The sequence below is a fragment of the Ranitomeya imitator genome, chromosome 1, assembly GCF_032444005.1.
Source record: "Ranitomeya imitator isolate aRanImi1 chromosome 1, aRanImi1.pri, whole genome shotgun sequence".
Taxonomy (NCBI): domain Eukaryota; kingdom Metazoa; phylum Chordata; class Amphibia; order Anura; family Dendrobatidae; genus Ranitomeya; species Ranitomeya imitator.
This window is the reverse complement of record NC_091282.1, coordinates 490,228,421-490,300,509: the sequence shown is the minus strand read 5'-3', so window position 1 is coordinate 490,300,509 and position 72,089 is coordinate 490,228,421. Positions and strand designations below refer to the sequence as shown.

Here is a 72,089-nt window from a genome sequence, read left to right as displayed (position 1 = left end):
GACGCTCAGTGAAGGGCAGATGAGTATCAATGGTTTCCATGCTTTATAATTTTAGCTATGAGGTATCATGAACCTGGTATGCTGGGTATACATATAGATGAACCATCTGTTGTGTCTGGTGAATCAAGAGGGGCTCTTGGACTAAAAGAGTGCAAGGCACAAACGAGACTGTTATCGGTATCTGATTGATGTATCAAACCTCTGATGTGCGCTTATGGCTTCCATTCTGGTCCCTGTGGCTTTGATGCATCGTGTACCCGGGTGTTCTGGGATGTAAACCTGTTGCTAAGCCACTAGATAAAGAGCCCCTGATCCTAATGGTCCAAGGCACAAATGGAATGAGTATGGAAACTCTATTGGGTTCACATAACCCTTGATATGGTGGAGGTATATGTTTAATACCAACCACCAAAGTGGTCACTATTGTCTGCAGATATCAACTATCTATAACATCAGTCATTGCCCTGTTTGTGTTCATTTTGTTTTTATGTCTTTTTGGGTTCTAGTTTTTCCTTAGGACAGCACTTCCTTGTCTAGCGTTAGGGGTCCTGCAGTCTGTGGGTAGAGGGTCTCACTAGCGACTGCAGGGTTTGGTAGGGCCCCTAGGGTCAGCCATCGTGGAGCGGGGGCGCCATAACGCTCCCCCCTAGGGTGTCAACCTCCGCTGACAGGTAGGGCGTATCCAGGTTCCCATCTAGGGATTTCTAGCGTTACCCTTTAGATTTTATTAGGTTGAACACTTTTTGTTTTTTTGTCTGGTCACTACTGGTGGTATGGTTTGCCTTTGGTTTTAATAATAAAGATATTTCTAGTTTCTGGGTATTTACATGATTTTTGCTTTTGGAAACCCTATATGGTTTATCCTAGTCTTTACATTTTGTTACACATATTCACCAAATAACCTGAAGAATATGAAATAATGTAATGCACAGATTCTGTGCAGAAGTCCAATTCAGAGGCCTGAAAAGGAACCAAAGTGAGGGCGGTACCAAAAGGAAAAAATGCAGAAAAAATGTAATGGTCTTAAGAAATTATTGATACGGATTGTTCATGGTGAATGTGACTAGAGGCAAATATTCACTCATTCAGACCGATGGTCAGAGACACAATGCCAAAGAAATTGAGTTGCTTGTTTCGGTGACCATTGGTCTCCGGATGGTAAACAGATGAGAAAACAAAGAACAAAAAGACAGCGCCACAATGGATGGTGAAAACAGGAGGCAGGACTGACTACAGGAGGCAGAATAAATATAAGCTCTTATTTTTTCACCATCCATTGTGGCGCTGTCTTTTTGTTCTTTGTGGTCTTGGTACTGTCCAGGATGGGCTCCCTGGTTTTGGACGTGCGCCCTTGTGTCCGCTGAGACCTTCAATCTATAAAGAAAAGGGTGCGGTTTTGACTTTCTTTTGGTAAACAGATGAGGACAATTCTACATTGATCTCGTTACAAAATGCCCTCCAGAATTTTGAAAGAAACTGAGTCCCCAGGTCAGAAACTATACTCTCTGGAATACGATGTAAACACACAAAATGTCCAATGAATAATTTATTTAAGGTTTAAAGGTACCGTCACATTAAGCGACGCTGCAGCGATCTAGACAACTATGCCGATCGCTGCAGCGTCGCCGTTTGGTCGCTGGAGAGCTGTCACACAGACAGCTCTCCAGCGACCAACGATCCTGAAGTCCCCAGGTAACCAGGGTAAACATCGGGTTACTAAGCGCAGGGCCGCGCTTAGTAACCCGATGTTTACCCTGGTTACCATTGTAAAAGTAAAAAAAAAAAACCACACTACATACTTACATTCCTGCCGCGTCCCCGGCGTCAGCTTCCCTGCTCTGTGTAAGCGCGCTTGCCGGAAAGCAGAGCGGTGACGTCACCGCTGTGCTTTGCTTTACGGCCAGCCGGTGCTGACACTGGGGGACGCAGGGAAGCTGACGCTGAGGAACGTGACAGGAATGTAAGTATGTACTGTTTTTTTTTTAACTTTTACATTGGTAACCAGGGTAAACATCGGGTCACTAAGCGCGGCCCTGCGCTTAGTAATCCGATGTTTACCCTGGTTACCAGTGAAGACATCGCTGGATCCTGGACTTTCCCCAGCGACCAACGATCTCCGAGCAGGGGCCTGATCGTTGGTCGCTGTCACACATAATGATTTCGTTAACTATATCGTTGCTACGTCACAAAAAGCAACGATAAAATGACACTGTTTACTGAACCTGTCAACCACTACCCAGATAACAGTCTTTCCCTTGGAAGATAGCAGGTCAATAATGAAATCCAAGATGACAGATGAGTCCAAGGGCCTCTAGTAGGTAATGGCTGGATAAGTCCAGCAGGACAAGGTTGGGGTGCTTTAGTGTGGGCACAGATTTAACAAGCAATGACATACATTTATTCCTTAATATCTCGTACAAGGTAGGCCACCCAAAATTCCTTATTACCAGTCAAACTGTATTGTTATTCACAGGGTGACCTGCGGGCACTGAATCATGGGACTCCTAAAGAATTTGAACACAAAACTGCAGGTGGTGGTGGGACAATTAATTTTTGGCTAAATGTATTGTATGAAGCTACAGTAGTGCTTGAAATTTATGGATCTCTTCCATAAGATCTAGGGAAACCTATTCAGAGTCCTTGGATTGAGATGTACACAAGCTTGGGGAAAGAGAATCAGCTTTAACATATTTAGTAGCAAGTCTAAGACAACCACAAAATCACAAACCTAGAACAAAACAGAGCCCACCTAACCTGTCTAAAATTCAGTCTTTTGGCAGATTCAAGATAAGTAAGATTGTTGTGGTCAGTAATAACCATGACAATTATTTTTGGCACCTTCCCACTTGATTGACAATTCACATTTACTGATGTCATAATTCTTCTCAGCAGATGAAAGTTTTCGTGAAGGCGCATGGACGAAAGCGAGTGAGAAATAGAGTACTTTGCGACAGCACCACTCTAACATCAATCTCAGAGGCATTGACCTGCACTATAAAAGGACGTTCTAAACCAGGGTGAACCAATACACGGTCGGATAAGAAACGCTGTTTTAACTCCATGAAGGCAAAAAGGTGCCAGGCTTCCACGTAGCTATATCTGCCCCTTTCTTGGTCAAGTTAGTCAGTGATTTGGCAACATTTTTTTTAATAAAATTTAAGATAGTAGTTGGCAAACCCAAGAAAATGCTGCAATGCCTTCAGAGATTTGGGTTGCACCCACTTCTTAACAGCTGTTTCTTAAAAGGGTCCATTTGAAAACCTTTACCGGATAAGATATATGCCAGGAAAATTACTTCTTGAACCACGGAAACACATTTTTCAAGTTTATAAAAAAAATATCTGAGTCTTTGGGGGTACACTACAAACATGTCAGATACTTGTATGTTACTTAATATCAGGTGAATAAACCAAGATATCATCCAGATAGATAACTGCTTATTGACCACATATAGCTCAGAATATGTCATTAGCAAAATTTTAAAAACCAGCTTGCATATTACTTAGCCAAAAAGATATCACAAGATATTCATAGTGAGCCTCAGGTGTATTAAACTTTGTGTTAGCCTAAGTCTGGACACATAGAAATTATGATTAACTATCTTTTTTTTTTCTTCCAGTTTAAATATTGCTTTGTTGAAAGAAGAAAGAATTGAACTGGTACTGCTCAGTGGACGTGGAGGATGGTCATATCGAAAGATAGCAGATGAATTTAATGCACATCATCCAAGGAGAATTCCATCTGGCTTTTCCACTGCGGTGGATGTTAAAAAGTTGAAACGGACACTGTCATGGACAAACCCAGTTCTGGAAGACCAAATGTATCAGCCAAAATAAACGAATTTGTCATGGCTAAAATTTATACCAGCCCCCAACAATATGCTGATCACCTCCATGCCATGTACATTGATGCAGTAATTGATGAAAAGGAGCCACAACCAAGTATTGAGTGCATTTACTGAACATACATTTCAGTAGGCCAACAATTCGGGTTTTAAAATGATTTTTTAAGCTGGTGTTATAAAGTATTCTAATTTACTGAGATAATGACTTTTCAGTTTTCATTGGCTGTAAGCCATAATCATCAACATTAACAGAAATAAACACAAACTCTAACCGACCTGGAGAATCATTTTGTAAGGTCAAAATGAATGCTGTAAAAACAAAATCCAAAAACTATAGTAGAATTGCATTTTTCACCTTTTTACAGCACTTCAAATATTTCTCTTATTTCTCTAGCATGTAAAAAACTACAACTCGTCTTGTAAAAAACTAGCCCTCATTTGTCTATGCGGACGGACATACAAAAATTATGGCTCTTGGATGAAGGGGAGGAAAAAACTAAAGTGTAATATTGGTAAAATTGGTTGCAGGGCGAAGAAGTTAAGGCATAAAAACCACGGAACCTCACACAATATACAGACAGAACCTCACCTAACACACACAGCGTTGCATAACACACAGCGTCACATAACACACACAGCCTCACCTAACACTCACAGCCTCACCTAACACACACAGCATCACATAACACACACAGCGTCGCATAACACACATAGCGTCGCATAACACACAGCGACACAGCGTCACATAACACACAAGCCTTACCTAACACAAACAGCCTCACCTAACACAGCGTCACATAACACACACAGCCTCACCTAACACACACAGCGTCACATAACACACACAGCATCGCATAAAACACATAGCGTCACATAACACACAGCGTCGCATAACACACAGCGTCACAACGCACACAGCGTCATATAACACACACAGCCTCACCTAACACACACAGCGTCGCATAACACACACAGCGTCGCATAACACACAGCGTTACAACGCTCACAGCCTCACCTAACACACACAGCCTCACCTAACACTCACAGCCTCACCTAACACACACAGCCTCACCTAACACACACAGCGTCGCATAACACAGAGCATCACAACGCACACAGCGTCACCTAACACACAAAGCCTCACCTAACATAGCGTCACATAACACACACAGCCTCACTTAAGGCCGGTGTCACACTCAGCGTAGGGAAATACTGTCGGTATTTTTCATGAGTAATACGCAGAAATGATCCCAAAACAGTAATCCGTATGTCAGCCATAGGCAGGGTGTGTCTGCGTATTTTACATTTGGTAACCTCCGTATGTAATCCGTATGGCATCCGTAATGCTTTTTTTTCACGCAACCATACAAAATGGACATTCAACGGTTTTGAGGCCTGAAATTAATTTAAATCATCAGCATAATCCTATTTAAGGCCTCTACAACAGGTGGTACCCTCCCATATCGCCATTTTGTTGCTGTGCTTGTGTAGGTGTTTTGGTGGTAGTTGGGCAACATGTGTGACCTCCTGCAGTTTACACCAACTCAGCAGCGGGTGTTATTTAATTGGGTCTTGTCACGCCGCTTTGGCCACCCATACCCCGTGATAGTTGATCCGCAAAGGAGGAGAAGAATGTGGGTGCATCCACTTTTGCAACAACGCCTCAGTAAAGGGCATTTTCACAGGCTATATTCAGCTCTGCGGACACATCCGGACAAATTCTTCCAGTACTGTCGCATGTCAATACCCACATTTGATATCTTGTTGGAGACAGTACGTCCTGGAATCACATATCAGGATACAAGGATGCGGAAATGCATATCTGCAGAGGAGCGTCTTCTCCTTACCTTACAGTATGTATTCACCATACTCACACACTGTGTGAGTATTTTCATACCATCTGATTTAAATTATATCATAAAATTTTTAAGAAAGCATATCTAAATATGTAGTAAATACTACATTTTAGTATCCATTGTAAATTTATGAAGGTACACTGTTCTCCTGCCTTTTGTTTTCCTCATAATACTTTTGTCTACTAGGGTTTTACAAAAGCATTGTTACTTAGCTAATATTTTTTTTTGTCTGCTTTCAGATTCCTGTCAACTGGATTATCTTATGCGGGACTACATCTTGAATTTCTCATAGGACGTTCCACTATTTCAGGCATTGTGCGGAATACATGTGTGCAAATATGGGACAAACTACATGAACTTGTGATGCCTGAGCCGCCCAAAATGGAGGATTGGCAGAAAATAGCCCGTGGTTTTTCTGACTGTTGTCAATTTCCGCACTGTATTGGAGCCCTGGATGGGAAATATATCAGGGTGCATAAGCCGCCGAACTCAGGCACCCAATTCTACAATTATAAGCAGTTTTTCTCTGTAGTTCTGTTAGCTGTAGTTGACAGTAACTGCAGGTTTATAATTGTAGACATTGGGGCCTATGGGCGAACTGGAGACTCTAGAGTCTTCAATGCGTCCATTATGGGTCGGCAGCTACGTGCAAACCTGTTGGACCTCCCACCACCACGACAACTCCCAGGCTCCAATGCTAAAGCAGTCCCATATGTTCTTGTGGTCGATGAGGCCTTCCAATTGAGCAGGAATGTCATGAGGCCTTTTCCCTGGTGCAACCTGGACCACCGGCGGCATGTATTTAATGTCAGACTTTCACGGGCATGGCGAATGGTGGAGTGTGCCTTTGGCATTATGGCATCCAAATGGCGTGTTCTCCAGTCTGCCATTCAGCTGAGTGAGCAAAATGTCAATGAAGTAATTAAAGCTTGTGTTGTTCTGCACAACTTCACAAGAATTCATGAGTGTTCCTCAGCTGACTTTGTTGAAGGCATTTTGGATAATGTGGGTAGGCCTACAACACAAGTCCTTCCTGCGCGGCGTCCCCTTTCTGGCTTAAAAGTTAGGGATATTTTTACAAATTATTTAGTTTCTCCTCATGGAGCTACTTCCTGGCAAGATAATGCTGTTTCTTTGTTGTAATGTTATATATACAGTGGGGCAAAAAAGTATTTAGTCAGTCAGCAATAGTGCAAGTTCCACCACTTAAAAAGATGAGAGGCGTCTGTAATTTACATCATAGGTAGACCTCAACTATGGGAGACAAACTGAGGAAAAAAAATCCAGAAAATCACATTGTCTGTTTTTTTAACATTTTATTTGCATATTATGGTGGAAAATAAGTATTTGGTCAGAAACAAACAATCAAGATTTCTGGCTCTCACAGACCTGTAACTTCTTAAGAGTCTCCTCTTTCCTCCACTCATTACCTGTAGTAATGGCACCTGTTTAAACTTGTTATCAGTATAAAAAGACACCCGTGCACACCCTCAAACAGTCTGACTCCAAACTCCACTATGGTGAAGACCAAAGAGCTGTCAAAGGACACCAGAAACAAAATTGTAGCCCTGCACCAGGCTGGGAAGACTGAATCTGCAATAGCCAACAAGCTTGGAGTGAAGAAATCAACAGTGGGAGCAATAATTAGAAAATGGAAGACATACAAGACCACTGATAATCTCCCTCGATCTGGGGCTCCACGCAAAATCCCACCCCGTGGGGTCAGAATGATCACAAGAACGGTGAGCAAAAATCCCAGAACCACGCGGGGGGACCTAGTGAATGAACTGCAGAGAGCTGGGACCAATGTAACAAGGCCAACCATAAGTAGCACACTACGCCACCATGGACTCAGATCCTGCAGTGCCAGACGTGTCCCACTGCTTAAGCCAGTACATGTCCGGGCCCGTCTGAAGTTTGCTAGAGAGCATTTGGATGATCCAGAGGAGTTTTGGGAGAATGTCCTATGGTCCGATGAAACCAAACTGGAACTGTTTGGTAGAAACACAACTTGTCGTGTTTGGAGGAAAAAGAATACTGAGTTGCATCCATCAAACACCATACCTACTGTAAAGCATGGTGGTGGAAACATCATGCTTTGGGTCTGTTTCTCTGCAAAGGGGCCAGGACAACTGATCCGGGTACATGAAAGAATGAATGGGGCCATGTATCGTGAGATTTTGAGTGCAAACCTCCTTCCATCAGCAAGGGCATTGAAGATGAAACGTGGCTGGGTCTTTCAACATGACAATGATCCAAAGCACACCGCCAGGGCAACGAAGGAGTGGCTTCGTAAGAAGCATTTCAAGGTCCTGGAGTGGCCTAGCCAGTCTCCAGATCTCAACCCTATAGAAAACCTTTGGAGGGAGTTGAAAGTCCGTGTTGCCAAGCGAAAAGCCAAAAACATCACTGCTCTAGAGGAGATCTGCATGGAGGAATGGGCCAACATACCAACAACAGTGTGTGGCAACCTTGTGAAGACTTACAGAAAACGTTTGACCTCTGTCATTGCCAACAAAGGATATATTACAAAGTATTGAGATGAAATTTTGTTTCTGACCAAATACTTATTTTCCACCATAATATGCAAATAAAATGTTAAAAAAACAGACAATGTGATTTTCTGGATTTTTTTTCTCAGTTTGTCTCCCATAGTTGAGGTCTACCTATGATGTAAATTACAGACGCCTCTCATCTTTTTAAGTGGTGGAACTTGCACTATTGCTGACTGACTAAATACTTTTTTGCCCCACTGTATATATATATATATATATATATATGTATATATATATATATGTATATATATATATACAGTATATATATTATTTATATCCTGTATAGATCTTCTTTTTTTTGGGTCATAATGCATAAATTACTTAAATTACTTAACTATGTGTGTTTCTTTGATTTATTTGCCTGATTTTTATCAACCGAGTAGTTGAGTATGATGTTGTAATGATTGGTCCAACAACAATATTGAATATATTTTGAATATATATTTTTATTTATCTCATTTTTTTTTGTCAAACACCATATTTATATCATATGGTTTTATATCAAAATTTAAGCATCAAAAAACCATTTTGAAACAAAAACATACCAAAGTGCTATCACAGCAGAATAAAATAAAAATGTTTTTTACACAAAAATATAAAACCAAGCCTCAGAAACCAATTTGCATTACAGATTTCTGTAAGTTGGTGGAGGTGATGGCGGAAGTTCAGGGTCCTGGTCAGGTGGCCTTTGTTGGGCCAATTGGACATCATCCTGGGAGTATGATGTATGACCCTGCTCTAAATGATGCCCTTGCTCATATTGGGCAGTTGTGTGTTGGCTCGAATAATAAGGGTTTTGACTATGGCCCTCATGATGTTGGAAATAAGGCGTTGCCTTATAACCCCCACCAATATGGCCATGTCGTCCAAACCCAGGTTGGGACCAGCCTACAGCACTGGGTCTGGACAAGTGGCCATATTGGGAATATTGATGGTATGATGGCATATGGTAATGTGCTGGCCTTGGTGGGTTTTGGGTGGGAAGGGGTAGAGGTGTAGGCACACGTGGAGGGGGTGCTTCAAATACTTGTTGACTATGCACCTGTTGAGATGATGGAAGGCGCAGGATGTTACGTGCTGACAGCTGCCATCTCTCAATGAACTCAAACAATTCATAAGGTTCATTTGGTGTGGTACATACATCAATAAGTATTTGAAAACACCCTCTCACACGTAGCCTCACCTCACGGGGTATGGGACGGAGGTACCGGGCCAGGCTCCTCGCATAGGCCTCCTCACCATCATCCTGTGCAGCCCTGGCCAAATAATTAAGGACCCCAATGTCCACACCCCTGCGATAGTCTTGCAGCTCTCTCCTTCTGCGGCCACGGCGGGAAATGACAGCAGGCTGTGGGGATGTCTCCAGTGGAACAATAGGGCTGCTACTGTTTCCTTGTTCTTGGCTTACAGGATGTGGTGCTGCTGTGGGTGGTGGAGCAGCTTCTTTGCCAGTTGTTGCCGGGTGTTGTGGTGCAATTGAAGTTGATGCAGGAGTGATGTGACTAGAAGGATGAGAAGATGGGCCAGCCACCTCTTCTCCTTCCCCAACCGGATCTATCGGGGCCTCCGAGTCTGAGCCGGTCTCCCTTTCAGTGAGGTTGGACTGTGTTCTGTTTGTAAAGTTTAAGAATATTTTTTTTTTAATTTAAAATGTTACCTTTATTAAAGATATGTGTTATGTTTTATGATTTTTGTACTTACGGTCTCAGATCCATACTGGGGTCCAAAAAGGAAAGTTGGTCATAATACCGTATTTTCCGGCGTATAAGACGACTGGGCGTATAAGACGACCCCCAACTTTTCCAATTAAAGTATAAAATATTCTCAAAAGTCAGGGGTTGTCTTATATGCTGGATGTCGTCTTATAGGGTGGGTAAGGAGCAATCTGCGGTCGACGTATATAGTGGGGGGGAGTGGTCCCGATGGTGAGGTGAGGGATCGCCTCACCAGGAAGGTGTAAGTGAAGCAAACTGTCAGCGTCTGGGATGCCAGGGTTATGCAAAAAAAAAGAGAGAGAGCAGTGCTGTGCCTAGAAAAACACTCTTCTTTCACTCATCTGGCTCACCCTTGTATCCTATTATCTCCTTCTCTGCCTCTGCTTCACTTACACCTTCCCGGTGAGGCCCCCCTCACCTTGTCATTGGGGTCGCTCCCCCCACAATATGCGGCGACCGCAGATTACTCCGCATCTGCCCTATAAGACGACACCTGGCGTATAAGACGATACCCGACTTTTGAGAAGATTTTCAGGGGTTAAAAAGTAGTCTTATACGCCAGAAAATACAGTATATATTTTTTCTTTATGGAAGGCACTGCTGACCCACTCCTGGCCCGCTGCTGTCTTTCGCGCCTATATTGGTCGCGTATGCTGCGCCATTGTCTCATAACATCTTCCACTGCAATGAAAGGGCAAAAAATAATGTATAAGGCCATTGTGCATAGTGGTACCACAATGTGTCAGTGATATTACAGATTTTAATGTGGCCTAGTAACCTGCATTTTTCAAAAAAGATCATCAACATAAATATTGTAACCTCCAACAGCACAATATGATATAATGGAAAATACATAGATTTTACCCTTCGTCACGACAGCACCCACTATGAGAGAGTGACCCCCCCATAGGAACAGGAAACCTACAGAGATAAAAAGGGCCGTCCCCCCTCTCCTCCTCAGTTGGTTTCCTGTTCCTATCGGAAATCCTTGGAATACCTACATGGAGGGAGGTGGTTGGAGCACCTCCATATTACCTGACCCATGCACCCGCCTGTGTGGTATCTGAGTGAACAGCAGGGGCTGCCGTGTCAGTAGCAGCGTCGGGGGAGGCACTGCACGCATTCTTCCACCTCGTCTGGGCACCATCTGGCAGGTTCCGGGCGACAAAGTTCGGCCTATGGAGGAGGCAGGTGTGGAGGATCGTCTGCTCACCAGCGGCCCTGCTAGGAGCGGCGGGGGCTGCATCGCGCGGGTAAGTCCGCGCTGATTCATTGAACCGGAAGTGGTCGGGTACACTTCCGGTTCGTGGCGGGTGGTGCTCCAGATGACCGCGCTTTTCAAATATAGGCCGGGGCACAGAGCTAATCGCTCACTATGCTGTCCCCGGCGCATAACGAGCTTCCACCAGCGGTGGATGACAGCGCTGACAAAAGCAGCGCTAAATCATCAGCAAAAAGGAGTAATCGCTCCATGGCAGGAGCTGACACTCACAGGAGTAAAGGTACCTTCACACATAACGATATTGTTAACGATATCGTTGCTTTTTGTGACGTAGCAACGATATCGTTAATGAAATCGTTATGTGTGACAGCGACCAACGATCAGGCCCCTGCTGGGAGATCGTTGGTCGCTGAATAAAGTCCAGAACTTTATTTCGTCGCTGGACTCCTGCTGACATCGCTGGATCGGCGTGTGTGACACCGATCCAGCGATGTCTTCACTGGTAACCAGGGTAAACATCGGGTAACTAAGCGCAGGGCCACGCTTAGTAACCCGATGTTTACCCTGGTTACCATCCTAAAAGTAAAAAAAACAAACACTACATACTTACCTACAGCCGTCTGTCCTCCAGCGCTGTGCTCTGCACTCCTCCTGCACTGGCTGTGAGCGTCGGTCAGCCGGAAAGCAGAGCGGTGACGTCACCGCTCTGCTTTCCGGCCGCTGTGCTCACAGACAGTACAGGAGGAGAGCAGAGCACAGTGCTGGAGGACAGACGGCTGTAGGTAAGTATGTAGTGTTTGTTTTTTTTACTTTTAGGATGGTAACCAGGATAAACATCGGGTTACTAAGCGCGGCCCTGCGCTTAGTTACCCGATGTTTACCCTGGTTACCGGCATCGTTGGTCGCTGGAGAGCGGTCTGTGTGACAGCTCTCCAGCGACCAAACAGCGACGCTGCAGCGATCCGGATCGTTGTCGGTATCGCTGCAGCGTCGCTTAATGTGAAGGGGCCTTTAGACGAGAAGTAGAGATGCAGATCTACTCATTTCCCACACAGCGTCTCCACCTCCAAGACCGGTAAGACATTAGCTTCACAGGGTGAGTGTTTTATGATCCTCTACCTATAAGCTGATCCCTTCCTTCTCTACCTCTCCCCTTAGGCTAAAAAGACCAGTAAAACTAAGCACAAGCAATGTGCCCTATGTATGCAACCCCTGGCCGACACGTATCCCAAAAGGTTGCGTCAGAGCTGTATAAAACAGACTTTACAAGATGAGGCGGCTGTTACAACCACAAATATTAGAGCCATAATAAGGCAGCAAATCCAGTCTCTCGGATCAAAACCCCTGGAGAAACATGGAAGTAAGCGCCTTTCTCCTGCCTCCAGTACGGAGTCTGAAGAGGGCCTCATCCGATCTTCTAATACCTCAGGATCATCTCCCAGCTCTTCTGAAGCTGAAGGCGGAGCATGTTTTCCCATCGACAGTATAGACAACCTTGTCAGATCCATTTAGGAACACTATGGGGTGTCCAGACACGAGAGGCGTAAAATCTGCACAAGACATCATGTTTGCAGGTCTGGGTCATAAAAAAAGGCAAGCTTTCCCAGTCGTTTCTGCCATGAAAGACCTTGTTAAAAAAGAGTGGGACAAACAAGGAAAAGGGTTTCTCCCATCCTCTTCTAAGAGGCGTTACCCCTTCAGTGACCAGGAGCTAGCAGTATGGTCCAAGGTTCCCAAGGTTCCGAAAGTAGATGCGGCAGTGGCATCCACCTCGAAACAATCATCTCTTCCTGTGGAAGATGCAGGGATCTTACTAGATCCTTTGGATCGCAAAACTGAAGCACTTCTGAAAAGGTCTTGGGAGACAAACACAGGAGCCTTTAAGCCTGCCATATCTAGCACGTGCACAGCGAGGTCATTGCTGGTATGGGTAGACCAGCTGGAGCAGCAGATAAAAGGAAAAGTCACAAGAGACAAAATCTTACAGGCAGTTCCTTTAATTAAAAGTGCTGCGGCATTATTGGCCGACGCTTCAGCGGATTCCCTAAGGTTGGCGGCAAGATCTGCAGGCCTGGTCAATGCGCCTCGTCGAGCTCTCTGGCTGAAGGGATGGAAGGGGGATGCACAATCTAAAGGTACCGTCACACTAAGCGACGCTGCAGCGATACCGACAACGATGTCGATCGCTGCAGCGTCGCTGTGTGGTCGCTGGAGAGCTGTCACACAGACAGCTCTCCAGCGACCAACGATCCTGAAGTCCCCGGGTAACCAGGGTAAACATCGGGTTACTAAGCGCAGGGCCGCGCTTAGTAACCCGATGTTTACCCTGGTTACCGTTGTAAATGTAAAAAAACAAACACTACATACTTACATTCCCGGTGTCTGGTCATGTCCTTCACCTTCAGCTTCCAGCACTGACTGAGCAGTGCGGGAAGCTGAAGGCGAGGGACATGACCAGACACCGGGAATGTAAGTATGTAGTGTTTGTTTTTTTACATTTACAACGGTAACCAGGGTAAACATCGGGTTACTAAGCGCGGCCCTGCGCTTAGTAACCCGATGTTTACCCTGGTTACCAGTGACGACATCGCTGAATCGGCGTCACACACGCCGATTCAGCGATGTCTGCGGGAGATCCAGCGACAAAATAAAGTGCTGGACTTTCCCCAGCGACCAACGATCTCCCAGCAGGGGCCTGATCGTTGGTCGCTGTCACACAGAACGATTTAGTTAACGATATCGTTGCTACGTCACAAAAAGCAACGATATCGTTAACGATATCGTTCAGTGTGACAGTACCTTAAGTCTAGATTATGTACAATCCCGTGCCAGGGAGAGCGTTTAGAAGACGGCCGTTCAACAGAAGGAGGCCGTATGAACCGCAGAGAGACCGTTGGGATTCGAAGGAGACAAAACCGAAAGGTGCCTTATTCAGTAACCCCGAGACATCTAGACGTGGTAGATACCATCAGTAGTATCCCAGTAGGGGGAAGACTGAAATTTTTCTATCAACAGCGGGAGCAGATATCTTCGAACCAATGGATCCTTAACATAATCAAATCTGGACTAAAATTAGAGTTCTTTAAATTACCACCGGATACTTTTGTAGTTACATCATTAAAAGCGCCGGAACAGCGAAAAGCGCTTCAATTAGAAATTCTGAGCCTTTTGGCTAAGAATGTTCTCATAGAAGTACCAAAGAATCAGGAGAGGAAAGGATTCTATTCTTCCTTGTTTCTGATTCAGAAACCAGATGGTACTTTCCATACTATAATAAATCTAAAAAGATTGAACTCCTTTCTGCGTGAACACACCTTTAAAATGGAATCAATAAGATCAACTATTCAACTTTTGTTTCCTAGGTTCTTTATGGCCGGTCTAGATTTGAAAGATGCATACTACCATCTTCCCATTTATGCAGAACACCAACAATATCTCAGAGTAGCGGTACAGCTACAAGGCCGGATCCGTCACTTCCAGTTCACAGCCATGCCGTTCGGCCTCTCCATGGCTTCTCGGGTTTTCACAAAAGTTATGCTCGAGGTGATGGCTTATCTGCGTCATCAAGATACGTTAATTGTCCCCTATCTAGATGACTTCCTGATAATTGGTAACTCAGCTTCACAATGTAAAGAACGTCTGACTAATGCCATTTCATCATTACAGGATTTGGGTTGAATTGTGAACTTCAAAAAGTCCAGACTACATCCGGAAACTCTTCAGTCCTTCCTGGGACTAATCTTGGACTCTGTAAGTCAAAGATGTCTCTTACCAGAGGACAAAAAATCAATTATAATTTCAAAGGTGACTATGGCGAGGTCTAACCCTCGGATGTCCCTCAGAGACGCTATGTGTCTCTTGGGTTCACTGTCCTCTTGCATTCCTGCGGTTCAATGGGCCCAATACCATACTAGAGCCTTACAACATCAAGGTCTTTATGTTCAATCATATTGCCATGATCGTTTAAATACAAAAATTACCCTGTCAAAAGACGTACTTGATTCACTCCTTTGGTGGTTAGATAGAACACATTTGTCCAGAGGAGTTTCATGGTCACTAAAACCCTCAAAGTTAGTCACTACTGACGCAGGTCCAGAGGGTTGGGGGGCTCATCTGAATCAGGATATAGCTCAGGGCCGCTGGAATTCTGATGAAATTCAGCAGTCCTCCAATTGGAAAGAGCTAAAAATGGTTTATTATGCCTTGAATTTGTTTCTTCCCCAGCTCCGAGGATCTCATATCAGAATCCTATCGGACAACACGACGGCCGTCGCGTATTTAAATCGTCAAGGAGGAACGCGATCGGGAAGTCTAATGTGTTCAGCGGCAAACATCTTCAACTTAGCAGAAACCAATTTCTTATCACTAACAGCTCTCCACATCAGAGGAGTAGAAAATTTAAAGGCCGACTTCCTAAGTCGCCACACACTCCGTCAAGGAGAGTGGACTATCAATCCTCAAATATTCAGGAACATAGTGGACATATGGGGCCTGCCGCAAATAGATTTGTTTGCAACCAGGAACAACAGACAGGTACCGATGTTTGCCTCATTAAATACAACAGACCATCCAGACATGATAGACTCGCTCCAACATTCGTGGAAATACGATCTGGCCTATGCGTTCCCTCCAATGATGCTAATTCCATTGGTCATCAAGAAGATAAGGGAAGAGAAAGCAAGGGTGATATTGATAGCACCATTTTGGCCAAAGAGGCCCTGGTTCTCCTGTCTTCGAGCGATGTCAGTTTGCGATCCCTGGATTCTGCCAATGACCCCAGACCTACTATCTCAGGGTCCATTCTATCACCAGCAAGTCAAAAATCTTCGCCTGACGGTGTCGAACTTGAAAGGCAGATACTAACGCTAAGGGGATTTTCTCAAGAGCTTATTAACACATTGCTGCTAAGTAGAAAGAGGTCTATAACTTTGATATATAGCAGAGTATGGAAGAAATTCCTTACCTTCTATACAAAGCCCTTCTCTAGTAAGGTTCCTATTAAAGCTATCCTAGAGTTCCTACAAAAGGGACATGAGCTTGGTCTATCAGTCAATACCTTAAGAGTTCAGGTGTCTGCTTTAGGAGCCCTTTATAGTGCTAACATAGCGGGTGACAGATGGATAGCCAGATTTATTAGAGCATGTGAAAGGTGTTCACCAGTACATATTCCTCGTTTACCACCCTGGGACTTGAATTTGGTCCTAGATGCTTTAACTGAACCTCTTTTTGAACCCTTACATTCTATTTCTCTGAAAAATATCACGTATAAGGTAGCCTTATTGATAGCCTTAACTTCTGCCAGAAGAGTAGGAGACATCCAGGCTCTCTCCATAGACCCTCCGTTCTTAATGACATACCAGGACAGGGTAGTTCTCAAACCAGATCCATCATATCTCCCTAAAGTAGCAACAAATTACCATAGATCTCAGGAAATTTTTCTACCTTCCTTTTATGATAATCCACTAAATCCAGAGGAAGAGAAGCTACATATGTTGGACGTAAAAAGAGCAGTCCTAAGCTACATAGAGAGAACCCAGTCCTGCAGACAGAGTAGGGCTCTGTTTGTATCTTTTCAGGGTCACCGAAAAGGCCAGGGGGTCACGAAGGCTACCTTGTCTCGCTGGATCAGAGATGCCATCTGTCTTGCCTACCTAGCAAAAGGCAAAGACCCTCCGCAAGGAGTTAAAGCGCATTCAGCTCGAGCCGTATCATCCTCTTGGGCAGAGAATAAAGACATCTCCATTGAGCTCATATGTAAGGCCGTAACCTGGTCGTCGCCTTCAACTTTTTATAGACATTATAGACTTGAACTGTCTTCTACATCTGACTTGGCATTCGGGAGAGCCGTCCTCAGCACGGTGATCCCACCCAGGTGAAGGTTCTCTGTAAATCTCTCATAGTGGGTGCTGTTGTGGCGAAGGGTAAAAAGCCGGATTACTTACCGGTAATGCCCTTTTAATGAGCCACGACAGCACCCTGTCACTTCCCACCATAGTTATATATAATTTTTTATGTAAAATATGTTCACGGGTGAATATAGATTAAATGATTTATGCAATGAATTATGAGCGTATATGCTAATTGGACAATGGCGGTTCCTCTTGTACTCTGAAAAACAACTGAGGAGGAAAGGGGGACCGCCCTTTTTATCTCTGTAGGTTTCCTGTTCCTATGGGCGGGTCCCTCTCTCATAGTGGGTGCTGTCGTGGCTCATTAAAAGGGCATTACCGGTAAGTAATCCGGCTTTTTCCTGCCATAAGGACAGGGTCCTCTCCCCTCTGTAGCAGTATGTGATTGTAAATTTGGAAAATGTAAACGACATGTAAACAAATATGAACGGAGCCCCTTTCTCATGTCCAGCACCATGTAATTAATGGTGCTATATAAATAAATTAATCTTAATTTAAAGAACATTATGACCACATTTCTGGTGGTAATGCAGTTTGCAATATTATTCAGAGTGTGAGAAACATGAGTGTACTTACTTATCTGCCTCTGGACCTCATGTGGCCGCTGCTCATATTCTGGGAAAAGGATCCCACATATGCTCCTCCATGCCGCGTCTTTTCTGGCCTGGTTGGAGTAATGGGCATCTCTCTGATCCCAAATTTTGGCCCTCTCTTGCATCAGGACCAGCAGCATTTCCACATCTACTATATAATTGTCTAAGGGTCACTTCCGTCTTTCTGTCTGTCCTTCTGTCTGTTACGGATATTCATTGGTAAAGAAAAAGACGAGCACTCTCGCTAGTGGTGGTGCAGACTGAACATGGAGGGGTACTCCAAGATATAGTCCTATATAACAACAGTCGCACTCAAAGAAGAGATTTTTCACAGTATTGGTTTAGCTGAAAAACGTGGTTTTCTTTATTATAGACACCAGAAAAAAGTTATCATCGCAGTGTTTCAATGTAGGTAACGTTTTGACCCACAGGGTCTTTTTCAAACCTTACTGAAACATAAACAAAAAATACAGAGTATCATAAAACATGGACACAAAATATATACAAAATATATACAATAACAATAACAACAAGTTCCCTAAGAATGCGCTCAGTGGCCCAGAGCAGTAGATGACAAGGCGATAGTATCCACCAGGAGACCAGATGAATATAGCTGAGCACGACATCAGGGTTGCGATCGTACACTGTCGAAGCGGTGAAGTACTAGGGAATATTAGTCTAGCAGAAGGCAGCGAGAGCGAAATGCATCGTGGAAGCAATGTAGGGGTACAGAGACTGATTTAATATGTATCAGAACACAAAACAGTATGGAGCACCCTGCGACATATACAATCAAATACAATAATACAGTATTATAGAGAGCGGATGGAGCCTCTAGGTGGTGGACACTCTGGAAGGTAGGAAACTAACCTTGAATCAGTAGAAATAGGGCGGAGGGCACAGATCCCTGGAGGGGTGTAGTAGTCCCGTTGGGGGCTAAGAAGAAGAGGGGCACAGGGGTAAGTATGCTGGTGGTATAATGGCGGCCAGAAATGTACAGCAAAGAAGAGAGAGAGAACCGGGCATATTTACCTATAGAAGAAGGAATGCTGGTATCTGCGGCGGTAGTGTGTAAGCGACCAGAGGACAGGAGCCCCTTATCCTCTGGTCCCTTACACACCACCGAACACCAAACATAGACTCAGTGTGAACAGGTGCTGAACCTAGAGTCGCCAACTCGTATATAGTTACAGTAAATAAATAAGGCAGCACACTGTAGCGCTGAAACATGCAAATATGAAACACGAAAATTGAACTAGAAATATGAAAAATGAGAGTGTTTAGCGCATAAAAATGGCCAATTTTATGTGTACCTGGTAGCCCCTTTACGGCATCTCTCTTATACCAGGTCCTACACTTGCCTTACCTCGCTGAGAATAAACGTCTCCATCTGAATGGGTACATGTGAAACCTCCTCCTAGACTAAAATTCTCTCTCTCTGTGGAGGGGTATTGGACCTGCTGTAATTAAAACACCTGTGGCTAGGAGGCGGAGTGCACGATCAGAAGGCTAGAGAATACATTTCAAAAACCTGACCGGCACATCCAAACATAGACTCAGTGTGAACAGGTGCTGAACCTAGAGTCGCCAACTCGTATATAGTTAAGTAAATAAGGCAGCACACTGTAGCGCTGAAACATGCAAATATGAAACACGAAAATTGAACTGCATTACTGCACTAGAAATATGAAAAATGAGAGCGTTTAGCGCATAAAAATGGCCAATTTTATGTATACCCCTCCACAGAGAGAGAGAATTTTAGTCTAGGAAGAGGTTTCACATGTACCCATTCAGATGGAGACGTTTATTCTCAGCGAGGTAAGGCAAGTGTAGGACCTGGTATAAGAGAGATGCCGTAAAGGGGCTACCAGGTACACATAAAATTGGCCATTTTTATGCGCTAAACGCTCTCATTTTTCATATTTCTAGTGCAGTAATGCAGTTCAATTTTCGTGTTTCATATTTGCATGTTTCAGCGCTACAGTGTGCTGCCTTATTTACTTACTGTAACTATATACGAGTTGGCGACTCTAGGTTCAGCACCTGTTCACACTGAGTCTATGTTTGGATGTGCCGGTCAGGTTTTTGAAATGTATTCTCTAGCCTTCTGATCGTGCACTCCGCCTCCTAGCCACAGGTGTTTTAATTACAGCAGGTCCAATACCCCTCCACAGAGAGAGAGAATTTTAGTCTAGGAAGAGGTTTCACATGTACCCATTCAGATGGAGACGTTTATTCTCAGCGAGGTAAGGCAAGTGTAGGACCTGGCATAAGAGAGATGCCGTAAAGGGGCTACCAGGTACACATAAAATTGGCCATTTTTATGCGCTAAACGCTCTCATTTTATATATTTCTAGTGCAGTAATGCAGTTCAATTTTCGTGTTTCATATTTGCATGTTTCAGCGCTACAGTGTGCTGCCTTATTTACTTAACTATATACGAGTTGGCGACTCTAGGTTCAGCACCTGTTCACACTGAGTCTATGTTTGGATGTGCCGGTCAGGTTTTTGAAATGTATTCTCTAGCCTTCTGATCGTGCACTCCGCCTCCTAGCCACAGGTGTTTTAATTACAGCAGGTCCAATACCCCTCCACAGAGAGAGAGAATTTTAGTCTAGGAAGAGGTTTCACATGTACCCATTCAGATGGAGACGTTTATTCTCAGCGAGGTAAGGCAAGTGTAGGACGTGGTATAAGAGAGATGCCGTAAAGGGGCTACCAGATACACATAAAATTGGCCATTTTTGTGCGCTAAACGCTCTCATTTTTCATATTTCTAGTGCAGTAATGCAGTTCAATTTTCGTGTTTCATATTTGCATGTTTCAGCGCTACAGTGTGCTGCCTAACTCACACTGCTATATACTACGTGGGCTGTATTATATACCGCGTGGCTGCTATATACTACCTGGCCAGTGTTACATACTATGTGGGCTGTGTTATGTACTGCGTGGGCTGTGCTAGATATTACGTGGCCACTGTTATATACTGTGTGGGCAGTGTTATATACTACGTGACTGGACAATATACTACGTGACTAGGCAATATACTACATGGCTCTGTGCTGTATACTATGTCACTGGGCAATATACTACGTGGCTCTGTGCTGTATACTACGTCGCTGTGCAATATACTACGTAGCTGGGCAATATACTACGTGACTGGGCAATATACTACGTGACTGGGCAATATACTACGTGACTGGGCAATATACTATGTTGCTGTGCAATATACTATGTAGCTGGGCAATATACTACATGACTGGCCAATATACTATGTGGCTGGGCAATATACTACGTGACTGGGCAATATACTACGTCGCTGTGCAATATACTACGTAGCTGGGCAATATACTACGTGACTGGGCAATATACTACGTCGCTGTGCAATATACTACGTAGCTGGGCAATATACTACGTGACTGGCCAATATACTATGTGGCTGGGCAATATACTACGTGACTGGGCAATATACTACGTCGCTGTGCAATATACTACGTAGCTGGGCAATATACTACGTGACTGGGCAATATACTACGTGACTGGCCAATATACTACATGGCTGGGCAATATACTACGTGACTGGGCAATATACTACGTGACTGGGCAATATACTACGTGACAGGGCAATATACTAGGTCGCTGTGCAATATATTATGTGGCTGGGCAATATACTACGTGGCTGTGCAATATATTACGTGGCTGGGCAATATACTACGTGGCTGTGCAATATACTACGTGACAGGGCAATATACTACGTCGCTGTGCAATATATTACGTGGCTGGGCAATATACTACGTGGCTGGGCAATATACTACGTGACTGGCCAATATACTACATAACTGGGCAATATACTACGTGACTGGGCAATATACTACGTGGCTGGGCAATATACTACGTGGCTGGGCAATATACTACGTGACTGGCCAATATACTATGTGACTAGGCAATATACTACGTGGGCTGTGCAATATACTACGTGGACATGCATATTCTAGAATACCCGATGCGTTAGAATCGGGCCACCATCTAGTTTATAATATTGGCCATGCTGCTTGCAACTCCGTGGAGGCATGCGGCATACTTCCGGGCCTAACACTCACAGCGTCACATAACACACACCGCTTCACCTAACACACACAGCCTAATATAACACACACAGCCTCACATAACACACACAGCCTAACATAACACACACACACACACACACAGCCTAAGGCTGGTTTCACATTTGCGTTTTTTGCCGCAAAAAAACGCATGCGTTTTTTTTCCTATACTTAACATTAAAAACACATGCTTTTTTTGCATGCGTTTTGCCACGTTTTGACGACGCATGCGTTGTTTCTATGCTTGCGTTTTGTTGCAGAAATGCAACATGTAGTAATTTTTAGCGGCGTTTTTTTGCCGCAAAAAAACGCATGCGTTTTGCAGCAAAAAAATGTATTGCTGTCTATGTAAACTCATGTGTTTTTAAGCACATGCGTTTACATGCGTTTTTAAACGCATGCGTTTCAATAGAAAAACACAAGTATACACACTGATAAGCCACCCCCCAACCCTAACCCTAGGGATCCTAACCCTAAGGGTTAGGATCCCTAGGGTTAGGGTCCCTAGGGATCCTAACCCTAACCCTAGCTATTTCTGTTTATAGTGGGTTTTCTAGTTGATTTTGATGATTGGCAGCTGTCACACACTTCTCATCATGCATTTCAAAAACGCAAACGCAGGAAAAAACGCATGTAAACGCGTCAAAATGCCGCGTTTGTTTTAACACATGCAAAAACGCATGCGTCTAAAAAACGCAGCGTTTGCACGCGTTTACATGCGTTTTTTTCACCACCTGCGTTTGCGTTTAAAATGCTGCGTTTTGAAACGCAAATGTAAAACCAGCCTAACATAACACACACAGCGTCACATAACACACAAAGCGTCACATAACACACAGAGCGTCACATACGGTAACAGAGTGTAACATAACACACACAGCCTCACATAACACACACAGCCTCACATAACACACACAGCGTTCACGATCAAATATTGTGAGTGATGAAGGTCCGACTATAGGACCGAAACGTTTCTTCTGTTATTTACCGTGGGCACCATTAAATCACTTTATCTGATTAAGTTAAGTCCGAGTGCTGTTTTTTTTAATATTATAACACACACAGCGTCACATAACACAGAGTGTAACATAACACACAGAGCCTCACATAACACAGTGTCACATAACACACACAGCCTCACGTATCACATACAGCCTCACATAACACACAGGCTCAGGTATCACAGCCTCACATAACACACGCAGAGTCACATAACACACGCAGAGTTACATAACACACACAGCCTCACGTATCACACAGCCTTACATAACACAGAGCGTCACATAACACACACAGCCTCACATAACACAGTCTCACATAAAACACAGCGTCACATAACACACAGAGTCACATAACACACACAGCCTCACATAACACAGTCTCACATAAAACACAGCGTCACATAACACACAGAGCGTCACATAACACAGAGCGTAACATAACACACAGCCTCACATAAGACACACAGCCTTGTGTATCACACACAGCCTCACAACACACGCACAGCCTCGCATAATAGAGCTTCACAAAATACACACAATACATAAAGCCTCAGACAATATACACAGCCTCACACAATACACACACAGCCTGACAAAAAAACTCACGCTATTTACACACAGCTTTACATAACATATAAAACCTCACACGACACACGCACAGCCTCACACAATACATGCACAGCCTCACACTATACACAGCCTGACAGAACACACACAGCTCTGCCACAAGAACAATGTATAACACTGCATACACATACACAGTTCTGCACACATCTCCCCTGTACACGGCATTGTACATGGAGCACCACACCTCACAGGAGCAGCTTCATTCCAGCCACAACCTGAAGTTGTTTTCTCCTCACACAGACATTTCACTCCATCACAGTTCACAGCCTGACCACTCCTCCCACACACGTGACTGATCACGTGGTCATGACATCATCAAAGGTCCTTTTGCTCAGTTAAGATTTACCATCTCAAGAAAGAAAAATATTTAGAATTGAGAGTCCTCTCAAGAAAGAACATTTTCTTAAAGTGACAGTGACTGTAGAGCCTCACTGAGTGTTTATCTTTACGCTTCTCTGCTTTACGGCAGTGGCTCCAGAGATGACTGTGCACCTGACCATAGGACTGGACAATGGGGGCAGGTAATATGCCATGAAGGGTGGGCTGCTCTATGTCATAGTACTGTGTGTGTGTTCTCATCTATACATTGTTTATATATGTATACATATATAATGTGTATGTGTATATATATATATATATATATACGGTATATATACTTTTCTAGTAACATAGCCATATGAGGGCACGGCCATGGCCAAAGCTTGTCAGAGAATGGTGCCAGCTATATAAAATAGCTGGTATCTGGCGCATGTGAAGGGAGCTCGGCTGCTGAGCCCTCCACACTTGAAGAGCCCTTCCCAGAGAAGGAATACAACGTCCTTTAGCAGGAAGGGGTTAATGTGTATGGGGCCTTTAGAGCTGAACTGATGGGTCATTGTCAGAGCTTATGTCAGTCAGGGATCTGTGCAGCTACCCACATTCCTTGACCTTTCCTATATAGAACGCATCCTTTCTGCATGTATTGATGCCATGATTGCAATAACACTCTTATTGTGCCATTACAGTGTACACCCCATGTGATCTGACAACAATGCCCAGATCTGATATGCATTGCTATCACACGTCTGCGAGTTCGGGATAATGCAACGAGTCAACAAAAACGTAGTGCTGGCTGTGCTGACAGCGGCAAGTACATTGTTTCTTCTGTTCCAGCTGTACTACTACCGATACTACATATCTACCAAGGTAATATTTCTTACCATACACAACACTGTGATCCACTATCGAGATATTTGGGCTACAGAGTGTGCTATTTTCAGGGATTTTACTCTTGTTAACACTGGATTCTGATAAGTGGAGTTACCGTATGTATGGAATCTCAGTCCCCTTATGGACCTATTTTGAAAGCTAGTAAAAAACAGCCCATAAGTTGCAAGTGTTTTTGATGGCATTTTTTATTTTTTAATGTTTTAGCTGTGACCTTAGGTGCAACACAGGTCATGCAGCCAAAGATTGCTGCACTCCACGTTTACATAAGTGAAAATGGTCACGTTGCAACCCACAAGACCCAGAGATTGCGGCAAGCAAGTTGTAAAAGTCGCAATCGGCTGAATTTTATGCAACTTGCTTATTGTGGTTGTGGTAAAATTGGAGCTGAAAATGCGTCCCCTATGCACTTGTATTATGCTGGGATGTAGCACTGGCATACAGCAATCTTTGGTCCTGTAACCTGTGTCAAAGTCGTTGTGCATCCCCAGCCTTATAAGATAAGTTTTGCATGACAATTTTGAAGTGTTTGTGTGTGTGTACATGGAGTATTTTTGAGATGGTCAAAAATTTACATGTATTCTAGAGGAAACCGCTTTTTAATTACCTCTTTTAAAACAAGAAGCAATAGAATGAAGCTGAAAGGGAGAAGATACAGATTAGATATTAGAAGAAACTTTTTGACAGTGAGGGTGATCAATTAGTGGAACAGGTTGCTATGAGAGGTGGTGAGTAGTGATGAGCGAGTATACTCGTTGCTTGGGTTTTCCCGAGCATGCTCAGGTGGTCTCCGAGTATTTTTTAGTGCTCGGAGATTTAGATTTTTGTTGACGCAGCTGCATGATTTACGGCTGCTAGCCAGCCTGAGTAAATGTGGGGGTTGCCTGGTTGCTAGGGCATCCCTACATGTATTCAAGCTGTCTATCAGCTGTAAATCATGCAGCTGAGGCGATGAAAACTAAATCTCCGAGCATTTACTAATACTCGGAGACCACCCGAGCGTGCTCAGGAAAACCAGAGCAACGAGTATACTCGCTCATCACTAGTGGTGAGTTCTCCTTCCATGGAAGCCTTCAAACAGAGGCTGGACAGACATCTGTCTCAGATGGTTTAGTGCAGTGGTCCCCAACTCCAGGCCTCGAGGGCCGCCAACAGTGCAGGTTTTCAGGATTTCCTTAGTATTGCACAGGGCTTGGAATCATCACCTGTGCAGATGATCACATTACCACCGATGCAATACTAAAGAAATCCTGAAAACCTGCACTGTTGGCGGCCCTCGAGGCCTGGAGTTGGGGACCCCTGGTTTAGTGAATCCTGCATTGAGCACGGGGATGGACACAATGACTGTGGAGGTCCCTTCCAACTCTAACATTCTGTGATTCTTCTTTGGGGAGCTTTTGGCTTTCTTGAAGCCTCTTGTGTGTTTTTGCTGAGGTGTTTTTTTTTTTTTTTTTTTGAGCGGAAACTGAGTAGAAACTCCAAATTTGCAGAGTTTCTGCCATAAAATGCCACATAAAGCTCAGTGTGCACATAACTTAAAGGTATACGCACAAGACATCTTTTTCAGTCAAATTCCACCTGGAATCTGCCTAAAAAAAAGTGCTGCAAAACCGCCGCAAAAAAGTAACATAATGCACCTCAATGTCAAAACGACTGCTGTGCACCCATTCAGTTTTTTGTTGCTCCTTTTAACAACTTCAGAAGTTGGAAGCCATTAAGCGGTTCAAAAAAGTAACATTTATTCTTATGAATAGAGAACAAGACCGGCACATCCAAGCTAGTGTGAACAGGCGCCAACAAAAAAACATATAAGTTGAAAAACCATAAAGGTTGCACCATTATTTACCAAGAATGATTACTCTAGAGCATTGAAAATGCATTACTGCCATAGAAACTTGGAAAAAAGCGCTATATAATGTACACATGAAATATTTATCGCAAAAATGGTTATGAAAAAAGGAAGATACTTCGCGCATAAGTTGGCCAATGTATGTGAGCCCAATTGCCATGTGAAGGCGTCCTTCATAATTGGGTCTCTGTCCTGTTTTGTCACCTCATATTTATTCTTATGGTCGTTTCTGCTAGAAACACTCTTTCTAGTTATACAGTTGTGTGGAAAAGTGTTTGCCCCTTCCTGATTTCTTATTCTTTTGCATGTTTGTCACACTTCAATGTTTCTGATCACCACACAAATTTAAAGGGAACCTGTCACCCCCAAAATCGATGGTGAGGTAAGCTCACCGTCATCAGGGGCTTATCTATAGCATTCTGTAATGCTGTAGATAAGCCGCCGATGTTGCCTGAAAGAGGAGAAAAAGACGTTAGATTATATTCACCCAGGGGCGGTTCTGCTCCAATGGGTGTCTCAGGCCTGGTATAGCGCTTCCCATCTTCATTCCATGACGTCCTCTTCTGGTCTTCACGCCGCAGCTCCGGCGCAGGCGTACTTTGTCTGCCCTGTTGAGGGCAGAGCAAAGTACAGCAGTGCGCAGGAGCCGGGCCTCTCTGACCTTTCCGGCGCCTGCGCACTGCAGTACTTTGCTATGCCCTCAACAGGGCAGACAAAGTAGTACTGCGTCGGAGCCGCGGCGTGAAGACCAGAAGAGGACGTCATGGAATGAAGATAGGAGGCGCCACAGCGGACCTGAGACAACCATTTGACCGGACCGCAGTGGGACCGCCCCTGGGTGAGTATAATATAACCTCTTTTTCTCCTCTTTCAGGTAACATCGGGGGCTTATCTACAGCATTACAGAATGCTGTAGATAAGCCCCTGATGATGGTGAGCTTACCTCATCATCGATTTTGGGGGTGACAGGTTCCCTTTAAATATTAGACAAAGATAGCAGAAGAAAATGCAAAATTTAAATGAAGGCATTTAATAATAAGGGAAAAAGAAATCCAAACTTACAGGGCCCTGTTTGAAAACAATGATTCCCCCCTAAACGTAATAACTGGCTGGGCCACCCTTAGCAGCAACAACTGCAATCAAGCGTTTGTGACAACGGGCAATTAGACTTTTAGAACGCTCTGGAGAAATTTTGGCCTACTCATCTTTGAAGAATTGTTGTAATTGAGTTACATTGGAGGGTTTCCGAGCATGAACCGCCTTTTTAACCCCCTTACCTCTGAAGGTGATTTGCACATTAATGATCAGGCCAATTTTTACAATTCTGACCACTGTCCCTTTATGAGGTTATAGCTCTGCAACGGATCCCGGTGATTCTGACACTGTTTTCTCGTGACATATTGTACTTTATGGTAGTGGTAAAATTTCTTCGATATGACTTGCGTTTATTTTAAAAAAAATGGAAATTTGGCAAACATTTAGAAAATTTCGCTGATTTTAAACTTGGAATTTTCATGCCCTTAAATCATAGAGATATGTCACACAAAATAGTTAATAAATAACATTTCCCACATGTCTACTTTACATCAGCACAATGTTGGAACCAAATTTTTTCTTGTTAGGAAGTTATAAGGGTTAAAATTTAACCAGCGATTTTTCATTTTTCTAACAAACTTTACAAAACCATTGTTTTTGGGACCACATCACATTTAAAGGCACTTTGAGGGGTTTGTATGACAGAAAATACCCAAAAGTGACACCATTCTAAAAACTGCACCCCTCAAGGTGCTCAAAACCACATTCAAGAAGTTTATTAACCGTTCATGTGCTTCACAGGAATTTTTGGAATGTGGGAAAAAAATTAACATTTAGTTTTTTTTTTCTCAAAAAAATTACTTCGGATCCAAATTTTTTATTTTGACAGGGTCCATTTTTTCCTGTTACCCCTAACATGTGTTGTGTAATTTCTCCTGAGCATGCCAATACAACATATGAGGGAGAAAACCACTGTTTGCCTGCATGGCAGAGCTCGGAAGGGAAGGAGCGCTATTTGACTTTTTGAATGTAAAATTTCCTGCAATCATTAGTGGATGTCATGTCCTGTTTGGAGAGCCCCTGATGTGCCTAAACAGTGGAAACCCCCCCACAAGTGACATCAATTTGGAAACTAGACCACTCAAGGAATGTATTTAGATGTGTAGTGAGTACCTTGAGCCCCCAGGTGCTTCACAGAAGTTTATACCGTTAAGCCGTGAAAATAATAAAATCACATTTTCCTCACAAAAATGCTATTTTAGCCCCAAATTTGGCATTTTCATTAGGGTAACAGGAAAAATTGCATCACACAATTTGTTGTTCAATTTATCATGAGTAGGCAGATGCCCCATATGTGGGGGAACACTACTTTTGAGGCACAGTGCAAAGCTCAGAAGGGAAGAGGCGCCATATTGGAGTTCAGATTTTGCTGGATTGGTTTGAGGATGCCATGTCACATTGGCAGAGCCCCTGAGGTGCCAGAACAACAGAAACCCCTATATGTGAACTCATGTTACAAACTACACTACCCAGTGAATTCATCTAGGGGTGCAGTGATCATATTGACACCACATGTGCCTCACAGAATTTTATACCATTGAGCGGTGAAGAAAGAATAAATTACATTTCTTCCACTAAAATTTCGTTTTAGCCCCAAGTTTTGATTTTTTTCTAAGGGCTAATAGGATTTGTTTTTTTACAACAAACTGAGGCCAATTTTTTTCCGATGACGCCAATACCCTACAAGTAATCGGGAAATATTTTTCAGACACAGTGCAGAGCTCAGAAGGCAAGGAGCGTCAGATTTTACTGTTCTGGTTTGCAGGTGCCATGACCAACTGGGAGAGCCCATGAGGTGCCAGAACAGCAGAACCTCCCATAAATGCCCCCATTTTATGAACTACACCTCTCAATGAATTCATCTAGGGGTGCAGTGAAAATATTGACACCACGAGTGTGTTACAGAATGTTATACCATTGGGCACTGAAGACAAAATAACTACCGTACATTTTTACCACCAAAATTTTGTTTTAACCCCTGATCTTACATGTTCACACAAGAAGTGGGTAAAAATGGCACCCTAATTTGTACCACAATTTCTACTGAACGTACAGTACTACTTAGCCATATGGAAAGACTCAGGAGGGACGGAGCGTTATTTGCCTCCTGGTGTGCAGATTTTCCTAGAACAGTTTGTGGACTCGATACCTAGAGCCCGTAATATTTAGAAGAGCAGAAACCCCCCTTAAGTGACTGCATTTTGGAAATTATACCCATCTGGGAATTTATCTGCAGGTGTAGTGACGATTTTGGCTCCATGGGTATTTTCCAGAAGCAATGAATGTTGGCGTGTGAAAATTGCAAACTGCCGTTGTAGTGACCAGTACGCTGTAGTGACCAGTACATTGCAATCACCAGTACGTTATCCCAACCCCGTGCTTCTGGATACATGCACCCATAAATTAGGTGGGCTCTCATCACTTCAGAAATGCCAAACATGTGGACGCTATATGTGGATTAGGTACACTGTGATGCTCAGAAGAGAGGGGGCATTTGGATTTGGGAGCACAGAATTTGCTGAATTTCTTTTGGAGGGTGAGGAGCCATTTCGCTTTTCCAGAGCCTTTGTTCTACCAGTAACGTGGAAGACTCCTATATTTCCATTAACAGATGACAGACATGAGTGGGGACTTGCTTTTATTGGGAACATTTTACATAACATTTGGGATCACAGTTATCTGGCACTCTACGCTGAGCACTTACTTTGTGGTTTCCATCTAAATCTCTGAGTGATGTGATTCAGATGAAACCCCAGAGGGACCCATTCACTATAGTGAGGCAGCAGAGTTAAGGTACCGTCACATTTAGCGACGCTCCAGCGATATAGACAACGATCCGACCTAAACTAGATCGCTGGAGCGTCGCTGTTAGGTCGCTGTAGAGACGTCAAACACAGCAACTCCAGAACGATGCAGGAGCGATCCAGTGACGTACGTACTTATCGTTCATTCTGGTTGTTAGCTCCGTGAAAAAACATTGCAGGCATCGTTGCTTTTGCTGGCAAACATGACGAATCACGCCAACCTGACGACCAAATAAAGTTCTGGACTTTCAGCTCCAACCAGCGATGTCACAGCAGGATCCTAATCGCTGCTGCGTGTCAAACACAACGAGATCGCTATCCAGGACGCTGCAACGTCACGGATCGTTGTTGTTCTCGTTGTAAAGTTGCTCAGTGTCAAGGTACCTTTACTCTGGACTCCGTCTGGCCTCTGTTCAGCGGTTTCCTTCTTTTTAGAAGTGCTGAAAACTGTTGCACTTTTATATCCTAAAAAGACCGACACCGCCAGATCACAAGTCAGGTGGCGTCCAGAGTGCCTCCATCTGCCTCATTATAAGGAATCTTCCTTATAATCTTACCCTGGTGTAAGCGCTCAGCGCAGAACGCAGGATAAACGTGCACCAAGCCTCACTGCGATCTTTGGGATGCAAAATGGAAAAATCAACAGCAGGTGAAGAATTAGTTTTATTTATTTTTTTATGCAATTCCTCATGCGGTATAAGTGATTAGGCAACTTTATTCTACAGGTCGGTGCTATTACAGCGATACCAGATTTATATTGGGTTTTTATGTTTGGCTGCTGTCACACACTAAAAGACAGTTTTTATTACATATTTTGAGAGCTATAATTTTTCCATATTTTGACCTACAGAGTCATGTGATGGCTTGTTTTTTGCAGGACAAGTTGAAGTTTTTATTGGTACAATTTTCAGACACATGACATTTTTTGATCTCCTCCCATTCCGATTTTTGGGAGGCAGAAAGTTGAAAAACCAGCAATTCAGGATTTATTTTTTTTTTGGGGGGGGTTATGTCATTCCGCTTGTGGTAAAATTGGCAAGCCAGTGTTATTCTTTGGGTCAGTAGCGATACCACATTTATATCATTTTTTTTAATGTTTTGACAATTTTACTCAATAAGCTTTCATAGAAAAAAATTATTATTTTTGCATCACTTTATTTTGAGAGCTATAACTTTTTAATTTTTCCGCTGATGGAGCTGTATGGCAGCTTGTTTTTTGCTGGACAAGATGATGTTTTCAGCAGTACCATGTTCATTTATATCTGTCTTTTTATCGCGTTTTATTCCACTTTTTGTTCTGTGGTATGATGATAAAGCATTGTTTTCTACCTTGTTTTTTATTTATTTTATATGGTGTTCACTAAAGGGGTTAACTAGTGGGACAGCTTTATAGGTCAGGTCGTTCTGGACCTGCCAATACCAAATATGTGTACTTTTTTGTTCATTTTTTATTTTTTCATTCAAATATTTATTTATGGATACAATATCTTTAGATTTTTTTATTATTATTATTATTTTTATTATTATTATTATTATTATTATTATTATTTTTCTTTTTTACTTTGTCCCACAATGGTACTATCATTTTTGGCAGGCTGATCGCTTGTATAGCATGGGGATGCAGCAGCATCCCCATTCTATGCAAACTGTCAGCTGCGGTGTATGAGATCCAAGGGCAAAGGGGCTGTCATCCCTCTGCCTGCTTCTGGAATGCTGTGAGATGTAATAATCCGTCTCTGGTCAATCAGGGCCAGGGCACAGTGACAAAAAAAAGGGGGTTAAGGTCATGCCACAGCATCACAATCCGATTAAGGTCAGAACATTGACTAGGCCACTCCAAAGTCTTAATTTTACCTTTATTAAGCCATTCAGAAGTGGATTTGCTGGTGTGTTTTGGATCACTGTAACAACTGTAAAACAAAATAGTGAGATAGTATAGAAAAAGTATAATAAGATACTGCACTTACCCTTAAATGGAAGCTTATAAGAAAAAAAAATCTGAAAAAACAACAGAACATGGTGCCCTTACAGGAGGAAGCCAAATAAAGACTGTATCTGTAGACTTTTCAATAATTTACTTTAGACTTTTTAAAATACCTCTTTCCTCAGTATTTTTAAATTAAAAGAAAACCAACAGAAACTCAGGAAAAATTCTGCAGAACGCTACGTGTCTGAATCCTTAAAATGGAATTTTTGTAAGGCTTGAGCTAGATGTCTCAGAATTGCCGTGGATTTATGGGTTTTCAAAACCTCATTCTGCTTAACCAGAAAATCTGTGTGAAGCGCTGGGATGCAGGGAAGCGCTGGGATGCAGGGAAGCGCTGGGATGTAGTGAAGTACTAAGATGCAGGGAAGCGCTGGGATGCAGGGAAGCGCTGGGATGCAGGGAAGCGCTAAGATGCAGTGAAGCGCTGGGATGTAGTGAAGTACTAAGATGCAGTGCATTTTCAAATAGGATGATATCCACCTCCTTTGGTCCAAGCTGTAGATTTCTTGTAAGCGTGTCACTATTGTTTCCAAAATCTGCATGGAAATAAAATTATTCTGTGTATTCTGTAACCTCTTCCTGCAGATTTCTGAGGACCTTACCTACTCTTCTGAGATGAAATCTGCCATCAAACCCTTATGTACTTTCATATACCTGCAGATTTTCACTGCACCCTGTGAATTTTGTGTCAGCCAATTTGCTTGTATTTGTCATTGATTTCTTTTCATAGTGTTTATTTATTTGTATTTTTTTTAGAATGGCCCAGCTTTCTCTAAGTTGAAAGGAAGCTTGTCAACTCAGGACGGTACACGTTGGGTAAGCAGAATGTCCTTCTCATGTTCTCTGCAGGTCTATGGGTTTCCTTTTCAGAAAACGGGTCTGTCTTGTTATTGCATTATGTGCCATCAATTTATTTTATTTTTTTCCACCATATCAGTGTTGCTGAGCAGTAACAGTGATATTTCAGTGTTGCGTATATGGAGTAAACATGGCTTCATGAATGTGGCAGTCAATCCAATCTTTCTCTTTTTCATGTAGAAAATGTCATTATTACATATTCATTTGTATCTCTTGTAGCTCTGATAATTCTCTTCTTTACTTGTACTAATCTTAAATTGCCTTGTGTCATGTATCCCATTCTTCTCCAGCGCCATATTTCCAATTACGGAGTCTCTACCTTTTCTTGTTCAGTGTGTAAACAGAGCAGACACTGCCAATGTACAATCTCATATGTTCATCCCATTCTAGAATCTAAGCTGAGGTTTTAGAAATGTGCCTGAATATCTCAAAGAAACAGCCTTCAGGACTCTGATTGCAGCTCTGTCGGCAAACATAGATGTGCTTCATTTAGCTGCTAATTTACTGAGTCCATGTTTATCAGAAAGAAGTAAATCAAATGCTGTAAGTTAATGAACACTTTTTATTTTTTCTTTCCTTCCATGCAGAAAGTGGTTAAAACCTTTTTCAATCTGGTTTCCAATCACAATGTTCCAGTTTTTCTAGTGGATTCTCAGATTTTGGGACTCTTAAGAAATGATTTACAACAGTTGAGGACCTCGCCAAACAGTTTGCCACCGGGATGTCAATATTTCTGCAAGCAGAGGGACATCACTACTTTGGGCCTCCTAGACAAGTCATGGGAACATAAAGTAAGGGTAATTGCTTCCTTTAATTCTACCACATAGGTTGTCGGCCATCTTTTCCTGTGTATTGAATAACCGAATATATCTTTTATTAAAGGGGTTGTCCGCTACGAGGACAACCCCTTCTTAAACTGAATGTTCAGCCTCGATAAAATAATTAAACCTATACTCGCCTCCCGTACCGGCTCCGTTCCCACGTTGTCGGCACTCAAGGTCCAGGGGCTTTGATGTGGTGAAATGACACGTGATGCCCAGCGCCCAATCAGCGCTGGCGAATATGAAGAAGAAGTCTTAGATCAGCTGCATCCTGGACTTCTGCTTCATGTTCAGTTCATCCGAAGACGGAGATAGTGACGCCAATGCTGATTAGGAGATGGCGTTATGTGTCATAACATCACGTCACAGCCCGGGGAGAGCGAGTGCCGACTCTGCGGGAACAGCGCCGGCACGGGAGGTGAGTATAGGCTTAATTATGTAAATTGGGGCTGAACATTTAGTTTAAGAAGGGGTTGTCCAAGTAGTGAACAACCCCTTTAACCATTAGGCTGGGGCTATATGGCGATGTGGGTCTCCCAACAGCTATTCTCAGACTAATCGTACATCCAAAAACATCTTTGCAACGTGGCTGAGACTTGCTGTCGTATGCGATTTTTGCTTTGCAAAGATTGCCAAATTTCAGATAAGTTGCACACAAGTTGCAGTCATATGTGACTTTTATTGAAGTCTATGTGACCAGCGAGAGAAAATCCAAACATCTGGAAACACTTGCAACTGCATCGCAGTCACAGGAGGTTGCAGGTCTATAGGAAATCATTCGATGGATGTCGCAATGCAGCCCTATTTTAGTGTTACGCGGTAGATATCACCGTGTAGCCGTGGCCTTATGAGAATAAGAATGTAATCAACCAGATAAATCATTTGAAGAATGGTTATATTTGATATTTGACCATTACATTTCCAGATGTCTTTACACGATTTGTGATCTTGTCCCATTTCATGACAATAGGGCAGTATTTTTCGAGCTGCTGAAAAACTGGGATTTCAGTGGCAGAAATATGATGGACGAGATCCACGACTGGAAGGGATGGATGATCTCTCAGGCACAGAAATACCTCTTCATTATATCTTCAAGATGGCAGCACACACCATTCATTTGGTAGTGTTTTATGAAAGGAGTGGCAACTACCTCTGGCACGGCCCTTTACGACTGAGGAGAAATATGGATAGGAAGTTTGCGCCTTTCCGAAAGCTTCAGTTTGGTCAACATGCTGGGGCCTACAGCAGGTAAGGTTTTTGTTGAAAGCGGATTATTATGAGACCTTTAAATGAGAGGTAAAATAATAGAAGTTGTTGTGAAAGGTTCCAGACAGTCAAAAATATATTGTCTACATACTAACTACATAAAGCCAGTTTAATATTTCTGATATTTAGACCATAAGGTTGCGAATCTTCTGAATCGGATCGTGAAAAAGGCCTGAGTCTTTGTACTCCCTTTTATTGGCTGCCTCCTATACTATAACATTAAATTGCCGCAATTACAATGTGCACAGTCCAGAAATAGTGTTCACCATATGCAGGTTCTCACTTACACATGCTAGTGGTGAGATGTGCGCAACTGGGTTCCTCTGACTATAGAGAATCATGAAAATTACACTTGGCTATAGTGAAAAAAAGCTGCATTCTAGCAAATAGAGTAATAAAAGATGTGCATTTATTCACCCAAGTTACACCTCCAACACTTCTGATGCTCCTGGGTCCTCTTTCCAGCTATATAAACAGTGATATATTTATGTATTAAAGAACATTTTTGAGTCCTATCACCACTGTTGTCCTGTTAGCATCTTGCTAGAAAAGGGCAGAGGTGTCCTTATCGTAACTTTGTTCCTTTATACTCTTTATTTTTGATTTTTAGTGTTGATCTGGTCCAGATTACTGTAGACAGATTAAAAGTGAAGATCCCCAGAGATCCCTCGCGCTTTTTATCTGAGGTTTCACATTCAAGGTTTTTAGAGTGCCGCTACAAAGAAGCTCGGTCTTATTTCAAGGTTGGTTTGGTTTTCTTTTCATTAAATTCTTCAGTCTTTCATAGGCTTTGATACATAAATGTAGAGAAAACCTGTTTTCCTAGTGTTACATGATTAGGTATTCCACATACCTTGTTAGTTTTGGTTCACGTTTGGTTCTTCTACTGTGGCTTCCATAGATGTCACCATCACATTTGATGGCAGCAATATTGCAGCATGCAATTCAGTTCTTTCCGTCAAAATAACAAACCTAAAAGTAAAAGACCGAGTCCCCAAGGAGCTGTTTGGATCTGCCCAAGGGTTTGGCACCTGTTAGAAGTGGAAACCGTAGTGCAGGTGTGAAACGGTAGCTGCAAGTCTGCAATTATTGTATGAGAGTAAGTAAACTGGAATGACAATAGTGCAAATGGGGTCACTTTGGTTTGCCCTGAAGAAGAAGGGTGCTACTTCAATGACAATAAACAGCATTTAACCTTCATTGGTCTTTGACTCCATTTGTCAATATTTTGACAGGCGGCGTGTGAATTAACCCATTCGGTTCCACTGTGTTACTCAATGTGACTGCAGACTTGTAAATCCTCACATCGCGCTCTGCATGCTGTGAGGATTCTCTTGTGTTGGCAGTAGGCGATTTGCATACTTCCAGCCACATTCCGACTAGACAGAATCCGGCCTCGCTCAGTACACTTGTACCCATACCCATCTAGTCATGTGTTCAGTGGCGGCACCTGAGAATCCTCAGAGCGTGCAGTGCGTGCGATGTGAGGGTTAACAGTTATGCAGTCACATAGAGTCACTGCAGACTTGTAGCTCAAGACTGGACAACCCCTTTCACTTTAAAATGTTGGTCTGCCGACTACTGGATTTTCAAGGACTTTTACTCACTGCTAAAAGCATCCAGTCTACCAGTATGCACATACAGTACCACATACAGACTTTGGTGGCTATATATTGTACATGGTGTGGAGACTGGCTCACTCGGCTGCACATGGAGGTTGTCACAGGAACACTGCAGCTTTAAGGATGCACCTGGTTTATTATATACAGCATAAACCAAGTTTTAAGCACAAAATAAACACAGCCCTCTGAGCAAAACAAAACGGTAGGACTAGGTGCAGTCCTTGCACTAGTGGGGCTCAGCCCACTCAGGGTTAGCAATCTCCTTTAACAAACACCACGTGCACAGACACTTTCCTGGAGTCCTTCCACTCCAGACACTACACCCCCAGACTGCCTCTGGAGCCCAGATATTTAAGCCCAGACCATGTGACTCCTCACCCATGTGACTGATCACATGATTGTGACATTTCACAGGTCTTGTCAGCACATGGTGGTGCCGGCTCTGCAGGTGGATATAAGGTGGATACCCTCCCACCCACTCTATGGATGTCCACATAAAACCAGCCCATTTATGAAACTTTAGCTTCAGCCTCAGAAAAATACTCTGGCTTTATATCACTGATGCCATTAACACCTTAAGGACCAGGGGTAATTCAGTTTTTATTTTTTGCTCCCCTTCTTCTTAGAGCCATAACTCATGGCTGTCAATGTGGCCATGTGAGGGCGTTTTTTTTTTGCGGGATGGGCTGTACTTTTGAAAGGCACTATTGATTTTACCATATTGTGTACTGGAAAACGGGAAAAAAATGCAAAGTGCGGTGAAATTGCAAAAAAAGTGGATTTTTTTTTCACCATGTTCACTAAATGCTTAACCTGACCTGCCATTATGATTCTCCAGGTCATTACGAGTTCACAAACGCCAAACATGACCAGGTTCTTTTTTTATTTAAATGCAAAAAACCCCAATAGGCATATTTAAAGCGGCAGGGGATCAAAGAATATATTGAATCATAAAATAAATTTTATTAACATAAAAAACACACAAGTATCTGAGCAGAGTATCACTACCAAGGCAGGAAAATTAGGTGGATCATAATAAAAAGTACAAGTGGAATTGATGTAAACAGAGGTAAGTTATAAAGGGTTAAGAGATGTGCAAAGGCAGAGCAGCAATAGGGAATTAAATGTGAGCACAAAGGGTCTTAATGAAATCTAACACCCTCTCAAAGCCCATTCAAAAGGTATTATCCTCGTGAGGTAGAGGGTGGGTTACATATATTGTGTCAGAAACATACATAAATATATGTATTTGTTGGTTTTAATATTTTTTCTTCTTTTTTTTTGTATTTTTGATTTTTTTTTTTTATAGTTTTAAAACATTTATTTTACTTTTTTTTTTTTTACTTTGTCCCTGTATGTGACTTCAATTTTTGCTTCTCTGATCACTGGTCTCATACAATGCAATACACATGTATTGCATTGTATGAGAGCTGCAAGTGTTACACAGGCAGATCGCTTGTTAGATTCTAACAGGCCACTGTAGCTGGCAGACCTGGAAATCATCAGGTGACATCCGGCTGCCGGGACAACATGGGATCCCGCATCGGAGAGGCGAGTATACTCGTGGAAGGGGTCTCCCTCTGCTACCTTGTAAATGCTGCAATCATGGCATCTAGGAGATAGTAAAGGGTTAATATCATTGGGACCTGATCGAATCAGGTCCCTATTTTGTCACTTGTCAGAGCTATCGCTCTGCACAGGAATCACAGGCCTTGCAGGACCCTTGGGGCCCTGAGCACTGCGAGACCACCGACGGCTCACAAACATTGGCGCTGCACAGAGCCCAGCAAGCGCCGACGTTTATGTACTGTACTGTGGGCGGTTGGGAAGAGGTTAAGTGGTGTTGTTTCATTTTATTGCAATGTTGCAGCAACCAAATGAAGGTAATTCTGGCACTTTGATTTTTTTTTTACTCGCTAAGCCGTTTACTGAACGTGGCGATACCAAATATGTGTATTTTTAAATTGTTTTTCATTTTTATTTTGAATGGGACAAATGGGGGGTGATTTGAACTTTTTAGATTTTTTTTTTTTTGTGTGTTTTTAATAAGATTTTTGTTTTTACTTTACACTTGGTTCAATAGTCCCCATGGGAGACTAGTAACTGCAATCATCTGATCGCTTGTGCTACATAGAGCAGGGCAGCAGGCCTGCTCTATGTAGCAGAAATGCTGACTTGCTATGAGCACCAACCAGTGGGCGGCGCTCATAGCAAGCCGGCAATGACAACCACAGGGTTCATGCCAACCCATCGGCAACCCGCATTCATGTGAAACAGGCGCCGATGGGCGAGGGTAATGACGCGTTTCTGGCGCGTGCATGATGAATGCTCTGTCAGAGTTTGACAGCGACATTTAACATGTTAATAGCTGCGGGTGGATCGCAATTCCACTCTCATCTGTTAGGGGCACATGACAGCTGATCAGATCAGCTGTCATGGACCAGAAAAGGTGTTGGACGTTAAGGGGCATGTCGTAGTGACACACATCTCCCCTCCAGTACTTTATCAGTGACTGAGTCACAATGGCATCTCGCCAGTGTAGAAGGAGTGTTCTTGTTAATGCTGTTAATGGAGTGCTCTATTAAATGCACTTTTCCCAAATTGTAGCATTTTGAACTGTGTAGTGAAGTATTGTCGACATGCAATAAATTTCTTTTTGTGACAGATCAAAAACTTATGATGATGTATTGAAATCCCTTCTGTTTCCTCCTAGCTCTATCCTGATGACTTATCGCTAGAAGGGATTGAATTTAGAAAGAAAGCCAAAGCACTTTTACACCTGGCAGCAGCAACCTTGGACTCATTGGGTGTGAGCTTCTGGATCAGCAGCGGGACATGTCTAGGTAATTCAATATGGTATACTGCTACTACCCACAGCATAAAAAAAGATTGGGAACGTAACCTAGATAAGCAAAAAATGGCTACATAGCAAAGAATTAAAAAATCACAAAGTAAGAAAATAATGACTAATAAATATATGACACATAATCCCATAGAATGTCTGATAAACCATTAATATAGGTTATGGGCGATGTTCACATGCAGTATTTATTCTGCAGCTAAAACCTGCTCTCTTGGCAGTAAAAATGTTGCCGTTTTTAGTGTAGATTACGTGTGTGATTTGTCCACAGTACTCGTTTAATAAAGTTAGTTTTCTTTATGTAGGACAAGATGTTCTTGGTGTCACAAATGAATCAATATACTGTATGTACTATAATAGACTAAGTAGTCCCCTACTGATGAAGCTAAAGCATGCGTTGTTTTTGATACATTTGTGGCACATCTACTGACAGGTAATATATGATTACGGAATATGATGAGTTATTAGCTATAGTATCAGATATGAATGTGATGAGTCATTTTTTACATAGTCTTATATTGTGAAACGTTTAGGTCATTCATATACAGTTAGGTCCATATATATTTGGACAGAGACAACATTTTTCTAATTTTGGTTATCGACATTACCACAATGAATTTTAAACAAAACAATTCAGATGCAGTTGAAGTTCGAACTTTCAGCTTTCATTTGAGGGTGTCCACATTAAAATTGGATGAAGGGTTTAGGAGTTTCAGCTCCTTAACATGTGCCACCCTGTTTTTAAAGGGACCAAAAGTAATTGGACAATTGACTCCAAGGCTATTTCATGGACAGGTATGGGCAATCCCTTCGTTATGTCATTCTCAATTAAGCAGATAAAAGGCCTGGAGTTGATTTGAGGTGTGGTGCTTTCATTTGGAAGGTTTGCTGTTTAGTAAACATGCGGTCAACGGAGCTCTCCATGCAGGTGAAACAAGCCATCCTTAAGCTGCAAAAACAGAAAAAACCCATCCGAGAAATTGCTACAATATTAGGAGTGGCAAAATCTACAGTTTGGTACATCCTGAAAGCAAAAGAAAGCACTGGTGAACTCATCAATGCAAAAAGACCTGGGCGCCCACGGAAGACAACAGTGGTGGATGATCGCAGAATAATCTCCATGGTGAAGAGAAACCCCTTCACAACAGCCAACCAAGTGAACAACACTCTCCAGGAGGTCGGCATATCAATATCCAAATCTACCATAAAGAGAAGACTGCATGAAAGTAAATACAGAGGGTTCAACTGCACGGTGCAAGCCACTCATAAGCATCAAGAATAAAAAGGCTAGACTGGACTTTGCTAAAAAACATCTAAAAAAGCCAGCCCAGTTCTGGAAGAACATTCTTTAGACAGATGTAACCAAGTTCAACCTCTGCCAGAATGATGGAAAGAGAAAAGTATGGCGAAGGCGTAGTACAGCTCATGATCCAAAGCATACCACATCATCTGTAAAACACGGTGGAGGCAGTGTGATGGCTTGGGCATGCATGGCTGCCAGTGGCACTGGGTCACTAGTGTTTATTGATGATGTGACACAGGACAGAAGCAGCCGGATGAATTCTGAGGTATTCAGAGACATACTGTGTGCTCAGATCCAGCCAAATGCAGCCAAACTGATTGGTCGTCGTTTCGTACTACAGATGGACAATGACCTAAAACATAAAGCCAAAGCAACCCAGGAGTTTATTAAAGCAAAGAAGTGGAATATTCTTGAATGGCCAAGTCAGTCACCTGATCTCAACCCAATTGAGCAGCATTTGTCACTTGTTAAAGTTAAACTTCAGACAGAAAGGCCCACAAACAAACAGCAACTGAGAACCACCGCAGTTAAGGCCTGGCAGAGCATCAAAAAGGAGGAAACACAGCATCTGGTGATGTCCATAAGTTCAAGACTTCAGGCAGTCATTGCCTACAAAGGGTTTTCAACCAAGTACTAAAAATGAACGTTTTATTTAAAATTATTGAATCTGTCCAATTACTTTTGGTCCCTTTAAAAACAGGGTGGCACATGTTAAGGAGCTGAAACTCCTAAACCCTTCATCCAATTTTAATGTGGATACCCTCAAATGAAAGCTGAAAGTCTGAACTTCAACTGCATCTGAATTGTTTTGTTTAAAATTCATTGTGGTAATGTCTATAACCAAAATTAGAAAAATGTTGTCTCTGTCCAAATAAATATGGACCTAACTGTATCTCCTATTATGTGCACCTCATGAAACTTGGGGATTTTATACTAAGCCGTTACTATCGTCATCATGCTTCACAACAGGGGAGCATATAATAAAGCAGTATAATCAAAATTAATAACCTGACTTTTTTTTTTTTTAAGGTTGGTATCGGCAGTGCAACATCATTACACACAGTAAAGATGTGGATTTAGGGATCTTTATACAGAACTACAAGCCTGATCTAGTTCCAGCATTTCAGAAGGCCGGACTCTCACTGAAGCACAAATTCGGCAAGGTTGGGGGTACTGTTTTTACCAGCAGTTACATATATATATATATATATATATATATATATATATATATATATATATATATATATATATATATATATATATACATACATACATACATATATATATATATATATATATATATATATATATATATATATATATATATATATATATATATATATATATATATATATATGTGTATATATATATATATATATATATTTTACACCTCAATCTAGTCTCATCAATGTAAAGTCGCTGTAATGTTGATTAAATCCATACATTTGTATTAGAAATCCTTATTTTCCTGCTTGGAGAAATCCATTGGCACGTTTTTCTGCAGATTGGTTGCAAATGCACTGGGGTTGGCGGTGCACTTACAGCCTTTCACCCTTCTTCCTGTCTTCCGCTTTCCTCCGTTCAGTGACTGATGGGTCACTTTTATCTCGCAGACCCATCATGACAACACCTGTGCGAGATGTTGAGCGGGGAAGCCAAGAGTGACCGGTTTGTCACTGAGGAGGGAGGGGGGATAGGGAGAGAGGCCAGAATGCTGTAAGTTCACCGCCCACCCCGCTGCACTTGGGGCTCATTTGCATAAAAATTCAGAGAAAAGTGGAAACAAGGATTTCTAAAAGAAGTCTATGGATTTATTCAACATCACAGCTAATTTACACAGCAGATGACATTAGTTTGGGGTGTAGAAACCAGCTGAGTTTCTCTTTAAATCTGTTAGTTATAGTCATTTATTTCTAGTTTACCACTTCCTTTCTTAAAGAGAATTGAACGCAGATGTATAAATGTCAATAACCAAGCTAAGAATCCCAGTGCTTTATTTCAATCACATATACAAATGTGTAAAATATCATTGTCCTCCAGTGTCTAGAACATACACATTCTATACATCCTCCCACATATCTGGATTAGTTTGCCACTGACTTTTTTTTTTTTTAATTATTATTTTAAATTCCGGCTTGACATATTTTGTTATTCAACTGTGCAGGAAAAGAGTAAAAAGTATTCAGCATCACTGAATCAAAGAAAGCCTAAATACGTTAGTAAGAACTTTGGCAAGGAACTGACCTGTCTTCTGCCAATATTCTTTAACTCTTTCCAAATTTGCAATCTTAAAAATAAATAATTCTCTAACACTGTCCAGAGCCAGAAGCCAGTCAAGATCCTACTTATTATTGGGTGACCCTGCTGGATTTCCACAGGCGCAAATGTAAAAAATAGTATTTCTCTAGAGTTGACTTTAAAGAGCTCTAATATTTATATGTAATTTCAGGTTTAGTACCAGTGAAATTACTATTTTTTTTTTTCCAACAAAACCTGTTTTACTAAAGTTTTTCATCAATATAACAGTTGCAGTTTTTTTTCAAAAATGATTAATTCTCAAAATTCCCACTAGATGGCAGCACCAATTAACAGTTGTATTTAAAGCAACAGTACTAAACAGCAATATGTGGATGTTGCTATAATTTTGCACATTCAGAATAAATGCACTTAGTTACTCACGGAAGGAAACATTATCAGACAATTAAATTTGCAGTTTTCAAATGATACGATCAAAACTGTCCTGTGCAGACACACAAATATATATATATATATTACTGCAAACATAATGGCATAGCTATTAACCAATAGTAGTTTAACATAATGCAGTTTAAAGGGAATTTGTCAGCAGGTTTTGCTGTGTAATCTGAACTCTGCATGAGGTAGGGCTTAAAGGGAAGTTGCCATTTCCCAAAATTTTTTTGTCAACAATTATAAAATATCATGTATTAAAGGTTTATAATGTTTTTAATATTATCATTTGTTTTCAATAGAGTAAAATATGAAAAATAATTGTAAATGTTTTCATATTTTCAACTTTTAACCACTAGGGGGAGCAGCTGCTGAAATTTGCCATGAAAACCTAGTGCACAACTAGCTCACATTACAGCTGCAGTAAATGTGGGCGGGGCCTGCTCATGTGTGTGATGTCATCCTTCCCCTCCCCTTCTGGGTGTTTGTGAAATGATAGGGAAGGATGAAGTTTAGGATCACAGTGTCACCGAGGATGATTGGCAGCGCTGACAATATTAGTTGGTGCTGCTCACCGAATCATATGCTGGGGTAAGAGACGCGGAGTGTAATACAGACTGAGATTAGATATAGGGCTCAGCGGAGTGTATCACACAAGATGGAATTAGATACACAGTATCTAATGCTTGTAATGTATGACACTGCTCCGATCACTTCTAAGGGTACTGTAGTGTAATGTCATGGACATTAGATTCATGGCTGTGGGCATATCGCATTTGAACAGTAGTAGATGCATTTTCTAGGGTGCACCACACATAATGGTATTAGATGCACTCTCTAGGGCAGGGGTGTCAAACTGCATTCCTCGAGGGCCGCAAACCATGCGTGTTTTCAAGATTTCCTTAGCATTGCACAAGGTGCTGCAATCATTATGTGTGCAGGTGATAATTTAATCACCTGTGCAGTACAAGGAAATCCTGAAAACATGACCTGTTTGCAGCCCTTGAGGAATGCAGTTTGACACCCCTGCTCTAGGGTGTACCACATATGATGGCATTAGATGCACTCTCTACGGCGTACCACACATAATGGCATTAGATGTACTCTCTACGGCGTAACACACATAATGGGATTAGATGCACTCTCTACGGCGTACCACACATAATGGCATTAGATGCACTCTCTGGGCCGTACCACACATGATGGCATTAGATGCACTCTCAAGGGCGTACCACACATAATGGCATTAGATGCACTCTCTACGGCGTACCACACATAATGGCATTAGATGCACTCTCTGGGCGTACCACACATAATGGCATTAGATGCACTCTCTGGGCCGTACCACACATGATGGCATTAGATGCACTCTCTGGGCCGTACCACACATAATGGCATTAGATGCACTCTCTGGGCCGTACCACACATAATGGCATTAGATGCACTCTCTACGGCGTACCACACATAATGGCATTAGATGCACTCTCTGGGCGTACCACACATAATGGCATTAGATGCACTCTCTGGGCCGTACCACACATGATGGCATTAGATGCACTCTCTGGGTCGTACCACACATAATGGCATTAGATGCACTCTCTGGGCCGTACCACACATAATGGCATTAGATGCACTCTCTACGGCGTACCACACATAATGGCATTAGATGCACTCTCTGGGCGTACCACACATAATGGCATTAGATGCACTCTCTGGGCCGTACCACACATGATGGCATTAGATGCACTCTCTGGGCCGTACCACACATAATGGCATTAGATGCACTCTCTGGGCCGTACCACACATGATGGCATTAGATGCACTCTCTGGGCGTACCACACATAATGGCATTAGATGCACTCTCTGGGCCGTACCACACATGATGGCATTAGATGCACTCTCTGGGCGTACCACACATAATGGCATTAGATGCACTCTCTGGGCCGTACCACACATAATGGCATTAGATGCACTCTCTAGAGTGTACCACGCATGATGGTATTAAATACCCTTCTCTGCACAGCCCCTCATCACCTTCATCATCACCCCTTTCTCTGCACAGCCCCTCATCATCACCCCTTTCTCTGCACAGCCCCTCAGCAGCATCACTCCTTTCTCCTCACAGCCCTCATCATCACCCCATTCTATGCACAGCCCCTAAATCATCATCACTGCTTTTCTGCACAGCCTCTCATCATCACCCCTTTCTCTGCACAGCCCCTCATCATCATTACCCCTTTTTCTGCACAGCCTCTCATCATCACCCCCTTCTCTGCTGAGCCCCTCATCATCATCACCCCTTTCTCTTCACAGCCGATCATCATCACCCCTTACTCTGCACAGCCCCTCATCATCACCCCTTTCTCTGCACAGCCCCTCATCAGCATCACTCCTTTTTCCTCACAGCCCCTCATCATCACCACCCGTTCTCTGCACAGCCCCTCATCATCACCCCCTTCTCTGCACAGCCACTCATCATCACCACCCCTTCTCTGCACAGCCACTCATCAATACCACTCCTTCTCTGCACAGCCCCTCATCATCACCCCCTTCTCTGTACAGCTGATCTGCATCTTTATCACAAATTTCTCCACACAGTCCCTCATCATTACCCACTTCTCCGCACAACCCGTCATGATCATTATCCCTTTTAAGACGCAGCACCATATAATAATAATAATCTTTATTTTTATATAGCGCTAACATATTCCGCAGCGCTTTACAGTTTTGCACACATTATCATCACTGTCCCCGATGGGGCTCACAATCTAGAATCCCTATCAGTATGTCTTTGGAATGTGGGAGGAAACTGGAGTGCCCGGAGGAAACCCACGCATATAGTAATATCATCCATATTTCTGTGCCTCCAAAATACATCCTCAGACCACTCACACTTATATGTGTATGTGTAACACGTGTGTATGTATGTGTATATGTATATATATATATATATATATATATATATACCCGGCCTCTGTCTGTCATGGAATTCCAAGTCGCTGATTGGACGCGGCAAAACAGCCACGACCAATCAGCGATGGGCACAGTCCGGAAGAAAATGGCCGCTCCTTACTCTCCGCAGTCAATGCCCGGCGCCCGCATACTCCCCTCCAGTGACCAGTCACATAGGGTTAATGCCGGCGGTAACGGATCGCGTTATGCCGGGGGTAACGCACTCCGTAACCGCTGCTATTAATCCTGTGTGTCCCCAACTTTTTACTATTGATGCTGCCCATGCAGCATCAATAGTAAAAAAATGTAATGTTAAAAATAATTAAAAAAAAAAAAAATCTGCTATTCTCACCCTCCGTAGTCCGCCGAGCCACTTGCGCCGGCCGCCATCTTCCGTTCCCAGCGATGCATTGCGAAATTACCCAGAAGACTTAGCGGTCTCGCGAGACTGCTAAGTCATCTGGGTAATTTCGCAATGCATCCTGGGAACGGAAGATGGCGGCAGCCGCGCGCCTATCGCTGGAGCTTCGGTGGATCCCAGGGGGTGAGTATATAACTAATTTTTTATTTTAATTATTTTTTTAACAGGGATAAGGTGCCCACACTGCTGTATACTATGTGGACTCTGTTAGATACCGCGTGGCTGCTATATACTACATAGGTAGTGTTATATTCTACGTGGCTGCTATATACTGCGTGGGCTGTGCTATATATTACGTGGCCACTGTTGGTGCCCACGCTGCTGTATACTACGTGGGCTGTGTTATATACTGCGTGGGCTGTGTTATGTACTGCGTGGGCTGTGTGATATACTCCGTGGGCACTGTTGGTGCCCACACTGCTGTATACTACGTGGGCTGTGTTAGATACCGCGTGGCTGCTATATACTACATGGGCAGTGTTATATACTGCGAGGGGTTTGGTATGTACTGCGTGGGCTGTGCTATATATTACGTGGCTACTGTTGGTGCCCACACCGCTGTATACTATGTGGGCTGTGTTAGATACCGGGTGGCTGCTATATACTACATAGGCAGTGTTAAAAGCATCGGGTATTCTACATATGTATGTATATAGCAGCCACATAGTATATAGCACAGGCCATGTAGTATTTGTCTGCTATATACTACATGGCTCCTATATACATGAAAATAGGAGAACACGGAGCATATGGTAAAGGTATATATAAACATTATCTTTATTGATACAAACGTTAAAAAACAGCATCAGTGATGCAATAGGTGCACATATTCCAATCAACAGAAAAAAATATGGCTCCTATATACTACGTGGCCTGTGCTATATACTATGTGGCTGCTATATACATACATAAATGCATATTCTAGAATACCCAATGCGTTAGAATCGGGCCACCATCTAGTATAGTATATTATATATATAATTTCCCCATCTCTACACTGCTCCATCTCCACTGCAGCAGCCACAGCACAATTCTGCTCCCTGTTATGTGCACTTGACTGGAGGAGGTCCTGAACCTTTATGTGGCGTCATCCCCTCACACATGAGCAACTCCATTCTAGACTCTGCCCTGCGGGCTTTAAAAAATGGCGCCAATCTCCTCTCATAGCTGTGGGTTGAAGTCCCATAGAGGGACTAAGTAAAAAAAATTGGAAAAATATAAAAAAAAAATAAATCACAAAATAATAAAATATTGTATTCATAAATATGTATTTTTATGTAAAAGAAAATAAACAAAAAAACTTACACATATTTGGCATCGCCATTTCCAGAACAACCTAACCTGTAAAACTGTCACACTAGTTAACCCCTTAGGTGACTGACGTAAAAAAAGATGCTTTTTCATCATACTGCCACACAAAGTGCGATAAAAGCCGATAAAAAAGACGAATGTAAATAAAAATGGTATTGCTGAAAATGCCGTCTTGTCCCGCAAAAATCAAGCTGCCATACAGCTCTGTCAGTGGAAAAATAAAAACGCCATAGCTCTCAGAATAAAGTGATGCAACAATAATTATTTTTCTATAAAAGTTTTTATTGTGTGAAAGCACAAAATCATAAAAAAATATATAATTGTAGTAAACTTATCTTTTTACTATGTGACAGCCGGCAAACACAAAAAAAGCTATAAATCTTCTAAATCTGTAATCTCACCAATCCGAAGAATAAAGTTGCCTAATCACTTATACTGCACAAGCAAATACGTAAAAAGTAAATAAAACCAATTATTCCCCTGCTGTTGAGTTGTTCATTCTGCCTCCCAAAGATTGCAAGAACGCTCTGCTCGCATTTATCCTGCGCTCTACTCTGAACGTTTACACCAGGGTTTCCGTGTAATTCTCTAAAATATGTGATTCAGATGGAATCCCCAGTGGAAGATTCGCTATAATGAGGCAGATGGAGTCACTGTATACATAAGTGCGGTCGACCGTAGTTTTGTGCACCTCTGGGGAAAAAAAAAGGACCCCACTGAACAGAGGCCAGACAGGGTCCAGAGTAATTCTAGTGATTCATTATTGTCATTCGGAGATTTAGATTGAAACCCCAAAGTAAGTTCTCAGCATAGAGTGCCGGATAAATGTGATTCAAAATGTTATATAAAATATTCCCAATAAAAGCTTCAACCCTATCCTCAAAAAAAAATAGTCCCCACTCAGGTCCGTCATCTGTCAATGGTTTATAGGGGGCTTCCACATTACTGGTAAAGCGCTATGGTTCCTCACCTCCCAAAAGAAATCCACCATCTTCTGCGCTCTCAAATCCAAATACCCTCCTCCATTCTGAGCCCCACAGTGTACATAAACCACAGTTAGTATTCACGTTTGGCATTTCTGCAGAGAGGAGAGACATCTTAATTTACGGGATCCATGTGTCCAGAAGCACAAACTGGGAGCAGCGTATGGGCACTATAATGTACTTCTTGTTTCTGGCAAACACCTATGAAGTAAAAGTCGTCACTTCACCTGTAAATTCCCAGACTGGTGTAATTTAAAAATGGGGACAATTGTGGGGGTATTCTGCTCTTCTGGCACTTAGGGGCTCTTTATATGGAGTCTGCAAACTATTCTACAATAGCGCTCCTACCATCCTGAATCTCATCGTGTGGCTAAGCAGTACTGTAGAGCCAAATATGAGGTATTGCCACATTCAACAAAAATTGTGTGATAAATTTAACTGCAATTTTTACCCATTTCCCCTAGTGACAATATAAAATCTGGGGCTAAAACAAAATGTTTGTGGTAAATATGTAATATTTTATTCACTGACCAGTGGTATAAAATGATGTCAATATGATCACTGCTCGTTTATATGAATTCACTGAGTGGTGTAGTTTGCAAAATGAGGTCTCTTTTGGGTGGTTCTGCTGTTCTGTCAACTTAGGGGCTCTGCCAATGTGTCACGTCACCCTCAAACCATTCCACAAAAATGTGTTTTTCAATATAGCACTCCTTCCCTCTTAAGCTTTTGCACTGTGCCTCAAAAGTAGTTTTGTACCACGTATGAGGTATTGGTGTACTAGGGAAAAATTGCTTAAAATATTTTGTGGTCCATTTTCTCTTATCATCCCTTTTGAAAATTGAAAACTTGGGGCCAAAGTAACATTTTTGTGGAAAAAATTGTAATTTTCCATTGACTCAGCTAAATCGCTTGAGAGTTAAAAATACTCCTTATACCACTAGATGAATTCCTCAAGAGGTGTAGTTTCCAAAATGGGGTCATTTGTGGGAGGTTCTGCTATTTTTACATGTCAGTGGCTCGTCAAATGTGACACGGCATTCGCAATCTGTTCCAGCTAAAATTGCGCTCCAGAGTTCAATTGGCGCTCCTTCTCTTCCGAGCCCTGCCGTGTGCCCAAACAGTAGTTCTCCCCCACATATGGGGTATCTGTGTACTTGGGAGAAACTGCACAACAAATTTTATGGTCCATTTTCTCTGTTGTTATTCTTGTGAAAATGAAAAATGTGCAGCTGAAGCAACATTTTTGTGGGAAAAATGTATTTTTTTTTATTTTCACGGCTACACACTATAAAATTCTGTGAAGCAATTATGGGGTAAAGGTGCTCACAGCTCTAGATAAGTTCCCTGAGGGTTGTAGTTTGCAAAATGGCATTACTTGTTGGGTGTTTCCACTGTTTAGGTACATCAGGGACTCTCCCAACACGACATGACGTGCACTATCTATTACAGACAATTTTGCGCTCCAAAAGTCAAATGATGCTTCTTCCCTTCTAAGCCCTGCTGTACTCTCAAACAGTAGTTTTCCTTCACATATGGGGCATCAGCGTACTCAGGAGAAATTGCACAACAAATTGTGCAGTTCAATTTCTCCTGTTACCCTTGTGAAAATGAAAAAATTGGGGCTAGAGAACATATTTGGGGTGAAAATGTATTTTTTTTTCTTTTCACAGCTCAACATTATAAAATTCTGTGACGCACCTGGGGGATCATGGTGCTCACAACACCTCTAGATAAGTTCCTGGAGGGGTGTAGTTTCCAAAATGGGGTCAGTTGTGGGGGATTTCCACTGTTTAGGTTCATCACGAGCTCTGCAAAGCAACATGGCATCCAGTATCTATTCTAGCCAATTTTGCATTTCAAGAGTCAATTGGCGCTCCTTCGTTTCCGAGCTTTGCCGTGTGCCGAAACAGTATTTTTTTTTTCACTGTGAGGGTGCAGTTTTTGAAAATGGTGTAATTTTGGGGTATTTTCTGTCCTAAGCCACTTCAAATGTGATGTGGTCCCTAAAAATGAAAACTGTTATGTAAATTTTGTTGGAAAAATGACAAATTGCTGATCAACTTTTAACCCTTCTAACTTCCTAACAAAAAAACTATTTTCCAAAAATGATGTAAGATGTAAAGTAGACATGCGGTAAATGTTATTTATAAATTATTTTGTACAGCATGACTAACTGGTTTAAGGATATAAAAATTGAACCTTTCAAAATTGCTAAATTTTCACCAAAACGCTAATATTTTCACATATTCAACACTAACATAAAGTACAATATGTCACGAAAAATAATTCTGAGAATCACAGTGATTCGTTAAAGCGTTCCAGAGTTATTACCACATAAAGCAATACTGGTCAGAATTGATAACATTGGCTTGGTGAGGAAGGTGAAAACAGACTGCGGCTGAAAAAATTGCAGCACCTTCCCTTTTAAAACACTGAATTTAAAGACATCACATGTTAAGCTGTGTGCTGTTTCACTGAAGGTTTTATCACCTGGTGATTAACATTGCTGTGACTACTTGTCATGGGCTTGCGAGTCTGACTCTGCCCCCTCTGTGATATGCAGCTCACTGTCTATAGACATTGTATATAGAGAGTGTGGGCGGTGTTGGTTTTCTCAGCTCTTTTGCATTGCTAACTCTAGAAACTCTGTATTAGAACTGCTGCATCCAGTAAACTCAGTGATACGTCGTTGGATTGAGGGTCTCTTTCTCTACATCTCTCAGATGAGGTAGCAAACACCTGCTGACAGACTCCCCTCTAAGGGAATATATTAAATATCAGAAAGCTTGCAGGTCTGATATCAAATTTATCAAATTGATTAAATTCGGATAATAAAATAATGTCACACATTGAAACAGATTATGCTAAGAATTTTCATAAACTTTTAGTTCAGATGTTCAATAATATCAATCAGTAAACAGATTATATATCAAAGATATGGGACAATAGGCGTAAAACGCAATGTATGTCACCTAAATATATTGTATAAACACAGAATTTCCATCAGAGGCTCAAAAAAGGAAAAGTTTCCAATAATTGATTAGTATTCTAACAAAATTTAAACCCACATCAGAAATAATGATCTTGTCTGATGTGCTTTCATTTTTAGGTAGAAGATAGCTTGGAGCTCTCTTTTCTTGGGAGAGATGATGTGAAACTTGACATTTTTTTCTTCTATGAAGAACAGGACTATATGTGGAATGGAGGCACACAGGCCAAAAGTGGCAAGAAATTTAAGTATGAACTTTTCTATTTTATAGCTATGGTATGACTGATGACCTATATTATATTGTCTAAAGTAGAAGCTTTTTAACTATAATGTTTGTCTATAATTTCTTAACTGTTGTGATTTTCCCATATTATTGTCCTTGGGGTCAAAACAATGAAAATCAATGTCTCGCTTCAAAAAGGTCATGTTTTAAAGCATTACATTGGGGCTCTTGTATATTTTTTAGATGAGCAAATAAAGTGACGTTTGACACTAAGCATAGACTTATCTGAGCTGGGTTAGGGAATTTATGAGAAGTGAAGAATATAATTTAGATTTCTGACTTATTTTTCATAAAATATGAGTCGCTTTATAAATGACTTCTCATCTGATTTAGTATTACCGTATTTTTTGGACTATAAGATGCACCGGACCATAAGACGCATCCCAAATTTTCAGAAGGAAAATGGGGAAAAAAATGAATGCGTCAAATGGGGGTCCGTCTTACAGTCCTGAATTCAGCTTACCGGGGGGGATCGACAGCGCTGGTGGAGCGGAGTCACAGGGGGTGTTTGGTGGTCCGGTGATGATATGACCCAGGCTGGTGTGCAGGTTTGGCGGTGCAGGGGCTACGGCGACATTTTATGAAAGCCTGGAGCCCTCGCACATCCCTTGCTGCGATGCGGTGGTCTCCGGGAAATCCCATCCCAGTCTGGTGCTGCAGGTTCGGCGATGCTCAGTGGTGCGGGGGCTATGGCAACATTTTGTGAAAGCTGTTGTGAATTCTGTGGCTGAATTCACTCCTGTGGTCACAAGTGGTACTGCAGCTTCTGAGCTTCCTCCCTCAGGTGTTCTGGTGAGCTCATTAACTGCTTCATTACTTAACTCCGCCTGATGCTGCTATCCTTGCTCCTTGTCAATGTTTCAGTGTTGGATCTGAGCTTCTCCTGATTGTTCCTGTGACCTGCTGCTCTGTATAGCTAAGTGCCTTTTGCTTTTTTTTTGTTGCTTTTTTTCTGTCCAGCTTGTCTTTTGTTTTGCTGGAAGCTCTGAGACGCAAAGGGTGTACCGCCGTGCCGTTAGTTCGGCACGGTGGGTTTTTTTTGCCCCCTTTGCGTGGTTTTGCTTTAGGGTTTTTTGTAGACTGCAAAGTTCGCTTTACTGTCCTCGCTCTGTCCTAGAATATCGGGCCCCACTTTGCTGAATCTATTTCATCCCTACGTTTTGTCTTTTCATCTTACTCACAGTCATTATATGTGGGGGGCTGCCTTTTCCTTTGGGGAATTTCTCTGGGGCAAGTCAGGCCTATTTTTCTATCTTCAGGCTAGCTAGTTTCTTAGGCTGTGCCGAGTTGCCTAGGTAGTTGTTAGGCGCAATCCACAGCCGCTTTTAGTTGTGTTTAGGATAGGATCAGGTGTGCAGTCTACAGAGTTTCCACGTCTCAGAGCTCGTTCTTGTATTTTTGGGTATTTGTCAGATCACTGTGTGCGCTCTGATCGCTAAGCACACTGTGTTTCTGGATTGCCTTCATAACACCTGTCATTAGCAAACATAACAGTACAAGGAGCCTATCTAATGATTCTCAATAGAGGGAAAGAAAAAGTTCTGACATCATTTTTTTTTTTTTTTTTTCTGCTCTGTGTTCACTTTTTTTTTCCCCTAGACATTTGGGTGATTCTGGACACAGGTGTGGACATGGATATTCAGGGTCTGTGCTCTTCAATGGATAATCTCGTTATAAATGTACAAAAAATTCAAGATACTATTGATCAGAAATCTATGTTAGAACCAAGAATTCCTATTCCTGATTTGTTTTTTGGAGATAGAACTAAGTTTCTAAGTTTCAAAAATAATTGTAAGCTATTTCTGGCCTTGAAACCTCATTCTTCTGGTAATCCTATTCAACAGGTTTTGATTATTATTTCTTTTTTGCGCGGCGACCCTCAAGACTGGGCATTTTCTCTTGCGCCAGGAGACCCTGCATTGAGTAGTGTCGATGCGTTTTTCCTGGCGCTCGGATTGCTGTACGATGAGCCTAATTCAGTGGATCAGGCTGAGAAAAATTTGCTGGCTTTGTGCCAGGGTCAGGATGATATAGAAGTATATTGTCAGAAATTTAGGAAATGGTCAGTACTCACTCAGTGGAATGAATCTGCGCTGGCAGCTTTGTTCAGAAAGGGTCTCTCTGAGGCTCTTAAGGATGTCATGGTGGGATTTCCTATGCCTGCTGGTTTGAATGAGTCTTTGTCTTTGGCCATTCAGATCGGTCGACACTTGCGCGAGCGTAAATCTGTGCACCATTTGGCGGTACTGCCTGAGGTTAAACCTGAGCCTATGCAGTGCGATAGGACTATGACTAGAGTTGAACGGCAGGAATACAGACGTCTGAATGGTCTGTGTTTCTACTGTGGTGATTCCACTCATGCTATTTCTGATTGTCCTAAGCGCACTAAGCGGTCCGCTAGGTCTGCCGTCATTGGTACTGTACAGTCCAAATTCCTTCTGTCCATTACCTTGATATGCTCTTTGTCGTCGTTTTCTGTCATGGCGTTTGTGAATTCGGGCGCTGCCCTGAATCTGATGGATTTGGATTATGCTAAACGTTGTGGGTTTTTCTTGGAGCCTTTGCGGTGTCCTATTCCATTGAGAGGAATTGATGCTACACCTTTGGCCAAGAATAAACCTCAATACTGGGCCCAGCTGACCATGTGCATGGCTCCTGCACATCAGGAAGTTATTCGCTTTCTGGTGTTGCATAATCTGCATGATGTGGTCGTGTTGGGGTTGCCATGGCTACAAACCCATAATCCAGTATTGGATTGGAATTCCATGTCGGTATCCAGCTGGGGTTGTCAGGGGGTACATGGTGATGTTCCATTTTTGTCGATTTCGTCATCCACCCCTTCTGAGATCCCAGAGTTCTTGTCTGATTATCAGGATGTATTTGAAGAGCCCAAGTCCGATGCTCTACCTCCGCATAGGGATTGTGATTGTGCTATCAATTTGATTCCTGGTAGTAAATTCCCTAAAGGTCGATTATTTAATTTATCCGTGCCCGAACACGCCGCTATGCGCAGTTATGTGAAGGAATCCCTGGAGAAGGGACATATTCGCCCATCGTCATCACCACTGGGAGCAGGGTTCTTCTTTGTAGCCAAGAAGGATGGTTCGCTGAGACCGTGTATTGATTACCGCCTTCTTAATAAGATCACTGTTAAATTTCAGTATCCCTTGCCATTGTTATCTGACTTGTTTGCTCGGATTAAGGGGGCTAGTTGGTTCACTAAGATAGATCTTCGTGGTGCGTATAATCTGGTGAGAATCAGGCAAGGAGATGAATGGAAAACTGCATTCAATACGCCCGAGGGTCATTTTGAGTATCTAGTGATGCCGTTCGGACTTGCCAATGCTCCATCTGTGTTTCAGTCTTTTATGCATGACATCTTCCGTGAGTATCTGGATAAATTCCTGATTGTTTACTTGGATGACATTTTGATCTTCTCAGATGATTGGGACTCTCATGTGAAGCAGGTCAGAATGGTTTTTCAGGTCCTGCGTGCTAACTCTTTGTTTGTGAAGGGATCAAAGTGTCTCTTCGGTGTGCAGAAAGTTTCATTTTTAGGGTTCATCTTTACCCCTTCTACTATCGAGATGGATCCAGTTAAGGTCCAAGCCATCCAGGATTGGATTCAGCCGACATCTCTGAAAAGTCTGCAAAAGTTCCTGGGCTTTGCTAATTTTTATCGTCGCTTCATCTGTAATTTTTCTAGCATTGCCAAACCATTGACCGATTTGACCAAGAAGGGTGCTGATTTGGTTAATTGGTCTTCTGCTGCTGTGGAAGCTTTTCAGGAGTTGAAGCGTCGTTTTTGTTCTGCCCCTGTGTTGTGTCAACCAGATGTTTCTCTTCCGTTCCAGGTCGAGGTTGATGCTTCTGAGATTGGAGCAGGGGCGGTTTTGTCACAGAGAGGTTCTGATTGCTCAGTGATGAAACCATGTGCTTTCTTTTCCAGGAAGTTTTCGCCCGCTGAGCGTAATTATGATGTGGGCAATCGAGAGTTGCTGGCCATGAAGTGGGCATTCGAGGAGTGGCGTCATTGGCTTGAAGGAGCTAAGCATCGCGTGGTGGTATTGACTGATCATAAGCACTTGACTTATCTCGAGTCTGCCAAGCGCTTGAATCCTAGACAGGCCCGTTGGTCGTTATTTTTTGCCCGCTTCGACTTTGTGATTTCGTACCTTCCGGGCTCTAAAAATGTGAAGGCGGATGCTCTGTCTAGGAGTTTTGTGCCCGACTCTCCGGGTTTATCTGAGCCAGCGGGTATCCTCAAGGAAGGAGTCATTGTGTCTGCCATCTCCCCTGATTTGCGGCGGGTGCTGCAAAAATTTCAGGCGAATAAACCTGATCGTTGTCCAGCAGAGAAACTGTTCGTCCCTGATAGGTGGACTAATAAACTTATCTCTGAACTTCATTGTTCGGTGTTGGCTGGTCATCCTGGAATCTTTGGTACCAGAGAGTTAGTGGCTAGATCCTTCTGGTGGCCATCTCTGTCACGGGATGTACGTACTTTTGTGCAGTCCTGTGGGATTTGTGCTAGGGCTAAGCCCTGCTGTTCTCGTGCCAGTGGGTTGCTTTTGCCCTTGCCGGTCCCAAAGAGGCCTTGGACACATATTTCGATGGATTTCATTTCTGACCTTCCCGTTTCTCAAAAGATGTCAGTCATTTGGGTGGTCTGTGATCGCTTTTCTAAAATGGTCCATCTGGTGCCCTTGGCTAAATTGCCTTCCTCCTCTGATTTGGTACCTTTGTTCTTTCAGCATGTGGTTCGGTTGCATGGCATTCCTGAGAATATTGTTTCTGACAGAGGTTCCCAGTTTGTTTCAAGGTTTTGGCGAGCCTTTTGTGGTAGGATGGGCATTGACCTATCCTTTTCCTCGGCTTTCCATCCTCAGACTAATGGCCAGACCGAACGAATCAATCAGACCTTGGAAACATATCTGAGATGTTTTGTTTCTGCAGACCAGGATGATTGGGTGTCCTTTTTGCCGTTGGCTGAGTTCGCCCTTAATAATCGGGCCAGCTCGGCTACCTTGGTTTCTCCATTTTTTTGCAATTCTGGGTTCCATCCTCGTTTCTCTTCAGGACAGGTTGAGTCTTCGGACTGTCCTGGTGTGGATTCTGTGGTGGATAGGTTGCAGCAGATCTGGACTCAGGTAGTGGACAATTTGATCTTGTCCCAGGAGAAAGCTCAACTTTTCGCTAATCGCAGACGCCGTGTGGGTCCCCGACTTCGTGTTGGGGATCTGGTTTGGTTATCTTCTCGTCATATTCCTATGAAGGTTTCCTCTCCTAAATTTAAACCTCGTTTTATTGGTCCGTATAGGATTTCTGAGGTTCTCAATCCTGTGTCTTTTCGTTTGACCCTCCCAGACTCCTTTTCCATACATAATGTATTCCATAGGTCGTTGTTGCGGAGATACGTGGCACCTATGGTTCCATCTGTTGAGCCTCCTGCCCCGGTTTTGGTGGAGGGGGAATTGGAGTATATTGTGGAGAAGATTTTGGATTCTCGTGTTTCTAGACGGATACTCCAGTATCTGGTTAAATGGAAGGGTTATGCTCAGGAAGATAATTCCTGGGTTTTTGCCTCTGATGTTCATGCTTCCGATCTTGTTCGTGCCTTTCATGCGGCTCATCCTGGTCGGCCTGGGGGCTCTGGTGAGGGTTCGGTGACCCCTCCTCAAGGGAGGGGTACTGTTGTGAATTCTGTGGCTGAATTCACTCCTGTGGTCACAAGTGGTACTGCAGCTTCTGAGCTTCCTCCCTCAGGTGTTCTGGTGAGCTCGTTAACTGCTTCATTACTTAACTCCGCCTGATGCTGCTATCCTTGCTCCTTGTCAATGTTTCAGTGTTGGATCTGAGCTTCTCCTGATTGTTCCTGTGACCTGCTGCTCTGTATAGCTAAGTGCCTTTTGCTTTTTTTTTGTTGCTTTTTTTCTGTCCAGCTTGTCTTTTGTTTTGCTGGAAGCTCTGAGACGCAAACTGTGTACCGCCGTGCCGTTAGTTCGGCACGGTGGGTTTTTTTTGCCCCCTTTGCGTGGTTTTGCTTTAGGGTTTTTTGTAGACTGCAAAGTTCGCTTTACTGTCCTCGCTCTGTCCTAGAATATCGGGCCCCACTTTGCTGAATCTATTTCATCCCTACGTTTTGTCTTTTCATCTTACTCACAGTCATTATATGTGGGGGGCTGCCTTTTCCTTTGGGGAATTTCTCTGGGGCAAGTCAGGCCTATTTTTCTATCTTCAGGCTAGCTAGTTTCTTAGGCTGTGCCGAGTTGCCTAGGTAGTTGTTAGGCGCAATCCACAGCCGCTTTTAGTTGTGTTTAGGATAGGATCAGGTGTGCAGTCTACAGAGTTTCCACGTCTCAGAGCTCGTTCTTGTATTTTTGGGTATTTGTCAGATCACTGTGTGCGCTCTGATCGCTAAGCACACTGTGTTTCTGGATTGCCTTCATAACACCTGTCATTAGCAAACATAACAGAAAGCCCGAAGCCCTCGCACTTCCATTGCCTTGATGCTGTGGCCTCTGGGAAAATGGCTGCCAGAGGAGATGCATGCGCAGATTGAGATCTCGGCAATGAGCCCTCACATAGCCCCCTGTATATGGTATAAGACCCCATACAGCCCCTACATACAGTATGAGACCCCACACAGCACTCTGCATACAGTATGAGCCCTCACATAGCACCTCTACATACAGTTTGAGCCTCCACATAGCCTCTCCATAGTGTTAGCCCTCACATAGCCCCCTATATACAGTATAAGACCCCACACAGCCCCCTATATACAGTATGAGTGCCACATAGCCCCTCTATACATAGGAGTCCTCATATAGTCTCCTATATACAGTTTGAGCCCCCACATAGCCTCTCTATATACAGTGTGAGCCCCCACATAGCCCCATATATACAGGCACACATCACATAGACATATAAAAGCACACAAAAAAACCCCCAAAACAACAACATTCACCTTCCTCACGTTTCCATGGTGCTCTGCTCCGGTACACTTATATATAGCTTATATATATATAATTATATATAATTTTATGTAGCAAAATTTTTGTCAATGTTGCTTACTAATTTTTCTACATTAGGAATTGCTTTAGCTCAGTGATTTTTTTTAAAATTATTATGACAGTATTTAAATGGCTGCTATATTTTATTCTAATACTTATTCCTTTTTTTCAGATACCTATTTCCGAAATTTACGCTTTGTTGGACAGAATTTTTGGAGCTTAAGGTCCAAGTGCCATGTGAAACTGTAGCTTATATAGAAGCAAATTATGGCAAGAACTGGGACGTGCCTGTTAAAGTCTGGGACTGGAAAAACTCCCCTTCCAATGTTCTGCCCAATGGATTGTGGCCTGTTGATGAGTGGGATGAAGCTATTCAATTATTTTAATCAAAATGCGAAAAGGAAAAACTTGGATTTGCACTGAAAAAGTATTTTATTAAACTAGAGAACTTCAATGGAGGGGGTCACTTGAAGGACATGGAATGACTGTCATCATACAATTGGTACGGAAAGTATTCAGAATTCTTAAAATTTTTCACTCTTTGTTTCATTGCAGCCATTTGGTAAATTCAAAAAAGTTCATTTTTTTCTCATTAATGTACACTCTGCACCCCATCTTGACTGAAAAAAAACAGAAATTTAGACATTTTTGCAAATTAAAAAAAAAAGAAAAATTGAAATATCACATTGTCATGTGTTCAGACCCTTTGCTCAGTATTGAGTAGAAGCACCCTTTTGATGCAACAAGTATTTCACACCTGGATTTGGAGATACTCTGCCAATTTTCCTTGCAGATCCTCTCCAGTTCCGTCAGGTTAGATGGTGAACCTTGGTAGACAGCCATTTTCAGGTCTCTCCAGAGATGCTCAATTGGGTTTAGGTCAGGGCTCCTTCTGGGCAAGTCAAGAATGGTCATAGAGTTGTTCTGAAGCCACAGTTATTTTAGCTGTGTGCTTAGGGTTATTGTCTTGTTGGAAGGTGAATCTTCGGCCAAGTCTGAGCACTCTGGAAGAGGTTTTCTTCCTGGATATCTCTGTACTTGGCCGCATTCATTCTTCTTTACCTCTCTCACCAAGGCTCTTCTCCCATGATTGCTCAGTTTGGCTTGACGGCCAGGTCTAGGTAGACTTCTGGTGGTCCCAAACTTCTTCCATTTAAGGATTATGGAGGCCACTGTGCTCTTAGGAACCTTGAGTACTGCAGAAATTCTGTTGTAACCTTGGCCGGATCTATGCCTTGCCACAATTCTGTCTCTGAGCTCCTTGTCCAATTCATTTGATCTGATGATTCTCATTTGGTCTGACATGCACTTTGAGCTGTGAGGTCTTATATATTTCAAAAACCTGACCTGCACATCCAAACATAGACTGAGTGTGAACAAGTGCTGAACCCAGAGTCGCCAACTCGTATATAGTTAAGTAAAAAGGGGCAGCACACTGCAGCGCCAAAACATGCAAACTTGAAAACACGAAATTTGAACTGCATTACTGCACTAGAAATATGAAAAATGAGAGCTTTTAGCGCATAAAAATGGCCATATTTATGTGTACCTCGTAGCCACTTTACGGCATCTCTCTTATACGAGGTCCTACGCTTGACCTACCTCGCTGAGAATAAACGTCTCCATCTGAATGGGTACATGTGAAACCTCTTCTTGGACTCAAATTCTCACTCTCTGTGGAGGGGTATTAGACCTACTATAATTAAAACACCTGTGGCTAGGAGGCGGGAGTGCACGATCAGAAGGCTAGAGAATACATTTCAAAAACCTGACCTGCACATCCAAACATAGACTGAGTGTGAACAGGTGCTGAACCCAGAGTCGCCAACTCGTATATAGTTAAGTAAAAAGGGCAGCACACTGCAGCGCCAAAACATGCAAACTTGAAAACACGAAATTTGAACTGCATTACTGCACTAGAAATATGAAAAATGAGAGCTTTTAGCGCATAAAAATGGCCATATTTATGTGTACCTCGTAGCCACTTTACGGCACTCAGTCTATGTTTGGATGTGCAGGTCAGGTTTTTGAAATGTATTCTCTAGCCTTCTGATCGTGCACTCCCGCCTCCTAGCCACAGGTGTTTTAATTATAGTAGGTCCAATACCCCTCCACAGAGAGTGAGAATTTGAGTCCAAGAAGAGGTTTCACATGTAGCCATTCAGATGGAGACGTTTATTCTCAGCGAGGTAGGTCAAGCGTAGGACCTCGTATAAGAGAGATGCCGTAAAGTGGCTACGAGGTACACATAAATATGGCCATTTTTATGCGCTAAAAGCTCTCATTTTTCATATTTCTAGTGCAGTAATGCAGTTCAAATTTCGTGTTTTCAAGTTTGCATGTTTTGGCGCTGCAGTGTGCTGCCCTTTTTACTTAACTATATACGAGTTGGCGACTCTGGGTTCAGCACCTGTTCACACTCCGTCTATGTTTGGATGTGCAGGTCAGGTTTTTGAAATGTATTCTCTAGCCTTCTGATCGTGCACTCCCGCCTCCTAGCCACAGGTGTTTTAATTATAGTAGGTCTAATACCCCTCCACAGAGAGTGAGAATTTGAGTCCAAGAAGAGGTTTCACATGTAGCCATTCAGATGGAGACGTTTATTCTCAGCGAGGTAGGTCAAGCGTAGGACCTCGTATAAGAGAGATGCCGTAAAGTGGCTACGAGGTACACATAAATATGGCCATTTTTATGCGCTAAAAGCTCTCATTTTTCATATTTCTAGTGCAGTAATGCAGTTCAAATTTCGTGTTTTCAAGTTTGCATGTTTTGGCGCTGCAGTGTGCTGCCCTTTTTACTTAACTATATACGAGTTGGCGACTCTGGGTTCAGCACCTGTTCACACTCAGTCTATGTTTGGATGTGCAGGTCAGGTTTTTGAAATGTATTCTCTAGCCTTCTGATCGTGCACTCCCGCCTCCTAGCCACAGGTGTTTTAATTATAGTAGGTCTAATACCCCTCCACAGAGAGTGAGAATTTGAGTCCAAGAAGAGGTTTCACATGTACCCATTCAGATGGAGACGTTTATTCTCAGCGAGGTAGGTCAAGCGTAGGACCTCGTATAAGAGAGATGCCGTAAAGTGGCTACGAGGTACACATAAATATGGCCATTTTTATGCGCTAAAAGCTCTCATTTTTCATATTTCTAGTGCAGTAATGCAGTTCAAATTTCGTGTTTTCAAGTTTGCATGTTTTGGCGCTGCAGTGTGCTGCCCTTTTTACTTAACTATTTACTTAGTGAGGTCTTATATAGACAGATGTGTGCCTTTCCAAATCAAGTCCTATCAGTTTAATTAAACACAGCTGCACTCCAATGAAGGAGTAGAACAATCTCAAGGAGGATCACAAGGAAATGAACAGCATGTGACTTAAATATGAGTGTCTGAGCAAAGGGTCTGAATACTTATGGCCATGTGATATTTCAGTTTTTCTTTTTTATTAAATTTGCAAAAATTACTCCATTTCTGTTTTTTTTTTTTTCAGTCAAGTGTGAAGAGTGAACATTAACCCCTTCATGACCCAGCCTATTTTGACCTTAATGACCTGGCCATTTTTTGCAATTCTGACCAGTGTCCCTTTATGAGGTAATAACTCAGGAACGCTTCAACGGATCCTAGTTATTCTGAGACTGTTTTTGTGACATATTGAGCTTCAGGTTAGTGGTAAATTTAGTTTGATAATTTTTGTGTTTATTTGTGAAAAAAAAAACGGAAATTTGGCGAAAATTTTGAAAATGTCGCAATTTTCAAATTTTGAATTTTTATTCTGTTAAACCAGAGAGTGATGTGACACAAAATAGTTAATAAATACCATTATCCACATGTCTACTGTACATCAGCACATTTTGGAAACCATTTTTTTTTTTTTGCTAGGAAGTTATAAGGGTTAAAATTTGAACAGCGATTTCTCATTTTTACAACAAAATTTACAAAACCATTTTTTTTAGGGACCACCTCCCATTTGAAGTCAGTTTGAGGGGTCTATATGGCTGAAAATACCCAAAAGTGACACCATTCTAAAAACTGCACCCCTCAAGGTGCTCAATACCACATTCAAGAAGTTTATTAACCCTTCAGGTGTTTCACAGCAGCAGAAACAACATGGAAGGAAAAAATTAACATTTAACTTTTTAGTCACAAAAATGAACTTTTAGCAACAATTTTTTTATTTTCCCAAGGGTAAAAGGATAAACTGGACCCCGAAAGTTGTTGTACAATTTGTTCTGAATACTCAGATACCCCATATGTGGGGGGGAAATCACTGTTTGGGCGCACAACAGTGCTCGGAAGGGAAGGAGCGCCATTTGACTTTTTGAATGAAAAATTGGCTCCATTCTTTAGCGGACACCATGTCGCGTTTGGAGAGCCCCTGTGTGCCTAAAGATTGGAGCTCCCCCACAAGTGAACCCATTTTGGAAACTAGACGCCCAAGGAACTTATCTAGATGCATAGTGAGCACTTTCAACCTCCAGGTGCTTCACAAATTGATCCGTAAAAATGAAAAAGTACTTTTTTTTTCACAAAAAATTTATTTTAGCCTTAATTTTTTTCATTTTCACATGGGCTACAGGATAAAATGGATCTTAAAATTTGCTGGGCAATTTCTCCTGAGTACACCGATACCTCACATGTGGGGGTAAACCACTGTTTGGGCACACGGCAAGACTCGGAAAGGAAGGAGCGCCATTTGACTTTTTGAATGAAAAATTAGCTCCAATCGTTTTGCTGACACCATGTCGCGTTTGCAGAGCCCCTGTGTGCCTAAACATTGGAGCTCCCCCACAAGTGGCACCATTTTGGAAACTAGAGCCCCCAAGGAACTTATCTAGATGTGTGGTGAGCACTTTGAACCCCCAAGCGCTTCACAGAAGTTTATAACGCAGAGCCGTGAAAATAAAAAATCATTTTTCTTTCCTCAAAAATTATATATTAGCCCGCATTTTTTATTTTTACACGGGTAATAGGAGAAATTGGACCCTAAAAGTTGTTGTCCAGTTTGTCCTGAGTACACTGATACCCCATATGTGGGGGTAAACCACTGTTTGGGCACACGTCGGGGCTCGGAAGGGAAGTAGTGACGTTTTGAAATGCAGACTTTGATGGAATGGTCTGCGGGCATCACGTTGCATTTGCAGAGCCCCTGATGTACCTAAACAGTAGAAACCCACCACAAGTAACCCCATTTTGGAAAGTAGACCCCCGCAAGGAACTTATCTAGATGTGTGGTGAGCACGTTGAACCCCCAAGTGTTTCACTAAAGTTTATAACGTAGAGCCGTGAAAATAAAAATTCTTTTTTTTTTCACAAAAAATGATTTTTTAGCCCCCAGTTTTGTATTTTCACAAGGGTAACAGGATAAATTGGACCCCAAAAGTTGTTGTCAAATTTGTCCTGAGTACGCTGATACCCCATATGTGGGAGGGAACCACTGTTTGGGCGCATGGCAGAGATCGGAAGGGAAGGAGCGCCATTTGGAATACAGACTTAGATTTTTAGCCCTAATTTTTTTATTTTTCCAAGGGTAACAGGAGAAATTAGACCCCCAAAGTTGTTGTACAATTTTTCCTGAGTATGCTTATGCCCCATATGTTTGGGCGCACATCGGGGCTCGGAAGGGAGGGAGCACCATTTGACTTTTTGAATGCAAGATTGGCTGGAATCAATGGTGGTGCCATGTCACGATTGGAGACACCCTGATGTGCCTAAACAGTGGAAACCCCTCAATTCTAACTCCAACACTAACCCCAACATACCCCTAACCCCAACTCTAACCATAACCGTAATCACAAGCCTAACTCCAACACACCCCCAACCCTAATCCCAACCCTAACCACAAGCCTAACCCTAATCTTAACCCTAATTCCAACCCTAACCCTAATTCCAACCCTAACTCTAGTTCCAACCCTAACCTTAAGGCTATGTGCCCATGTTTCGGATTTGTGTGCGTATTTTTCCACACCGTTTTTGAAAAATCCCCAGGTAAAATGCACTGTGTTTTACTTGCGGATTTCCAGTGTTTTTTGTGCAGATTTCACCTGCGGATTCCTATTGAGGAACAGGTGTACAACGCTGCGGTATCCGCACAAAGAATTAACATGCGGAAAATACAACGTAGCGTTTCCGCACAGTATTTTCCGCACCATGGGCACAGCGGATTTGGTTTTCCATAGGTTTACATGGAACTGAAAAGGTGATGGAAAACTGCCACGAATCCGCAGCGGCCAATCCGCACCGTGTGCACATATTCTAATTCTAACCCTAATTACAACCCTAACCCTAATTCCTACCCTAAGCCTAACTGCAACCCTAATTCTAACCCTAATTGCAACCCTAACCCTAGTGGAAAAATAAAAATAAATATATTTTCTTTATCTTATTATTTTCCCTACCTATGGGGGGGGGGGGGGCGCTATTTACTTTTTTTTATTTTGATCACTGTGATAGGTTCTATCACAATGATAAAAATGTGCCTAGGTTCTATCACAATGATAAAAATGTGCCTGGAATGAATCTGCCAGCTGGCAGAGTCGGCGTGCACACTGCGCATGGCCCGCTATTTTGGAAGATGGCGGCGCCCATCGCTGAAGACGGATGGACACCGGGACTCGGTAAGTATGGGCGGGTGGGATCGAACAGCGGGGAGGGGGCGGAAGGGAGAGGAGGGCAGCGGAGGACAGGACGGAGGGGAGGAAAGACTGACAGTGGCAGCAGATCACCGCTGTCAGTCGGTGGCAGGGCAGATCGCGGTCTCCAGCCATGGCCGATGATATTGCAGCATCGGCCATGGCTGGATTGTAATATTTCACCAAGTTTCATAGGTGAAATATTACAAATTGCTCTGATTGGCTGTTGAAAGTGAAACAGCCAATCAGAGCGATCGTAGCCATGTGGGGGCAAAGCCACCCCCGGGCTGAAGTACCGCTCCCCCTGTCCCTGCAGGTCAGGTGAAATTTTAGTTAACCCTTTCACCCGATCTGCAGGACCGCGATCATGCCATGACGCCACATAGGCGTCACAGGTTGGATTGGCACTGACTTTCATGACGCCTACGTGGCGTCACATGTCGGGAAGGGGTTAATGAGCAAACAAATGAACTTTTTTGAATTTACCAAATGGCTGCAATGAAACAAAGAGTGAAAAATTTAAAGGGGTCTGAATACTTTCCGTACCCACTGTATCTCATGCAGTTTAGGGCTATTCTCCCAGAGTAGAGTATAGTTTAGGCTATGCACTAGCAAATGACCTGTTAAAGGGGTTGTAAACTACAGAGATTCCCCCATATTCAATACTGTATTCTTCAATGTAAAATAAAATAAGAGATACCTCCTTGCTCCTTCACTGGTACCATTCCAGAGATGTCATTGAGCACCTTCCTGTGCTTGCTTGTAATTGTTATGCCATGTAGCACTGTAGCTAATCAGGCGCCACTAATGAGCTGTAGTGTTCAAACTTCCTTCGGATATCTGAGTTTCACCCAAGGTCGTCATTACATTGTCAGGCCCATGGAAGTGTTCACTCCATAATGGCCATCACCTGGAACCCTATCTGGTTCTTCTTTATGACTTTTTAAGCTTTGTTTTGTCTCAGGAATTGAATAATTGACCAGTTTGCTATAGATCTTTGGTGAGTGCCTATTGTTTCATACATTTTTAAGTGTATCCTAAGTTGCTTTTTTGGGAGTAATGCAGCACCAAATTTGCAAGGGTAACACTTGCCTACCTTTACCGAACATATATTCTAAACAAAGCAAAGCCTTTGAAAATGTAGGTAGTGCCATTTTCCGATTCTGCTTTGTGTATAACAATGTCATGCTAGCTCTTGGCCACCCTGTGCCAAAATTGCTGGAATGGCACTAGTTGCACAAATTGTTTTTGAAGTTGATTTATTTATTTTAGTTGTTTATTTAGTGCCATTAATTCCATATCGCTTTACATACATTATCATCGCTGTCCCCAATGAGACTCACAATCTAATTTCCCTATCAGTATGTCTTTGGAGTGTGGGAGGAAACTGGAGGAAACCCACACAAACACGAGAGAACATATAACCTCCTTGCAGACGTTGTTCATGTTGGGATTTGAACCCAGGGCCACAGTGCTAACCACCGATTATCTTTTAGGTTTTTTTATATTTGCCAATACAGTATGTAAAAAGGGATCAACCCATATACCGTATATACTCGAGTATAAGCCGACCCGAGTATAAGCCGACCCCCCTAATTTTGCCACAAAAAACTGGGAAAACTTATTGACTCGAGTATAAGCCTAGGGTAGAAAATGCAGCAGCTACCGGTGAATTTCAAAAATAAAAATTGATGCTCCATACCGTTCATTATTGCCCCATAGATGCTCCATATACAACTGTGCTATATAGAATGCTCTGCACCGTTGATTATGGCCCCATAGATGCTCCTTATAATGCTGTGCCATATATAATGCTCTGCACCTTTGATTATGGCCCCATAAATGCTCCTTATAATGCTGTGCCATATATGCTCTGCACCTTTGATTATGGCCCCATAGATGCTCCTTATAATGTTGTGCCCCATATATGCTCTGCACCTTTGATTATGGCCCCATAAATGCTCCTTAGAATGCTGTGCCCCATATATGCTCTGCACCTTTGATTATGGCCCCATAGGTGCTCCTTAGAATGCTGTGCCATATATGCTCTGCACCTTTGATTATGGCCCCATAGATGCTCCTTAGAATGCTGTGCCCCATATATGCTCTGCACCTTTATGGCCCCATAGGTGCTCCTTATAATGCTGTGCCCCATATATGCTCTGCACCTTTATGGCCCCATAGGTGCTCCTTATAATGCTGTGCCCCATATATGCTCTGCACCTTTATGGCCCCATAGGTGCTCCTTATAATGCTGTGCCCCATATATGCTCTGCACCTTTATGGCCCCATAGGTGCTCCTTATAATGCTGTGCCCCATATATGCTCTGCACCTTTATGGCCCCATAGGTGCTCCTTATAATGCTGTGCCCCTTATATGCTCTGCACCTTTATGGCCCCATAGGTGCTCCTTATAATGCTGTGCCCCATATATGCTCTGCACCTTTATGGCCCCATAGGTGCTCCTTATAATGCTGTGCCCCATATATGCTCTGCACCTTTATGGCCCCATAGGTGCTCCTTATAATGCTGTGCCCCATATATGCTCTGCACCTTTATGGCCCCATAGGTGCTCCTTATAATGCTGTGCCCCATATATGCTCTGCACCTTTATGGCCCCATAGGTGCTCCTTATAATGCTGTGCCCCATATATGCTCTGCACCTTTATGGCCCCATAGATGCTCCTTATAATGCTGTGCCCCTTATATGCTCTGCACCTTTATGGCCCCATAGGTGCTCCTTATAATGCTGTGCCCCATATATGCTCTGCACCTTTATGGCCCCATAGGTGCTCCTTACAATGCTGTGCCCCATATATGCTCTGCACCTTTATGGCCCCATAGATGCTCCTTATAATGCTGTGCCCCTTATATGCTCTGCACCTTTATGGCCCCATAGGTGCTCCTTATAATGCTGTGCCCCATATATGCTCTGCACCTTTATGGCCCCATAGGTGCTCCTTATAATGCTGTGCCCCTTATATGCTCTGCACCTTTATGGCCCCATAGATGCTCCTTATAATACTGTGCCCCTTATATGCTCTGCACCTTTATGGCCCCATAGGTGCTCCTTATAATGCTGTGCCCCTTATATGCTCTGCACCTTTATGGCCCCATAGGTGCTCCTTATAATGCTGTGCCCCATATATGCTCTGCACCTTTATGGCCCCATAGGTGCTCCTTATAATGCTGTGCCCCTTATATGCTCTGCACCTTTATGGCCCCATAGGTGCTCCTTAGAATGCTGTGCCCCTTATATGCTCTGCACCTTTATGGCCCCATAGGTGCTCCTTATAATGCTGTGCCCCTTATATGCTCTGCACCTTTATGGCCCCATAGGTGCTCCTTATAATGCTGTGCCCCTTATATGCTCTGCACCTTTATGGCCCCATAGGTGCTCCTTAGAATGCTGCTGGTGCTGCCATAAAAAAAAAAAAAAATCACATACTCACCTCTCTTCTCAGGACGCCGGCGCTTTCAATAATTACCTGCTCCTCGTGCGGCTCCGTCTCCAGCACTGACGCTCAGCAGAGGGCGCGCACTGACTACGTCACAGCACCCTCTAACCTGAGCGTCACTGCTAGAGGACGCTGCAGACGGAGCCGGAGCGAGGAGCAGGTAATTATAGCGCTGAGCTCCCCTTACCTGCTGCGGCGCGGTCCCTGCAGTCCCTGGCTTCCCCGGCGCTGCAGCTTCTTCCTGTAATTGAGCGGTCACATGGCACCGATCATTTACAGCAATGAATATGCGGCTCCTCCCCTATGGGGGTGGAGCTGCCTATTCATTTCTGTAATGAGCGGTGCCATGTGACCGCTCATTACAGGAAGAATCTGCAGCGCCGGAGAAGCCAGGGACTGCAGGGACCGCGCTGGGAGCAGGTAAGTATAACTACACAGCCCCCGCTCCCCCTCCTCTGCTGACACCCGGGTATATGACTCGAGGTTAAGCCGAGAGGGGGACTTTCAGCCCAAAAACATGGGCTGAAAATCTCGGCTTATACTCGAGTATGTACGGTAATATCATCAGTCTATTACTAGTTGAAAATACTGAGTTTACTGATTAGTGAAATATAGAAATGTTGCTGCCGCTACTCAAATATTAAAACCGCCAAATTGTGATTTGTTATCGACTTACACTCATCATTAATATAAGTGATGATTGTCATGTCTTTGCATCCACAGGTTCACTTCCAATATGTAATCTGAATTATCGGATGGGCACAGCAGTAGACAAAGAGTTACTATACTATAAGAATTTGTCTAGTACATGCAGGGAAATAAAGATTAGAAATAATACTAAGGCACAATATTCTAATAACTTCCCTGCTTCCAGGCTACCACTTTGATCTCACAAGATCAGACGTCTTTATAACACACTCGCCAGAATTTCATAAGCTAGAATAAAAGAACTATAAAGTCTGATGCAGTCCTATATGTTTGCCTGCCTCGTGTAAGTCTTAGAACAAGCAGAATCCGCCCTTTTAAGAATTAATTAGTCCAACAAGAAGGAGTTTTCTATAGATGTTTTTGTTATAAACATCTAGAGGATGAATACTTTATATTGTGTACAGTGGATTTCTTTTATTCTGGCATCTGTAAAAGTATGATAGTTAAATATATGTTTCAGCACACAATTAGATAATGTAAACTTGCACAGGATCAGGCTGAGCAGAAAACATATGTGTAGTAAAAATACAAAAAAAATAGTTAATCTTGCAAATGGTCTTGATTGAAAATATACACGGTCAAGTGTCACTTCACAGGCAGTAAAGTAGGGAGAGGCATAATATGTTGGCCTGTAATCTCTTCTAATTTCCCCACACAAATGATACTGGAAAGAAATATATCTTGGTACGTGTTAGCCAGTAAAAATATTTAGAATTGAGAGTCCTCAGTGGTTGATACCTTTTAATGGCTAACTGAAATGCACACTTATCTCAACAGAGCATGCATATGTTCTTATTGGGGTGAGCAGACTATGATGCTGAAAATCCAAATTCGGCATCAGTTGGCTCCTATATATTTTACGAGTGTTGGCTGGTCCTGCAGAAATTGTGGAGTATAGCTGACTTTAATGTCCGTTCCCCCCCCCCCCCCCCTTTAGTTCAGTTTTCAGATGGGTATTAAATGAAATTGAAATTAAGCCGTGCTTATTAGAAAGGGATAGAAGTTTTCAGTTATACAGAGAACAAGCAGTTTTTACTTGAGTTTATTTTAGTATTACTAAAATGTAAGGCATGGGTGTAGATATTATATTTGTGATACTTCTGAATGATGAGGGACTACGTTGTAGTAACAAATGTATGTACCTGGGTCTGGGATGTCCACGCATATAATTATTAGCCCTACCTTTACTGTCGTTATTTCATATCTTTCCCATGTCCTATCTATATGGAAATATGCCTCACCCAAGGCATACAAATGTCAAAAGTGAGAACCATAATCTATCCTTCATTATGAATTACATACTAAAACAAACATACTTTGAACTGATAATCCTTTGTTGCTCAATGTGTAGTTTTAACCTACAATAGAACTGTTCACTTAAAACACCTCATCTTAAGTCAGTTATAGACCATAGGCTTATGAATCTTACAGAAGGAATCAAATTTACCTTTAATTTCACTGGTCTTCAAAGGTAAAATTGTTTGTAAAGTAAGAGGTGATTTTTTTATATATTTTCAATCAGTGAACTTAGTAAAAATGTTGAAAAAAATCCATCACAAAG

The 72,089-nt window shown here is 42.6% G+C and overlaps 1 protein-coding gene across 1 annotated transcript; it reads left to right on the top strand.

The window, feature by feature from the left end:
* The first annotated feature begins 23,749 nt into the window (after nucleotides 1–23,749).
* Nucleotides 23,750–61,161, top strand: FKTN (fukutin). Its single transcript, XM_069765830.1, has 10 exons — nucleotides 23,750–23,946; nucleotides 24,430–24,610; nucleotides 33,123–33,182; nucleotides 33,812–34,015; nucleotides 35,016–35,293; nucleotides 35,922–36,054; nucleotides 39,647–39,776; nucleotides 42,126–42,259; nucleotides 52,564–52,691; nucleotides 59,912–61,161. The coding sequence occupies exons 2-10, from the start codon at nucleotides 24,506–24,508 to the stop codon at nucleotides 60,123–60,125; spliced, it is 1,386 nt and encodes a 461-aa protein (XP_069621931.1). The 5' UTR covers nucleotides 23,750–23,946; nucleotides 24,430–24,505; the 3' UTR covers nucleotides 60,126–61,161.
* The last annotated feature ends 10,928 nt before the right edge of the window (nucleotides 61,162–72,089 follow it).

Coding starts and splice junctions, on each gene's coding strand:
- FKTN (XM_069765830.1), top strand. CDS start 24,506: ATGCAACGAGTCAACAAAAACGTAGTGCTGGCTGTGCTGACAGCGGCA. Junction 24,611..33,122: donor GATACTACATATCTACCAAG/GTAATATTTCTT, acceptor TATTTTTTTTAG/AATGGCCCAGCTTTCTCTAA. Junction 52,692..59,911: donor AAAAGTGGCAAGAAATTTAA/GTATGAACTTTT, acceptor CCTTTTTTTCAG/ATACCTATTTCCGAAATTTA.